The 71579-nt window shown below is 47.2% G+C and overlaps 3 protein-coding genes, 1 long non-coding RNA gene and 1 pseudogene across 4 annotated transcripts; 1 reads left to right on the top strand and 4 right to left on the bottom strand.

Moving 5' to 3' along the window:
- Nucleotides 1-2524: 2524 nt before the first annotated feature.
- On the bottom strand, nt 2525-5898 carry LOC120685154 (laccase-15-like). Its single transcript, XM_039966982.1, has 6 exons — nt 5782-5898; nt 5502-5653; nt 4234-4481; nt 4004-4120; nt 2911-3912; nt 2525-2664 (listed from the first exon to the last, which is right to left on the bottom strand). The coding sequence occupies exons 1-6, from the start codon at nt 5896-5898 to the stop codon at nt 2525-2527; spliced, it is 1776 nt and encodes a 591-aa protein (XP_039822916.1).
- Nucleotides 5899-9221: 3323 nt separating this feature from the next.
- On the bottom strand, nt 9222-11223 carry LOC120686097 (putative laccase-18). The gene is made up of 3 exons (XM_039968253.1): nt 11118-11223; nt 9495-11004; nt 9222-9391 (listed from the first exon to the last, which is right to left on the bottom strand). The coding sequence occupies exons 1-3, from the start codon at nt 11214-11216 to the stop codon at nt 9237-9239; spliced, it is 1764 nt and encodes a 587-aa protein (XP_039824187.1). The 5' UTR covers nt 11217-11223; the 3' UTR covers nt 9222-9236.
- A 3837-nt stretch (nt 11224-15060) lies between these two features.
- Nucleotides 15061-15560, bottom strand: LOC120684629. Its single transcript, XR_005679389.1, has 3 exons — nt 15541-15560; nt 15267-15440; nt 15061-15116 (listed from the first exon to the last, which is right to left on the bottom strand). It is a non-coding gene; the product is annotated as an uncharacterized LOC120684629 (long non-coding RNA).
- Nucleotides 15561-29928: 14368 nt separating this feature from the next.
- On the bottom strand, nt 29929-33297 carry LOC120685153 (laccase-15-like). The gene is made up of 6 exons (XM_039966981.1): nt 33181-33297; nt 32901-33052; nt 31638-31885; nt 31408-31524; nt 30315-31316; nt 29929-30068 (listed from the first exon to the last, which is right to left on the bottom strand). The coding sequence occupies exons 1-6, from the start codon at nt 33295-33297 to the stop codon at nt 29929-29931; spliced, it is 1776 nt and encodes a 591-aa protein (XP_039822915.1).
- Nucleotides 33298-47160: 13863 nt separating this feature from the next.
- LOC120685152 lies at nt 47161-70278 on the top strand (annotated as a pseudogene).
- The last annotated feature ends 1301 nt before the right edge of the window (nt 70279-71579 follow it).

Raw genomic sequence — 71579 nt, 5'->3', positions numbered from 1 at the left:
CGAAAAAAGTAAGCGGAAAATGTTCCGATAGAAGAGAAAAAAATGTTCGACCAAATGAGTAAGTGAAAAATGTTCTGATGAGAAGGAAAACAATATTCCACCACAGGCGGAAACCCATTTCAAACGTTGTGATTCACCATTGCCGGATTTCATAATATTGACATGCCTTCCACGGATTCTTGTCTTCCTCCCTAGTGCCTATAGTTCTGGCCTGCACGATCTTGCCTCTGTGCCACCGCCTTTTTACAGTGTACTCCATCTGTTCCAAATTGTAAGCCATTTCAACTTTTTTTGGAGTGTCAAAATATTTCAAGTTCGATCCAATTTATACAATAAAGTACTAGTATTTATGATACCAAATAAGAGTAATTAGATTCTTCATTAAATACACTTTCATAGTATATCTATTCGGTGCTATAAATCTGAAATATTTTCTATAATTTTGGTTAAACATAAAAATAGTTTGAGTTTCTTAAAAAGTTTGAATGAAGTGCAATTTGATACTGAGGGAGTAGTACACTAAGATATTAATCCTAATGTAGCATCAGGCGAGTGCAATGGGTCAAAATAACAGAGGAACATTTGTGTTCTTATCCCTAATCTGAAGTATTATTACATTTTTACTCTTGTTTAATTTTATAATTTTGTATTTTAACATAGTCAATAGTCAAAATAGGGTAAATCTCTAAATACCAAGGTTAAAATTGCATTAACTTATATAAAATAAAGTGCATAATCACGAAAATAAAAAAAAAGTCAATTCTCAGTTAAACTTCCAAGTAAGGGCAAGAACACCACAAAAATAGGGGTAAGAATCTTCTCCCAGGTTTGAAATATTTTTTTTGACGTGTTTTACGCTTTGGTACTGGTTGGTAAGTTACTTTTAGTACGAGTCATGCAACCGATACTCATCGAGACTTTTAATTTCGGTCAGTACTACAGAACACAACATTAGTCCCGGTTGGCAACTATATTTTATCCTGGACAAATGTGCCCAACATTTTTTATCCCGGTAGATATAGACTCGGGACCAATGTAATTTTTAGGAAACAAAAAAAAAAAAATCAGCCAGGTCGGCTCTCTGCACGTGCTTCTCCCCATTTCTAAACATTTCTCCAAAATAGCAATCACAAAATCAATTACAATCACAAATAAATCTATCACAAAATCAATCACATCCACAAAAGATTCATTCACAGATCAATCCCAATCATATATATACATATTAAAAAAAACTCAAGTTTGACAGGCCACCGCCGGATGCGCCGAGCGCCCTCGCCGGGGCTAGCTGGCCGCCGGCCGCGCCCTCGGAGCCGGGCAGCACCTCCCGCCGGAGCCAGGGCCACGCCAAGCTCACCAGGTACCCGCCCGCGCCGGTCATGGGCGAAGGCATCTCGCCGGCCCCGCCAGCGCCGGTGCCTGGCGGCGGCTCGCCGGCCCAGCTGGCGAAGGCGGTGGTGGTCGGGAAAGCTTAGGGAGGGAGGGAGGAAGGGGATCGGAGGAAGCCCTGACCGGCGGTGGAGAGATTTTGAGGGAGAGAGAGGAGGGGAGATGTGGCCTGTGGAGATAAATAAATTGATGGAGTCGGTTTTTGTCCCGGGTGGAGACTTCACTCGGGACTAAAAAGTCCCCTTTAGTCCTGGGTGAAGTCATCAACCGGGACTAAAACATTTGGTCCCGGCTGGTGACTCCACCCGGGATTAAACATGACTTTTTAGTCTCGGGTGAAGTCATCAACCAGAATAAAAAAATCTTTTTTTTTATCTCTCACCGGCCCTAGACTTTAGAACCGGGTCTAAAGACTTTATTGGTCCCGGTTTCAACCATAGCCGGGATAAATGTGTAGGATCAAAGCCCTGTTTTGTAGTAGTGAGTGGTTCAGTACCGGTTGCAAAATTGGTACTAGCATACCTTATAATCCGGTACTGATGGCCTATTTTCAAGTAGTGATCTTTTAAAGAAATTAAAAACTCTTATAAAGGCTAAAAACCTTTTTGACAAAGAGCGTTGTAATAATACTGATCAAAGGCCGTAACTTAGCTAGATGTTTATTTTTTTTACTGACGCCTTTTGCCATCAGATGTAATTGCTTGGTGATTTCAATCAACCTAGTCGCTGCAAGGTTTTCATAAGGATTGCTTGGCTAGGGTAGTATAAAAAACAATATAATGTCCAAACATCATGTAGACAGTCATATGTTCCTAAGATCACACTTTTACCGTTAAGAGAGCACATAAAGCATGGTCATATCACAACTAGCATGTTCTGATATAAAGGATCTTGAAATACAGATGTTGACGATTGAATACCGTAAAAACATACAAACTAAATGTATATGTATTAGCATACAACCTCCTGATTAACAATCTTTAGACCCAGCTATATTTTTGATATTTCATATCAAAATACATGGTCATCATTGTTTATTTTTGTGTCTTCTTTGAAAGCTAGTGCTTGGACCTTTTAGACTGCATCCATGAATAATACTACAATTTCCTAGGATATGGTAGAATTCATGTCATTCTTAGATATGGCGACATGATGGAAAATCCGCAGGTGGTGCCGGGAGGGATGTGTCCGTAGTTAACCCATCCTCTACGATGAACAATGCTACCATGCCCATCGTAAGATGAAACCCAAAATGACAATGCATGTACCATATACCTGTATACCATTACAAAAAGTAAAGTATTATATTAGATATTGGGGATGCTGCTTCAAAGCTAACAACAGAAAGTATGACGCACATCTAAACAGATCTGTAGATTAAATGAAATTTAATAGCTTCAAATTCAACAGAAAGTAAAGATTAAATAATTATCTTCAGAAGATTTGTTAATGTCCTCAAAGGTCAACCCTTGATAATTTTAGACTTTATCAGGAGAAAATTATTGTAAGTCCTATACGCACCTGGGTTATCTGCGACGAAGCGGATAGCGACCCACCCAAGCCTTGGGACATGCACGGTGTTCTTGATGGCTGGATTCACAAGGTTGTACCTTGCCACATCCCTCGCTGCATCATAGTTTCCTTCCCCCTGAGCGAGCACGAACACATCATGCCCATGTAGGTGCATCGGGTTCGACTCACTCTGCAACAGCGCGGTACCCTGGAACACCACCTCCACCACCGTGCCATGGCGGAAACGTCGTGCGAGTGCCGCCTTCGATGTCGGCTCCAGCTTCGCCTCCTTGGGTCCTGGTGGGATGAGGGCTGGGTCGGTGTAGTTAAACACCCGCGGGGCCTTGTCTGGGAGTTCTTGCAGCAGCATGTCCATGCGGTTGGTGTTGTGGTAGTGTAGCTTCAACAATGGCGTGGCTACCGCCGGTTGCTGGAAGGAGATGTTGTTCATGGTCGCCACCGTAAAGGTCTCATTACTCTGGCTCCTCTTGCAGGAGTGTCCTCGCCGGCAGACGGTGCCCAGACCGAGTGTGATGAACAAGCGCTCATCAACTTGTGTCGGTACCGGCGTGCGCTGATGAGGATGGTGTAGAAAGCCGGTCAGGTTGGCATGGAAGTGGAACGATGGCATCAGGTCATCCTGGTCAGGCATCTCAGGTGACACTGGAATGTAACCGGCGGGTGCTTGTACTCTGCGATACTGCACTACTCCTCTTGTGATCAATACCGGACTCTGCGGGTCTGGCTCTGGCGACTGGTTGGGCAGGGCTACCATGTAGTATCTGCCGGGAGCTGCGTCGGCGACCACAAGGGCATCCATCGTCTCGCCAGGTGCAATGGCGATGACATCTGTGGTGTAGGGGGTAACATAGTTGGCGTTTGAGGCAACCACCGTGAACTTGTGGCCGGCGATCTTCAAGTAGTACTCGGCGAAGAGCGCGGCATTGATTACTCGTAGCAGGTAGGTTTTGCCGGGTTCCACATCTAGCACGTATCCATCCTCAATGGAACCTGCAGATTTCAACTCAAGTGCAATGAACACAGAGTGTCTTTCGACATGGTTACATACTAACATGGAGATACATCCAAAGTAATTGATTACCAGAGCAGTTGTAGAGATCTCCAAGCTTTCCATTTATTGTCGATGCACCGAAGTAAAGATCGACGCCGTGTGCTATGCCCCAATCTGCACGTTCAAGGTCCATCTGCCACCACTCACCTGCCATTATACCAAGAACACAAGAACAAGAGTTTAGCCAGAAGCATAGCATGCCTGCTAGGTACTTCTACAACAGTGTCAAATTCGAAAACAATTCAGCTTTCATATAGAACCTAAAATGATGGGGATCTCCTTGTGAGGCTTTGGAAATGGATACGAGCTGGCCCCGTGTCTTGGCCGGATGACTAGAGCACCGTGCACGGTTGCCTGGAGGAAGGCAACATGAGCATGCCACCACAGTGTTCCTTCTTGCCCAGCAACGTTAAACTTGTACGTGAAGTTGTGGTTCGGTAGAATTGGGCACTGGGTGATCATTGGCACCCCGTCTGCCCAACAGTTGAGCCGCTGCTTCACGCCATGCCTGCATCGCAAAATATAGAAGAAGAGATTCAGAAAATAAAAATGAAACCTGATTTGCCATTTCTCAAGTGCCAGAAACTAACTTGTTTTTCAATCCTATCTTAGGCAGTCGCACTACGTATGTACTATATAGAAACTGCATTTAGTCCCAGTTGGGAAACCCCTGCATTCTGCAAGACTTGAACCCAAGACCTCTTGTCTTGCATGTAGCTTCTTTAGCATCCCCACACCTACACAATATGTGTAACTTTGGATGTGATACTATCCTTTTAAACTAACCCGTCAAGAACCCTTTAGTTTCGGTTGATAACCCCAACGGGGACTAAAGGACCCTTTAGTCCCGGTTGGTGTTACTAACGGGGACTAAAAGTCATCTGACAACCATAAAATTTAGACATAGGACTAATGATCTCATTAGTCTCGGGTCTAAACTCTACCGATGTCAGACCTGGGGCCACGGGATACCTGACGTGGCGCGGTCCTGTACGAGATATGGGATATGGGGCATGTCCTATACCCATAGGTCATGTAACTACTCGTATAGATTTCAAACTAGTCGGTATATATAGAAACCACCTTATCTCCCCGGGCTATATAAGGGCGGGCAGGGACTCTCCAAGGCAATCTATTCCCCTAAAATAATACAAACCACCACACAGGATGTAGGGTATTACACAACTCGTAGTACGAACCTATCTAAACCCTCGTATTGCTTGCACCATCGTGTTTCTGATCTCGGCGATCCCCTACAAACAATCTACTACCTTATATTAGGGTATACCTAGGTAGGCTAGCCGGTAAAACACCGACAACCGATACAAAAGAGAGGGATGGATGTGGGTTTCTCTACTAGTGTGTATCAACGCTGAAGTATATTTTAAGCACTTACACACCGTCGAGATCATCCAAACGTGGTGAAATTTATGTTTTGTTTTCTACCATGGTGAAAAATGTGTTGCTAGAACGGTAATGGTTAGGTTGTTTTTATTTAATTTGTGACAACCAAAGGATTGGCAATTACCAGTGGATTGTTAAGTCATAGGGTGACTTGTTGACCACATGAACGGTCACCGAATCTCCATCTGTGACCTCTATCGCTGGCCCTGGGAACTGCCCGTTCACCAAAGTGACCAGCGTCTCGTTGCACAAGTGCGTCATTTTCACCTGGCTCACCTACATACATGCATATTCCAACAAATAATCAAGCGTGCAAATGTAATCTTCATTGTCTTTCCTGAATTTTGTACGGATTCTGATGAATGTTACGTGGAGTTGAAACCATGGATGCTCATCATGCTTACAATAAAGGTGTGTTCGACGACAGCAGCCATGGCCGCTGGTGGAATAATGGCATGGAGGAAGATGACAGCAGCAATGGTGATTGCAGTGGACGCGTCAGGCAAGCTCCAGCACTTCATTGTTTGCAAGTTTATCTGGTTTGTTCGATCTGCAGTATACTTCTTTGCAGTACTGCATACATGTCTATATATAGTACTTCATGGTAGGTATAAGTGGTCAATTAGCGGCTGTGTTTGACAAACTACTAAAATAATAATAAATGTCTATCGTGACTTTATAATTGTTTGCAGCGTTGACGAAGATCCTGTAACCCTACCAAACGAGGATTTTTTTTCCTTCTTTATTTTAGCATGCAAACAAGCTAATGCTAGGTTGGCAGACGCCGTACAACACAAGGAGTTGCCTGTTGGATTGGCATATCCTGACTAGGTGTGATTTCAGATTGATGCATATGCAATGTTGGATTAGATAATTGTAAAGGTAGAATCAATTAATGATCATGTTAATCTTGCCATGTATTAATGATCATGTTAATCTTGCCATGTAACCTGGTCAAGTATAATGCAGACTTAACTATATACTGATTCAGTCAGCACTACAAATGCTTTCAAAAAATTTTAATCTGTGGTGAAATTAATCTTCCTTGAAAAAGATCATTTGTGGTTAAATAAATAAATTTGATTTTTTTTCTTTTTGATAAATTTGATAAATATGTGTCATTTCTAGGACCCATCGGGAAATTGGTGCTAGAAATGAACCATTTATAGAACCGATCATGTAGCACTAAAGCCCGGTCCTGGAATTCTTTTTTCACCAGCCCTGTAAACACATTTTGGCACCGTGTTAGAGAAAACAGTTCAACCCTAGGACATATTATATATTTTTTACAGGAAAGTCCAATTTCCACCCTTCAACTAGCTCAATAGTTTGATGATCAACCTTCAACTACAAAACTGAACACCAGGAGCCATACAACTATCCATACCAGTTCGTAAAAGTGCCGGAATGCTTACACTACACTTACAATGAAAAGAGATTATCTTATTTCTTCTTATGAAACCTACGGTCCCTAAAGTTCATGAACCGGTGAAGGAGATAAAGAAGCAGTAAGCTTCTTTGCCATATGCTTTTGAAAAAGTGATGCAATGTCTCCATCCCTCTTCATTGTTCATGGAATTTACAGAAACATAAAATACATCAATGATCATTAATCAACCCATGTATGATGTAGTCTCATTCCTCAAGTCTTGCATCTATTAATCCACATGACATCAATTATCATTTATTGATCTACTGATCTACTAATCTACTGGCTAGGGTTAATAAGGGAAATGGAGATTTACTTTTGACTTTGCCGGTTAGAGGATGGGGCGGGCCGGTGCCAGACGAACTGGCAGAGCCTCTATTGTCTGGGGGCAGGCCAGCGCTGGCGGCACTGTGGGCTGCAGCAGCCGACAGACTGGCCAGGCCACAGGTGCGGCGAGCCGGCGCTTGCAGTAGATCCGGTGGGTGCGGCTGGTGCCTGGTGGTGAGCCGCGAGCAGTGCAGCCGAGGAGAGGGAGTCGGGCAGGCCACTGGAGTCGGGGGTGGATCAGCGGAGGCGGCAGTGTCCGTGTGAGGACCCGAGGTGCGGGCGGAGGTCGGATCGTTTGGGGCGTCCACGTGACGGCGCGACTGCACGAGGAGCCAAGGCGCATGTCGGGGTCAGGCATCCTCGTGAGGAGAGGCCGAGAGGGAGTCTGGAGCAGGGGCTAGGGGCGCAGGCCGATTCCGGGTGGGCTGGGTGGGCCGGATCTTAGGGTATGCCATGGCAATACCCGGACCACCATGTAGTCCGGCCATGAAAGCATCAGTGTTTAAATAAATTCGATATACACGTCACAAAAGCAGTTGAATCCCGGGATGGAGTATGTTTTCTTTGTACTGAAAGCTGGTATGCACTGTACTCAATCCCATCTTCTGGACGTTGTTGCCTCGCGCGAGAGAGCAGGAGACGGCTGCCGCCGGGGACTCTGCTGGCGCACGGACCTCCAACGCGCCGCTGCAGCTGATCCCCACCGCCGCACCAGAGGAGGGATCTCCGCCATCGCGTGCCTCCCACCCGGAGCTCTAGGTGGAGCTGGCGGAGCTCGGTGTGCTCGCGGAGGTCGAGGCCCGGCATCCTCACCAGCGCTCACCACGGCCGCCGCGAGTCCATCCTCCGCCGCGCTGGGCTCCGCCGCCGCCTGTGCCGCCGGATGCCCCGCGCCCTGGCCCGCGCGCGGCTCGCTCCGCCGCGGCTTGCGCCGCCGGATGTCCCACGCCCCGGCCCGCACGTGGCTCGCTCCGCTGTGGCCGCGTCGCCTCGCCGCGCCACCTCTTCCTCGCCTGCCGGGGCTCGCGCGGCAGCCGGGGCGGGGCGCCATGGAGGGAGGAGGGTTCGGCAGATCTGGCCGCCGGCACCATGGTCACCACCGGCATGGTCCCCCACCATGGAAGAGGGAGGAGGAAGGTGCGCCGAGCCTCGCCGGCGAAGGGAGGAGGCATGAGGTGCTCCCAGTCACCGCGCGCACGCCGCCGACGTCGCTCGCCGCCACTGCACCGCCGCTCACCAGACTGCCGCTGGGCCCCTTTCCGCCCGCCACCACCGGCCCCGCAGCCCCCGCTCCTGGCCCCGGCCGCTGCACGCCAAGGGAGGGGCGGCGCGGCCTCGCCGGCGAAGGGAGCACAGCGCGCTGGAGGAAGGCGGAGCAGGGGAGGGGACGACGCGAATGGGAGAGAGAGGAGGGAGGTGAGAGAGTGGGGAGGGAGAGAGAGGGAGTGGGGTAAAAAGATAAAAGAATTCTGACATGTGGGTCACATGTGGGTCCCGTCTTTGGTAGTTGATATAGAGTAGAAATATAGAGGATGCATAGGTGCGGAGAAACTGGATATAGAGAAGAGAATCTCAATGACTAGGCAGGAATATTCTCTTTAGAGGATGGATATAGAGGAAAACGAGTGTGGATAGCCTTGTACATGTATACTTCTTCATGTTGTGGGGAAAGTTAGTAAGATGATGATGGAGGTTACTATTAGGTGGTCAAAATTTCTTCTTAAGATATATAAAGATTTCTATGGCAGATATATATTCCATAACAAATTCGAAAACTCCCCCATAGAATCGAAGTCAATGAAGGGCTCATCAAATCGTATTCCCCAAAGAATACCTAAATATTTGAATAAAAAATGTTTAATATAATGGTAATAACAACAAGACTAATAGAATAAATTTCCGAGATTATTCTTATATTCCTCATGACTTAAAATGACATACACGTGTAGATATAATATATAAAAAAATTACATCTCTTTGCAGTAAGAATTACAACCAATAATGTGATGAAGGATGGTAATGCCTTCATCTTTATTTATTCGTTACGTTGAAAAAAATAAAAATAAAAGTTCCGGACACAATTCCACCCATCTTATTCAGAGCTTAAGGCTTACTGAAACCATTGGTGCCGCATCTCTGGAAGCCCGGCGGCGGTGGGGGCAGGCTCGTCTCCGGCGTCGGCCCGTCCTCCACGATGAACGCCGTCGCCATGCCCATGACGATGTGGAACTCAAAGTGGCAGTGCAGGTACCACATCCCTGTTTGTTCATCCATCAAGATCATGGATATGATTCAACCAAAGATTAATTAGACAATTAATATGTCTAATTCTCAATGCAAGAAGCAAATAATTGTACATACCTGGATTATCCGTGACGAAGCGAATTGCGACCCATCCCACTCTTGGCACATGGACAGTGTTCCTGAGCTGAGGGTTGTAGTAGTTGAACTTCTTGGGATCCTTCTTGGGATCGAAGTTGCCGAGCCCCTGCGCGAGCACGAAGAAGTCGTATCCATGGAGGTGCATCGGGTTGGGGTCGCTCTGCAGCAGCGACGTGCTCTGGAACACGATCTCCACCGACGTGTTGTACTTGAACCGCCGGATCCTGATCGCCTTGGTGGTCGGCTCCAGCACCTCCTCCAGCGGCCCCACCGGGATGAGGTCCATGTCGGTGTAGTTGTACGGCCGCGGCGGGTTGTCGGGGAAGTCCTCCGTGTACACGCCCTCACCGTTGCCGTCGTAGTAGCGCTCCAGCAGCGACGCCGCCGTCTGGTGGTGGAAGGAGACGTTGTTCATGGTGGCCACCGTGATGGTCTCGTTGCTGCGGCGGAGCTTGCAGTCCTTCTTGCCGCCGCGGCAGATGGAGCCGAGCCCGAGCGTGACGAAGAGGCGCTCGTCGACGTGCGCCGCCACGCGGTGGCGCCCCGGGAAGGCGAGCCCCGTGAAGTTGCCGCGGAAGTAGTAGGACGGCATGGTGTCGTGCTGGCCGGGCATGCGCGGAGCCGGCACCGGCAGGCCGTTGTTGTCGGCGCGCGCGCCGGCGTAGCGGACGAGGCCGCTTGAGCTGAGCGCGCGGATCTGCAGGTCCGGTGGCGGCGGCTGGTTGGCGACGGCGGTCATGTGGTAGTGCCCCGGCGGCGCGTCGGCGACCATGAGCACGTCGATGGTCTCGCCCGGCGCGATGGTCACCATGTCTGTCCGGAACGGCGTCAGGTAGTTGGCGTCGGCGCCGACCACCGTGAACGTGTGCCCGGCGACCTTGAAGAAGTACTCGGAGAAGAGCGCGGTGTTGATGAACCGCAGCAGGTAGCTCTTGCCGCGCTCCACGTCAAGCACGAAGCTCTCCTCCGGCACGCCGGAGCAGTTGCTGAGGTCGCCGAGCTCGCCGTTGATGGTGGCCGACAGCGGGTCGTCCTCGAAGTTGCCGTCCAGGTTCCGCCGGTCGAGCTCGACGAGGTCGAGCGTCCACCACTCGCCGATGACGATGGGCACGTCCCTGGCCGGGGTCGGGAACGGGTACCGGCCGTCCTTGGGGCGGACGACGATGGCGCCATGGATGGAGGCGCGGAGGCAGGTGACGTGGGCGTGCCACCAGAGCGTGCCGACCTGGCCGGCGACGTCGAAGCGGTAGGTGCGGTTGCCGCCGGGAGGGACGGGGCACTCGGTGACGTAGCCGGCGCCGTCGGCCCAGCAGCTGCGGAGCTGCCGGATGCCGTGCCAGTGGATGGTGACGCCGTGCGGCAGCTGGTTGACGAGGTGGACGATCACCGTGTCGCCGTCGGTGACGTCGAGCTGCGGGCCAGGGAGCTGCCCGTTCACCACGTACACCTTGGTCGTGTTGCACAGGTGAGTCATGTTCATCTCATGGACCTGCAGTTTGACCGTTGCAATTGGGAGATATATAGCAAGATTACGAACTCTGGCATGGCAGCTGATGAGTCAGCAGGATCAACGACAAGAGGTAGCATAGAATGTTTACTTACAACAAAGGTGTGCTCGACGATGGCTGCCTCGCCAATGGCGGTCAGGGCGACAATGGCCATGAAGAAAATGGATGCCGCCATGGAGAGTTGCTTCCCCATGGCTTCCAAGCTAGGATTAGCAGCTGGGTTTGCTTCTGCTGGGCCTGTCACATACCCTATATATACTCGCGAGATGGAACACCTGAGCCACACGGGCGGGCAGAGTCCAAAATCAAACACTAAAAAACACTCGGAATGACGACGAGTGTCAAAATATTGGACTCACTACCGGATTCACTGGCTTTGCCGAGTGCCGGTTACACTCAGCAAACTCTTTGCCGAGTGTAACACTCGGCAAACACCATTCGGCAAAGCCTCCCACGGCACAGTGGTATTTACCGAGTGTCGGATTTCGGGCACTCAGCAAAGACTTTGCCGAGAGCCTTGGCACTCGGCATAGGAGCCACGTGGCGCGACCCTGGGCGGCATCTTTGCCGAGTGCCTAACGGCAGGCACTCGGCAAAACGGCCGCCCAGCGTCCTGCCACGTGGTCGCTTTGCCGAGTGCTGGGTCTGGCACTCGGCAAACTTTCAAATCTTTGCCGAGTGCCTAACGGCAGGCACTCGGCAAAACGGCCGCCCAGGGTCCCACCACGTGGTCGCTTTGCCGAGTGCTGGGTCCTGGCACTCGGCAAACTTTCAAATCTTTGCCGAGTGCCAGGACTTTAGCACTCGGCAAAGTGGATGTTCTGCTGACATGTGAAGGCCACTGTGCCGAGTGTTTTTTCATAAGCACTCGGCAAAGTTGACACATTTTTTTCTTTTTTCTCTGTTTTTCAATATAAATACAACAACAATATATATAAATACAGGGACATTATTGGCAGTTATAACAATAAATATATAATTGACAAATACGAGAATAGCATCGATATAAATAACGAGTCCATCACATATATCACAAGTCCGATAGAAAATACATCACATAGAACGAGTCCATCACATATATAAAGTCCAATACATAAAATATGTCCACAAGCTAAGAGTCCATCGACGCGCCAAGTCCACTAGTGTACAAGCTACGAGCAGGTGTCACTCACGGTCAGGTGGGGGGAGCAAGATTGCCACGGAGCCGCCGGCGAGTTCTGGTCCGGAGGAGGGTTGTTTGATGCGTTCCATGACTGATTCTGCAAATAGAAACACATAATTTGAGTAAGAATAACAAAGATATAATAATTAATATCTACAAACAAAGCATACTAACGGGAGTGTCAGAAGGTCCTGCAGAAAAGTAAGGCTGAGCTGGTAAGGCGAAGGGAGGAGGCGGCGTCGCATAGTTCATCGACGTGCCAAGTACTTGCATCCAGGTGACCATGCTATGCAACATAACCGACTGCTCCTCCCTCAGCTTCCGCTCCTGCTCCAGCTTGGCCTCGATCTCCATTCGGCACCTCCTCTCCTCCTCAAACTTAGCCTCCATCTCGGCCTACAAGATTTAAACCTCCATGTTACAATACGAAGCAAAGTTTCATTTTAATCATAGAACGGCAACTAAATCTAAACTAACCTGTCTCTGGTGCACGCTGGCCACTGAAGTCTCAGGTCGTGGGCGTATGGGCATGGTTGAGTCGGTGGTACTTGCCCTAAGATGCGAGAGACTGGGCGTACTCGCCATGTCGACCAAGCTGTTGGTGATCAAGTACCGCCCGTGCTTCTTCCCTTGTCCCGCCCTCGTGATGGCTTCTCTGGAGAGTGGCGCGGTGGTCGGATCCCAAGTCCCCACAAGCCAGAGACCTGAGTCCAGGAATGTTCTTCGCCATATCCCACAAAACCACCTGCATCATTGACCTGGAGAGTATCTATCTGAGCATGAAGCATGGCACCCGTCAGCATCTGCGGTGCAGATTGTGTAACTACGACACCTTTCGTGAAGTTTTTAATGTCTCTTCTAAATGGATGGTCCGCAGGAAGGAATTGTCGATGTTTGTCAAACGACGAATACTTTTTTGGTTTTTTGCGAACAATGTAAATTTTTTCCACTCCATCCTAGCAGGAAACCAAGAGATTTGCACAACTACCATAATTTTCAGATATTGTATGCTATTTTTGGTTTTTTGCGAACGTCCATGCACACGCTTGTGATCAAGTTTTCTGAAAAAGATGCTTCAACTTTTAAGTTCTTTCACAGATACGGCATCAGTTTGGAGTCAGGTACATGAATATCAAATTTCCATTCATTGATTTCGAAATTTCGACCCACTACTAATTTTAAATTAACTTCGACCGATTATTCCCTGCACACATAAAATTAACAGAAAATATTAAACCAATCAATAAAAGTTTTTTATGTTAGTAGGGATTAAATTATCAAATTTAAGTAGAGAGCAAAAAAATTTGAAGGACAAAAGAAAAAAATTTTAACCAAATTTGCCGAGTGCCTTATCTCCAGCACTCGGCAAAAGAAACTTTGCCAAGTGCCTTATCTCCAGCACTCGGCAAAATTACTCCTTTGCCGAGTGCTAGGTGGTGGCACTCGGCAAACACTTGACGCCGTCAGCCCCCTAACGGGCGGCGCACGGCGGGCGCGCGTGCTGGGCAAGTGCGCAGTCTTTGCCGAGTGCCGCCGGGCCAGCACTCGGCAAAAGGGACATGTTGCCGAGTGCCACTTTTTGCTGACGGCCGGCACTCGGCAATGCTTGGGTATGCCGTGTGGCAGATGTTTGCCGAGTGCTCATTGCCTGGCACTCGGCAAACCATGTCTTTGCCAAGTGCCCGTGTCTTAGCTCTCGGCAAAGGCCGAGACACTCGGCAAATTTGGGTTTTCCGGTAGTGACTAAAGTCGACGAAACTGAGACCTGTTCTCACCAACCAAAACAGCACTGTTTGGGCAGACGCCGTACAACACAAGGTGTTTGGGTTGCCATCAATTATTCTTCTAATGCTAGCTAAGCTAGCAGCCAGGGAGTAACCTTTTGTCTGTGTTCAGATTATTGTATAATAAGGTATACACTGTTGGAGAAAGGCACATTAGTGCCGGTCATAGGACGGCTTAGTGTCGGTCCCTGTGGCCGGCACTAAATGGCCGGCACTAACGTGACAGACGTTAGTGCCGGCTACTCTGACCGGCACTAACGTGCGTATGTTAGTGCCGGTCCGTAATACCAGCCGGCACTAACGTGCCCGCCCCCGCCCGAGTCCTGACAGCAAGGTTAGTGCCGGCTAATATAACTAGCCGGCACTAAATGTTTTTTCTTCTTTATGTTTCTTTTCTTTTCATTTTTATACGTATGGCTATGCGTATTTCTAGCGTATGTGACTACATAGTCGTACTCTTTGCATTGCACAGTATTATTAGAACAGCATATTACACTATAATATGTCATGTATGGAACACTTAGGAGTTCAAAAGTACATGAGATATTACATCAACTATAATAACGTATCAGCTTCCTCGTCGTCGGATCTTCTTGGGCGACGCTTAGACGGAGATCGCCATGAAATTCGCCCTTAGGATTTATGACTTCATCGAGTAGAAATCCGCATATAGCTTCTTGAATTGCCTTGATCCGAGCGATTTCAATGAGTTCTTCTTTCATCCGCCAACGCTGTCACATTTTTCGATAAAAACATGAGAATAAAAAATAATGAATTAAAATAATGAGCAGATGTGATTGTGCTCACGTACATTGAATGCCTCCACTGTCATTTGCCCTTTTTCACTTGCAAAAGAGTTGATCCACTCGCATACATAGTATCCACATAAGTTGTTTCCTTGGCCCTGTCTCCAACACTATGGACAAATGTGGGTTACGATATAGAATTTTTTTGATGTTTATTGCGAATGACATTAGTAGCGAGAGTATATTCATACTGGAAAAATAGTCACCCAATGAAGAGGCTCGATTTCACCTATGGGCAAGCCTATGTGTTTGTGGAGGTAGCGACTCCATGCAGTATTTACCACCTCGATGATATCTTGGTACTTTGATTTATCTTGCCTTAACGAGTCGTACACCAAGACCTTGTGCTCCTCAATCCGAATACAAAGCAATATCCAATGAAAGCTGTGCATATACATACGCATAACCAATTAATGTTGATTATAATAGTTATTAAATAGTATTATTAATACGAAGGGATTGAAAAAAAAGTCTAACAAAGAATGACTCACTGATGGTTGTATGGCAAGAGAATGAAGGGACACATGCTATTTTTACGCAACCCCCTGTATATAACATTGACTATGTCTCCAGGATTTAGCGCTAGCGATTTCTCGTGTATAATATCGGGGTCGAAGAACCCGACGTTATGAAAGTTCTTCTTTCGGCAAATTTGAATTTTTGACCTACGGGACACAAGAAAAACGGGGATCAATCAACACACAAGAAAAACGGGGATCAATCAACACACAAGGCTAAAATAATGAAACGAGAGACAATATTTACATGCACCATACACTGACGAGGGACTTGTGAAGGGCATCTTGATGGTATAAATCGTAGAGTGATGCAAACTCGATATATACATCATCTGCCCCCCGCCAGAAATGCTCATCTTTAATCCGAGCTGGGAACATCTCTAATTTACTAGCTTTAGATTGCACGGCATACCATTTGTGTAACTCGGCCATTCTCGTTGGTAGGAATGGTAGCAACTCTGGCCATATCAAAGGTTCACCAAGTACAAACTTTTTCCTGCCGCAGGCATTCTGTAGGGCCTCCCCAAGCAATTGAGCCCTTGTTAGATCAGTTTGCAATATCATCCCAGCCATGGTCAACGGATCTCTTGATTCATCGGGACAGTCTTCATGCGGCACTATCAACGGAGGGATCGATTGTTTGGACTGCTCTCCGAGCTGGGGAACGGTCTTTGCATTAATCAGGCGATTCTTGGGGTTGCTGTAGCACTTTCTGATCTGCCGATCATAATCCGACTCTCTTTCTTTCTCCTTGGTGGGATCTTTAATGAAGTGTTTAACAAAGTGTGCCTTTGCAACCGGATCTATTTCTGGCTTCTTGTTCGCAGCCTCCCTCAGTAGCTTGTGCTTCAGCAAGAAGGTTTGAAATGATTCTTCTGCCTCTTCCTCTTCTGGAGCCTTCTTTTTCTTCTTTCTTTGCTGCTTTTGAGATAGCTGGACTGAAGGTACCGTGTATGCCTTCTGTTGCTGACTCTGATTCTGTTGTGCGGCTGGTGATGATGCCGGAATGGGCTCACTTTGTGCGGCTGGTGATGGCGGATCCATGCTGGGGTCCCGTGCAGGCGGTGGAGAAGGTGGGCCAACACTAGGATTCCTGCCAGCTGGCGTTGGTGATCTTTGCCTTGAGCACCGAGCGGAATCTGTGTCTGCTTGCACCAATCTTATGTCGCGCTTTGGCCACGCGATCCATGTGTGTACGGCATGTTGTAGTTCTGTTTCTTCAGGACTTATAGGGATCGGGAGGTCCATGTCTTCCCAGCATTCTTCAGTAATTCGGTCAACAAAGACTCTGGCGAATCCTTCAGGAATCGGCTGGCAATGTATTGTCCCGCCCTCTTCTTGGACTTCCGCATAACCCTCAGCACAAACTTTGACCTTTTTCCCATAAAGAACCAGAAGCTCACATTGGGTCCTAACGGTGATGTCGTCAATGGGGTCCCTCGGCCTGTCGGCACCCAAATTAGGGTGCTCCGTGGAAGCAACACTGCTACGACGCTGAGAAGGGGGGCTGATCTCCACATTGGCAGCTGGTTGGTCCGAGCATTGCCCAACTGCTGCCTCAAGTGACATTATCCGGTTTTCTAGGCTACAGATCTTCTCTGCCACTACTGCCTTGCTTCTGCATCGGCTTCGGTAGGTTTCGAGATCTCCGGAAAAGCCATATTTCCATGGAACTACGCCCACGCCTTGGGTCCGTCCAGTGTGTTCCGCATTCCCAAGAGCGTAAGTCAGCTCGTCATTCTCTCTGTTGGGCTGGAAGGTTCCTTCTTCGGTACGCCTCATTGCGTCCTCGAGTCTTTGGGCAGCCTCTCTTAGTACGTCGCTAGTCACAAACATTCCAGTGTCGGGGTCTAGTGTGCCTCCATGAGCATAGAAGTAATACCTTGCTCGTTTGGGCCAACTCAAGGTCTGTGGTACGATTCCTTTTACAATTAAATTATTTTCCATCTTTTCCCATTTCGGAATAGCGACCTTATAACCTCCAGGCCCAAGTCTATGGAAGTTTTTCTTTTTGCTAGCATTCATTTTGCCTTGAATCGAGGCTGCCATGCTGTCAGCACTGTGTTTGTAATTCACGAATTCATTCCACCACTCTCGTTGCTTCTTCCAGACTTTATCAAAATATGGTGTGAGGCCCTTGTTGACAAAGTTTGCCACCAATTTTTTCTTGAACGAGTCGTACTGAGTTGCCATCTTCTTAAATGCCCATCCCTTTACTTTGTCAGCTTTGCCTGGGGGAAAGTTGAAGTGCAACGACACCTCTTTCCATAACAATTCTTTCTCTGAATCTGGCACGATATCTTCAGGTCGGTCAGAGACTTTATTTCTCTTCCAAAGCTTGTATTTTATGGGGACGGATTCCCTAACAAGATATCCCAATTGATTTACAAATGTCGTCTTAATTTGACCAGGGGCTAGTGGCTCGCCGGTTGCTTCGTTGATCTCCGTGATGGTTGTACATCCTACCATCTTCCTCTTGGAGCCACGTTTCCATTTAGGCTTCGTCGATCCAGATGCCTGAAAGAATCGCAAATTTATCAAGCGGTTTGCTAGCAACTAATGGACATCGCGGCAGGTATGCGTAACCTGCATAACCCGCAAGCAAGGGTTCCAGATCGAAAATTATCATGATATTAGGTAACTTATTGACTGAAATGTTCATAAGAATTTTTAGCTGGAGCACGACTGCTTACACAAGGACTGAAATCATCAACAAAGCTAGCAACAAAACACAAATAGTTCGCAGCTGGGCTGCATGTGTCACAAACAATATCTTGCTCCTAACATATATATTGAGAAATCGTTTATCCTGATGCCTGAAAGAATCACTAAACTTTTATACCTCTGCTTCCTCGACATTTTCTTCTTCCTCCCCACTAATATCTTGGTCCTCGTCGCCATGATAATGCAAGTTTAAAAATTGGCTGCCATCGTTCTCGTCCTCATCAAACTCTGGAGCTACGTACGCAGTACTATCACGAATGAGGTCGTGCATTAACTCGTCTTGGTTGTCCGTAGGATCCATTTCCACTACCTGAAACAATAAAAAACATTAAGTATTTTCTAGTACTAATAAAATGTACATATTAGCAAAAATATTGTACACATGTTTATATTCATAAATGCTCACATGGTTATTTAGATCCAGAAATCAAAACACCAAGGCAATCATAGCAATCATACAGAGAAATCGAAAAATAATCCGAAGCCTAACTATGAGACTAATAAGCTAAAAGAGCAAGCATGAGACTATGAGACTATGAGTCAAGATCACAAGTTGAATTTGAAACAGTCGCAAAGAGCGAAGCTTTCCGCCCAATAGGTAACGGTTGGGACACCCATTCTCACTCAGATGTTCACTCCACTCCTATGATCGATTTCAGTAACTGGAGTTTCATGTTGATCTCTACCAGGTCCGAAGTGTCCCTTGAGCTGACAGTTATTGTTCTTAGTGTATCAAGCTGCTCCCTCAAATGTTCCTATGTGTAGTTGCCCTGGTGGAAACAAGTGATAATTAAGATGATTTTAGATCATGCTACACAAATTATGGTTTCGAACAAAAGCACAACTAATCAGTAAATTGTTCTATAAACTGCCCGACGGGCTTGTTCATGTCCGCGACTAGCAGTTAGTTACTTCAACTAAATGCCCAGATGTTGAATTAACTTAATAATTGGTAAGACTGACTTCAATAATATTACGTGGAGGTGATTTGTACTGTAACATTATGATGAAATAGGCAAGATGAGTGCCCGTAGTGACGTGGTCCTGGAGATCAAGAATCTCACTGAGGTGAACTTCTAGGACAAGCTGGATTGGCTGGCATAGTTGGAGGATTCCGGACTGTAGACTCCGACGAATCGAAGGTATTCTGTTTATTATAATTTTTCAACTGATCGATCAGCTGCTAGCTCCTCCACCAGACATCAGCTCGGTGGTCAAACCTCAAGTGATCATCATCATTCATTCATCAACTCAACACTGACTGATTAATCACTACCGCAACAGACGTGATCAAGAATTGATCACGGTACAATAAACAGTATTATATATACGATCAAGGATTATTTGATTCATATAAACTACTAGAAGTTAATTATTGTACTACATACTAGTGCTAGGGTAATTGTGCAATGTGGGGGAGCTCTCATGGAGCTACATGTTTTAAGGCAGCTTTCCATGGAGTCAACCTGCTCTCATCAGTTGCATGCCATGCTATGTGTAGAATCTGTGTTTCTGCAAGTGCAAGTAATGAATTATGATGATGTACTCCTACTTGTGTCCAAAGCATTGTCCCCTTTACTATTTCAGCCAACGGATGATACATATACTAATATACTATCTACTAGTAGATGCAGGATTTCTGGGATCCTTGTGACTGAAATATACTAATATACAGTGACAATAATTCTCAATAGCATGTTAAACCTGAACATCAGGCGTGAGATTTTTATGCTTTAAGCTAGTGCGGTAAAGAAAGGAAAAGAACAGCATCTGTTACTACCTAGAAGTCTGATTTGGAAAAGGAAGAAATCACGATCAGGCGTCTCTTGGACACTGAAGATTCAGGCCCACAGTTCTACACTTCTACTGCTCCATTCACTAGATTTAAATGATGAGGAAATACACAAATGAAGTAATTGTCGGTGCAAGTTCAACAACACATACTCATGTCAAAGCAGTAAGATCCAAGCAAGGAGGGACGAATTCCAGTAACAACACATACAGCAACATTTTCACCTGATGACGACGAGGCTGGGGCGCGGCTTTGGACGGCGGGGGCAGGGCGGCATTGGGGACGCGCGAGGGATGCGCGGCCGGCACGGCGTGCCGGGACGGGGAGGTCGACGGGGACCCGCGCCGGCGCACGCAGGCGAAAGCTGGCCGGGGATCCACGCGCGGCCGCGGGGGCGGGGGCAGTGGCACACGGGGCCGGTGAAGGGCGGCGTCGGGGGGCGCCGCGCCGGAGACGAGGTAGTGGCGGCGCGCGCACGGGGCCGGGGTAGGGCGGCGTCGGGGTGCTGAGGACGACAAGGTCGGGGCGGCGTGCCGGGCCGGGGAGTTCGACGGCGAACCGCGGCGACGCACGCGGGCGAGGGCCGGCCTGGGGCGGGGGTGGCGCGGCGGCGCACGAGCGCGGGCGAGCGAGCAGGGGGCGCGGGCGGGGCAATGACGACGTCGATCTAAATTCTGTGATTTGGGGGAGAGAAGAAAAGGGATTTGTTGGGAAGGTTAGTGCCGGCTGGTCTTACCAGCCGGCACTAACATGCCCCTATGACATCAGCGAGACAAGTTAGTGCCGGCTAGTAATCCTAGCCGGCACTAACGTGCGTACCAGCCGGCACTAACATGCCCCTATGACATCAGTGAGACAAGTTAGTGCCGGCTAGTAATCCTAGCCGGCACTAACGTGCGCACGTTAGTGCCGGGTAGGATTACCAGCCGGCACTAACTTGTCCAAACTGGCGGGAAAGAAAATTTGGCCGCGCCAATTCTCTTTTACACAAAATTTTTAATATTAGTAAATGTATTCATAATTGGCTTAATAAATAGATTAATAAATTGAAAATTGATATCATAATTTTTTAAGTATATTGTTAATTATATCTACACAATAATAATAGTAATTGAAGTAAATTAACAAATATGCAACCATTATCAATTACGTGTAGCGTATAGGGTTTATATGTGTATATATTTCTGTTATTCATAATAAATCGAAAACATTTCATTTTGATCCATGCAAAAATATTCAAAAAAAATTTCAATAGTAGCATATACAATGATGTAATCAATTCGCATATTACTTGATTATTTGTTTGTAATTTAATATTTCAATGCTTCTAGTAATGCAAAATTAGTGAATGTAAATAATATTTATATCATGCAAAAATATAATATTATCTGAAGATGATATTGTGTCCTAATTGGATGAATAGTATCGAGAATTGAGACAAATACGACGCGGTGCGTTACATTACATCACTTAATGAGAAAATACAATATATAATTTATATAAAAGTACTACTCATCATCATTATCTACTGGAACATTGATAATCTTCCTTTTGACGAAAGTCCCTTGGACGTGATCACGGTGTAAGTAAGGCGTGTCTTCTTTGGATAAGAGGATGCTGGGGTCAACGTCAACTGAGAATGGAGGAAGGTCATCAATCTGGTCATAATCTTCCGAATTGTCCGAAATATTCTCGACTCCAATAATTTTTCTTTTTCCTGGAAGAACTATGTGCCGTTTCGGCTCATTTCCAGCCTTGTCTGCTTGAGACGTCTTATCCGACTTCTTCTTCGGTTTGCTCGACATGTCCTTCACATAGAACACTTGTGTCACATCCTTGGCTAGAACGAATGGTTCATCTTTATATCCAATCTTTTTAAAATCGACTATGGTCATCCCATACCGGTCCTTCGTTACGCCTCCTCCAGCCACCCATTCGCAACGAAACAGAGAGACAACTATGGGTCCATATTCAAGTTTCCATATCTCCTCTATGACACCATAGTAGTTGTTCTTTTCTCCATTACTGTTTACTATACACATACGGACACCACTGTTTTGGTTGGTGCTTTTTTATCTTGAGCTCTCGTGTAAAATGTATACCCATTGATTTCGTACCCTTGGTATTGCTGGACGGTTATTGATGGTCCCCTGGCCAGCCATTGAAGTTCTTGATCAACTGTGTTGTTGCCCAATAATTTTCGTCTGAACCAGCCGTCAAAAGTTTTTATATGTTGGCGTGTAATCCAAGCAAAATTCTTCTGTGGATTTTCGGACCGTATAATATTCATGTGCTCATCAATATATGGAGCCACCTTGGATGAATTCTGAAGAACCGTGAAGTTTGCTTGTCTGAATTCACTACAAGAGATGTTCATATTACATTTCTTTCCTAGTGTGCCTTTTCCCTTTAGTCGCCCCTCATGGTGTGACACGGGGAGCCCAATCGGATTGAGATCAGGAAGATAGTCAACGCAAAACTCAATGACCTCCTCTGTTCCATAGCCCTTAGCAATGCATCCTTCTGGGCGAGAACATTTGCGCACGTACTTCTTCAATACGGCCATGAACCTCTCGAAAGGGAACATATTGTGTAGAAAAACAGGACCCAGGATAGTTATTTCTGTCACAATATGAACTAGAAGGTGTGTCATAATATTGAAGAAGGAAGGTGGGAAGACCATCTCGAAGCTGACAAGACATTCGACAATGTCTTTCTGCAGTTTTATTAGATTATTTGGATTAATTGCTTTTTGCGAAATTTCATTCATGAACGCACAAAGCTTTACAACTGCCAATCTCACATTTTCCGGTAGAACACCCCTCAATATAACCGGAAGTAATTGTGTCATCAGGACGTGGCAGTCATGGGACTTCAAGTTTTGGATTTTCTTCTCTTTCACATTTATTATGCCCTGTATATTTGAGGAGTACCCAGACGGGACCTTGATACTGTTCAAGCAATCGAACATACTTTCCTTCTCCTCTTTGCTCAGATTATAGCTGGCAGGTTTTAAATAGTGGCATCCTTTGTCTCTCTTCTCGGGTTGCAAGCCTTGTCGTCCTGCTAGCTGCTGCATGTCGCGTCTTGCTTCCAATGTGTCTTTTGACTTACCATACACTCCCAGAAAGCCTAGTAGGTTCACGCAAAGATTCTTCGACAGATGCATCACATCAATTGCGTTGCGAACCTGTAAGACTTGCCAATAAGGTAGGTTCCACAATATAGACTTCTTCTTCCACATTGGAACATGTCCCTGATCATCCTTGGGAACAGGTTGGCTACCGGGACCCTTTCCAAATACTACCTTCACATCCTTGATCATCGAGAACACACGCTTTCCATTACAGAATAGAGGCTTAGGACGAGTTTCGGGCTCTCCTTTGAAATGCTTCCCTTCGGTTCTTAGGGGGTGATCGGTAGGAAGAAATCGACGATGGCCCATGTATACGCACTTCTTACAGTGTTTCAAATAAATGCTATCGGTCTCATCATAACAGTGGGTGCAGCCCATGTATCCCATGTTCGACTGTCCCGAAAGTTTTGCAAGTGCAGGCCAATCATTGATGCATACAAAAAGCAAAGCTCGGAGGTTGAAGGACTCCTGTTTATACTCATCCCACACACGTACACCTTCTTCTTTCCAGAGTAGTAAGAGATCATCCATCAAGGGTTGCAGAAACACATCAATGTCGTTGCCAGGTTCTTTTGGCCCTTCTATAAGCACCGGCATCATGATGAACTTACGCTTCAGGCACAACCAAGGAGGAAGGTTGAACATACATAGGGTCACGGGCCATGTACTATGAGCGTTGCCAAACTCACCATACGGATTCATTCCATCCGCACTTAGAGCAAATCTTATATTCCTTGGGTCGTTGTCAAATTGAGGATACTCTCGGTTAAGGTTTCTCCACTGGGTCCCATCTGCTGGGTGTCTGATCATGTGATCCTCCTTACGGTCTTCTTTGTGCCACCGCATCAACTTGGTGTTATCCTTGTTTTTGAAAAAGCGCTTCAGACGTGGTATTATAGGGAAGTACCACACCAATTTTGCGGGAACTCTCTTCTTTACCGGCTGCCCATCAACATCACCTGGATCATCTCGCCTGATCTTATACCGCAATGCGCTGCAAACAGGACAAGCTTCCAAGTTCTCGTATTCACCGCGATACAGGATGCAGTCGTTAGGACATGCGTGAATCTTCTGCACGTCCAATCCAAGAGGGCAAACCATCTTTTTAGCTTCGTATGTTGTTGACGGCAGTTCATTACCCTCAGGAAGTATGTTCTTTACAATCTTTAATAGCTCACCAAATCCCTTATCGGTTACAACATTAGTTGCCTTCCATTTCAGCATCTCCAGCATGGTACCCAACTTCTTTTGCTCTGGTTTGCAATTAGGGAACAACGGCCTTTTGTGATCCTCCAACATCTTCTCGAACTTTAATGCCTCCTTCACAGTCTCACTGTCTTTCTGTGCATCAAGCAACGCCTGACCTAGCTCGTCAGGTGGATCCTCTTGTGCAATATTTGCTTCACCCTCGTCCATTGGTTCATCTTGAAAGCCACCTGCTTCATGAACTCATGCCCAATCTGGAAGATTGTTATCACCATCGTCATCTTCTTCATTATCTTCCATCATAACTCCAACTTCGCCGTGCTTAGTCCAAAGACTATAGTTACTCATGAAACCATTCAAGGCTAGGTGATTCCATAGAGTATCTCTTTTTCGGAATTCCTTTTTATTTTCGCAAACACTGCATGGACAACACATTAAACCCTTTGGTGACCTATTTGCCATTGCCGCTTTGAGAAAAGAATCTAAACCCTGAATCCACGCCGAGGTGCTCCGGCTTCCGTGCATCCATTGCCGGTCCATCTGTACAAATTAAAAAAATCATGCTCATTATCCCTAAAAACAAGTTACTATGAAGTAATTCAAAAAAATGTAAATGTGTCATAGACCACCTATCTAGTAAATTTAAACTAAATAGAAAAATAAATTGGCACAATAACATATACACATGTCACCATGAAATAATTCAAAAAATCTCATTCTAAATGTGTGATAGTCAAACTATATAGTAATCATTCTCTAAAAAGCAACAAATCAATTCTACCTTGCTCAAATTAATGAACAAATTAATAAATCATGCTCATTTTTCCTCATCCTTAAAATCCTTAAAATTTTGCATAATAACATATACACATGTCCCCGTGAAATAATTCAAAAAAATTACTCTAAATGTGTCATAGTCAAACTATCTAGAAAACCTTCTCTAAAAAGTAACAAATCGATTCTATTTTACTCAAATTAATGAATAAATTGGAAAATTATGCTCATTTTTCCTCAACCTTAATATCACTATTTTCTTTATCTAGAAAGCATGAAACAAAGAATAAACACCGTGAAAGAAGCGTGGAAGAAGCTACTAACCTTTGGTGCACTTGGATGGGTGAAATCCTCACAAATTTGGGGGAAAATGGGCAGCACCTCCCCTCTAACACGCCATGAGAGATAGGAGGAGCTCGGCCAAATGAAATGGTTGGGCTGGGGAAGAAGGAGTGCCTGGCTTATACGGGGTAAGTTAGTGCCGGCTAGTGGATTTAGCCGGCACTAAGTGTGGACGTTTAGTGCCGGCTAGATTTACCAGCCGGCACTAACATGCAATTGACCAAGTTAGTGCCGGCTCGAATCACCAGCCGGCACTAACGTGTCTTTTGACCGTTGTGGCAGACGGGCTGACCGTTGGGGGATGGCATGTTAGTGCCGGCTGGAGTTTCTAGCCGGCACTAACGTACCCGCTTTATACGGTTCATGCACGTTAGTGCCGGCTCCTATTTGACCGGCACTAACGTGCTGGTACCAATGAACCATACTCCAACAGTGATAGTATCATGAATGGATGGTCCTGTTAATTTGACACTAGTAAACTGACCAAGTATATATGTTGCTATTTGTTTGCTGCATGCACGCACACCGAGTTTGTGCCGTACGTATATGTGTAGCTATATGACAGGCAACGCAAACTTAAATGTATACTGTTTCAGCACTAGTCATACTTTTAAATTTTGAACATGTATGTGATGAAACCTCCCTTGCAAAGAAAATCGTTTGTGGTTTAGTCAATTAATGCAACAACCAGGCGCCACAAGATGAGCATGCACATGAACAAATTACAAATTAATCACAATCTAAAACAGACAGGTGTTGAATTATTTTAGCTGTTGTGACAAGTTATTATATATAATATATCTTACGACGGATGCAAAGACCAGGTGCTACCAGGTTAGCGTGCACAAACTATAAGTTACTCATCACAAGTTATCTCTGTGGGCGGCTGTCCAGGCCAACAACGGAATTCTTATTATTTGACTTGTCTGCAGCCTGTTTCAGGTTTCAACATCTGTCATTTGAGTTTTGACTCCAGCTAGAACTCAAACTTGAACTCGTTTTTTCTACTACAAGCAGCCATGCACAATATAATATAACCTCAGCTAGTACGAGCTGTGGATGTAAATTCAGCAAGTTATATATGCTTTTTTCCTTAGTAACTAGTTTTTTATTTTTTGTGAGAACTTTAGATTATGAGTAGTCGAGAATGTCGAGGTGAAAACAAGCAAGGACTATTGGAAAAGCATGTAGTAGAGATCTCAATACAGCGGCAGCAGAGAGCAAGATTATATTAGCCGGAACTGCGGTTAAATCCAATCTTAGACTCGGTCAAAGTCACCGTTATCTGCGTGGTTACTTTTTCTAGATCAGCCAAATATAATTAATGAACTCAGCAGGCGTGTGAGATCAGAAATTCACCTGCAGGTGGTAAAGATTGTTTGGATCACAAGAAACTTTAATGTAAACACTAATATCATATACATACTTTTGGGCAAAGTGCAAACTTTATTAGGTGAGAAGAAGCCCAATGCAAGTTCATCAGATGTCTTTTCTGAACTTTTGACCATGTTGAAATATTGACATTTGACAGGGTAGGAAGTAGGAACGAACCTCGTGCAGGTAGACTTGGCGTTAAGGATGCAGCAAATTGGGAAAAGTAACTAGGTTGTTTACCATATCCGTGCAACAAGCATATGCACAAAAAAATCGCATTGCTTGTCAGTTGTTCATGCTGAAAAGAAGATGCATACAATTTGGATACTCCTGCGTGCAACACATTGTTATTCTAACGGAAAGGCTCTTCGGAGACCCCATGTGAGAGAATCGCTAGATGATAGCCGTCGGCAACAGACTGGAGCGTGAGGTTTTACTCTCTTTTCTTCATTTCTTATCCCACCAATGCAAGCCAATGCAATTCGATTGAGAAGCCAATTCTTCTCCCATGGCGGTAGCCGCCTCATTGTCGACATCTATTACAAGTAGTTTTTTTTTTATGAAACAGGAGAGGAACTCCTACTGACTATATTATATTAAAATAAGAAACAAAACAGAAGGGGACATCTATTACAAGTAGTTTATGCTACTTGAAATAATCGCATAGCATGACTCCTCGCTCGGACCATTTTCTTCCACTGTTAGAATACTTTTCGCTGTTTGTAGAACGTTTAATTTGTGTATCGACTGTTGCAACATCAGTTACACCGAAAAAAGTAAGCGGAAAATGTTCCGATAGAAGAGAAAAAAATGTTCGACCAAATGAGTAAGTGAAAAATGTTCTGATGAGAAGGAAAACAATATTCCACCACAGGCGGAAACCCATTTCAAACGCAGTGATTCACCATTGCCGGATTTCATAATATTGACGTGCCTTCCACGGATTTCTGTCTTCCTCCCTAGTGCCTATAGTTCCGGCCTGCACGATCTTGCCTCTGTGCCACCGCCTTTTTACAGTGTACTCCATCTGTTCCAAATTGTAAGCCATTTCAACTTTTTTTGGAGTGTCAAAATATTTCAAGTTCGATCCAATTTATACAATAAAGTACTAGTATTTATGATACCAAATAAGAGTAATTAGATTCTTCATTAAATACACTTTCATAGTATATCTATTCGGTGCTATAAATCTGAAATATTTTCTATAATTTTGGTTAAACATAAAAATAGTTTGAGTCTCTTAAAAAGTTTGAATGAAGTGCAATTTGATACTGAGGGAGTAGTACACTAAGATATTAATCCTAATGTAGCATCAGGCGAGTGCAATGGGTCAAAATAACAGAGGAACATTTGTGTTCTTATCCCTAATCTGAAGTATTATTACATTTTTACTCTTGTTTAATTTTATAATTTTGTATTTTAACATAGTCAATAGTCAAAATAGGGTAAATCTCTAAATACCAAGGTTAAAATTGCATTAACTTATATAAAATAAAGTGCATAATCACGAAAATAAAAAAAAAAGTCAATTCGCAGTTAAACTTCCAAGTAAGGGCAAGAACACCACAAAAATAGGGGTAAGAATCTTCTCCCAGGTTTGAAATATTTTTTTTGACGTGTTTTACGCTTTGGTACTGGTTGGTAAGTTACTTTTAGTACGAGTCATGCAACCGATACTCATCGAGACTTTTAGTTTCGGTCAGTACTACAGAACACAACATTAGTCCCGGTTGGCAACTATATTTTATCCGGGACAAATGTGCCCAACATTTTTTATCCCGGTAGATATAGACTCGGGACCAATGTAATTTTTAGGAAACAAAAAAAAATCAGCCAGGTCGGCTCTCTGCACGTGCTTCTCCCCATTTCTAAACATTTCTCCAAAATAGCAATCACAAAATCAATTACAATCACAAATAAATCTATCACAAAATCAATCACATCCACAAAAGATTCATTCACAGATCAATCCCAATCATATATATACATATTAAAAAAAACTCAAGTTTGACAGGCCGCCGCCGGATGCGCCGAGCGCCCTCGCCGGGGCTAGCTGGCCGACGGCCGCGCCCTCGGAGCCAGGCAGCACCTCCCGCCGGAGCCAGGCCACGCCAAGCTCACTGGGTACCCGCCCGCGCCGATCATGGGCGAAGGCATCTCGCCGGCCCCGCCAGCGCCGGTGCCTGGCGGCGGCTCGCCGGCCCCGCTGGCGAAGGCGGTGGTGGTCGGGAAAGCTAAGGGAGGGAGGGAGGAAGGGGATCGGAGGAAGCCCTGACCGGCGGTGGAGAGATCTTGAGGGAGACAGAGGAGGGGAGCTGTGGCCTGTGGAGATAAATAAATTGATGGAGTCGGTTTTTGTCCCGGGTGGAGACTTCACTTGGGACTAAAAAGTCCCCTTTAGTCCTGGGTGAAGTCATCAACCGGGACTAAAACATTTGGTCCCGGCTGGTGACTCCACCCGGGATTAAACATGACTTTTTAGTCTCGGGTGAAGTCATCAACCGGAATAAAAAAATCTTTTTTTTATCTCTCACCGGCCCTAGACTTTAGAACCGGGACTAAAGACTTTATTGGTCCCGGTTTCAACCACAGCCGGGATAAATGTGTAGGATCAAAGCCCTGTTCTGTAGTAGTGAGTGGTTCAGTACCGGTTGCAAAATTGGTACTAGCATACCTTATAATCCGGTACTGATGGCCTATTTTCAAGTAGTGATCTTTTAAAGAAATTAAAAACTCTTATAAAGGCTAAAAACCTTTTTGACAAAGAGCGTTGTAATAATACTGATCAAAGGCCGTAACTTAGCTAGATGTTTATTTTTTTTACTGACGCCTTTTGCCATCAGATGTAATTGCTTGGTGATTTCAATCAACCTAGTCGCTGCAAGGTTTTCATAAGGATTGCTTGGCTAGGGTAGTATAAAAAACAATATAATGTCCAAACATCATGTAGACAGTCATATGTTCCTAAGATCACACTTTTACCGTTAAGAGAGCACATAAAGCATGGTCATATCACAACTAGCATGTTCTGATATAAAGGATCTTGAAATACAGATGTTGACGATTGAATACCGTAAAAACATACAAACTAAATGTATATGTATTAGCATACAACCTCCTGATTAACAATCTTTAGACCCAGCTATATTTTTGATATTTCATATCAAAATACATGGTCATCATTGTTTATTTTTGTGTCTTCTTTGAAAGCTAGTGCTTGGACCTTTTAGACTGCATCCATGAATAATACTACAATTTCCTAGGATATGGTAGAATTCATGTCATTCTTAGATATGGCGACATGATGGAAAATCCGCAGGTGGTGCCGGGAGGGATGTGTCCGTAGTTAACCCATCCTCTACGATGAACAATGCTACCATGCCCATCGTAAGATGAAACCCAAAATGACAATGCATGTACCATATACCTGTATACCATTACAAAAAGTAAAGTATTATATTAGATATTGGGGATGCTGCTTCAAAGCTAACAACAGAAAGTATGACGCACATCTAAACAGATCTGTAGATTAAATGAAATTTAATAGCTTCAAATTCAACAGAAAGTAAAGATTAAATAATTATCTTCAGAAGATTTGTTAATGTCCTCAAAGGTCAACCCTTGATAATTTTAGACTTTATCAGGAGAAAATTATTGTAAGTCCTATACGCACCTGGGTTATCTGCGACGAAGCGGATAGCGACCCACCCAAGCCTTGGGACATGCACGGTGTTCTTGATGGCTGGATTCACAAGGTTGTACCTTGCCACATCCCTCGCTGCATCATAGTTTCCTTCCCCCTGAGCGAGCACGAACACATCATGCCCATGTAGGTGCATCGGGTTCGACTCACTCTGCAACAGCGCGGTACCCTGGAACACCACCTCCACCACCGTGCCATGGCGGAAACGTCGTGCGAGTGCCGCCTTCGATGTCGGCTCCAGCTTCGCCTCCTTGGGTCCTGGTGGGATGAGGGCTGGGTCGGTGTAGTTAAACACCCGCGGGGCCTTGTCTGGGAGTTCTTGCAGCAGCATGTCCATGCGGTTGGTGTTGTGGTAGTGTAGCTTCAACAATGGCGTGGCTACCGCCGGTTGCTGGAAGGAGATGTTGTTCATGGTCGCCACCGTAAAGGTCTCATTACTCTGGCTCCTCTTGCAGGAGTGTCCTCGCCGGCAGACGGTGCCCAGACCGAGTGTGATGAACAAGCGCTCATCAACTTGTGTCGGTACCGGCGTGGGCTGATGAGGATGGTGTAGTAAGCCGGTCAGGTTGGCATGGAAGTGGAGCGATGGCATCAGGTCATCCTGGTCAGGCATCTCAGGTGACACTGGAGTATCACCGGCGGGTGCTTGTACTCTGCGATACTGGACTATTCCTCTTGTGATCAATACCGGACTCTGCGGGTCTGGCTCTGGCGACTGGTTGGGCAGGGCTACCATGTAGTATCTGCCGGGAGCTGCGTCGGCGACCACAAGGGCATCCATCGTCTCGCCAGGTGCAATGGCGATGACATCTGTGGTGTAGGGGGTAACATAGTTGGCGTCTGAGGCAACCACCGTGAACTTGTGGCCGGCGATCTTCAAGTAGTACTCGGCGAAGAGCGCGGCATTGATTACTCGTAGCAGGTAGGTTTTGCCGGGTTCCACATCTAGCACGTATCCATCCTCAATGGAACCTGCAGATTTCAACTCAAGTGCAATGAACACAGAGTGTATTTCGACATGGTTACATACTAACATGGAGATACATCCAAAGTAATTGATTACCAGAGCAGTTGTAGAGATCTCCAAGCTTTCCATTTATTGTCGATGCACCGAAGTAAAGATCGACACCGTGTGCTATGCCCCAATCTGCACGTTCAAGGTCCATCTGCCACCACTCACCTGCCATTATACCAAGAACACAAGAAAAAGAGTTTAGACAGAAGCATAGCATGCCTGCTAGGTACTTCTACAACAGTGTCAAATTCGAAAACAATTCAGCTTTCATATAGAACCTAAAATGATGGGGATCTCCTTGTGAGGCTTTGGAAATGGATACGAGCTGGCCCCGTGTCTTGGCCGGATGACTAGAGCACCGTGCACGGTTGCCTGGAGGAAGGCAACATGAGCATGCCACCACAGTGTTCCTTCTTGCCCAGCAACGTTAAACTTGTACGTGAAGTTGTGGTTCGGTAGAATTGGGCACTGGGTGATCATTGGCACCCCGTCTGCCCAACAGTTGAGCTGCTGCTTCACGCCATGCCTGCATCGCAAAATATAGAAGAAGAGATTCAGAAAATAAAAATGAAACCTGATTTGCCATTTCTCAAGTGCCAGAAACTAACTTGTTTTTCAATCCTATCTTAGGCAGTGGCACTACGTATGTACTATATAGAAACTGCATTTAGTCCCAGTTGGGAAACCCCTGCATTCTGCAAGACTTGAACCCAAGACCTCTTGTCTTGCATGTAGCTTCTTTAGCATCCCCACACCTACACAACATGTGTAACTTTGGATGTGATACTATCCTTTTAAACTAACCCGTCAAGAACCCTTTAGTTTCGGTTGATAACCCCAACTGGGACTAAAGGACCCTTTAGTCCCGATTGGTGTTACTAACGGGGACTAAAAGTCATCTGACAACCATAAAATTTAGACATAGGACTAATGATCTCATTAGTCTCGGGTCTAAACTCTACCGATGTCAGACCTGGGGCGACGGGATACCTGACGTGGCGCAGTCCTGTACGAGATATGGGATATGGGGCATGTCCTATACCCATAGGTCATGTAACTACTCGTATAGATTTCAAACTAGTCGGTATAGATAGAAACCACCCTATCTCCCCGGGCTATATAAGGGCGGGCAGGGACTCTCCAAGGCAATCTATTCCCCTAAAATTATACAAACCACCACACAGGATGTAGGGTATTACGCAACTCGTAGTACGAACCTATCTAAACCCTCGTATTGCTTGCACCATCGTGTTTCTGATCTCGGCGATCCCCTACAAACAATCTACTACCTTAGGGTATACCTAGGTAGGCTAGCCGGTAAAACACCGACAACCGATACAAAAAAGAGGGATGGATGTGGGTTTCTCTACTAGTGTGTATCAACGCTGAAGTATATTTTAAGCACATACACACCGTCGAGATCATCCAAACGTGGTGAAATTTATGTTTTGTTTTCTACCATGGTGAAAAATGTGTTGCTAGAACGGTAATGGTTAGGTTGTTTTTATTTAATTTGTGACAACCAAAGGATTGGCAATTACCAGTGGATTGTTAAGTCATAGGGTGACTTGTTGACCACATGAACGGTCACCGAATCTCCATCTGTGACCTCTATCGCTGGCCCTGGGAACTGCCCGTTCACCAAAGTGACCAGCGTCTCGTTGCACAAGTGCGTCATTTTCACCTGGCTCACCTACATACATGCATATTCCAACAAATAATCAAGCGTGCAAATGTAATCTTCATTGTCTTTCCTGAATTTTGTACGGATTCTGATGAATGTTACGTGGAGTTGAAACCATGGATGCTCATCATGCTTACAATAAAGGTGTGTTCGACGACAGCAGCCATGGCCGCTGGTGGAATAATGGCATGGAGGAAGATGACAGCAGCAATGGTGATTGCAGTGGACGCGTCAGGCAAGCTCCAGCACTTCATTGTTTGCAAGTTTATCTGGTTTGTTCGATCTGCAGTATACTTCTTTGCAGTACTGCATACATGTCTATATATAGTACTTCATGGTAGGTATAAGTGGTCAATTAGCGGCTGTGTTTGACAAACTACTAAAATAATAATAAATGTCTATCGTGACTTTATAATTGTTTGCAGCGTTGACGAAGATCCTGTAACCCTACCAAACGAGGATTTTTTTTCCTTCTTTATTTTAGCATATGCAAACAAGCTAATGCTAGGTTGGCAGACGCCGTACAACACAAGGAGTTGCCTGTTGGATTGGCATATCCTGACTAGGTGTGATTTCAGATTGATGCATATGCAATGTTGGATTAGATAATTGTAAAGGTAGAATCAATTAATGATCATGTTAATCTTGCCATGTATTAATGATCATGTTAATCTTGCCATGTAACCTGGTCAAGTATAATGCAGACTTAACTATATACTGATTCAGTCAGCACTACAAATGCTTTCAAAAAATTTTAATCTGTGGTGAAATTAATCTTCCTTGAAAAAGATCATTTGTGGTTAAATAAATAAATTTGATTTTTTTTCTTTTTGATAAATTTGACAAATATGTGTCATTTCTAGGACCCATCGGGAAATTGGTGCTAGAAATGAACCATTTATAGAACCGATCATGTAGCACTAAAGCCCGGTCCTGGAATTCTTTTTTCACCAGCCCTGTAAACACATTTTGGCACCGTGTTAGAGAAAACAGTTCAACCCTAGGACATATTATATATTTTTTACAGGAAAGTCCAATTTCCACCCTTCAACTAGCTCAATAGTTTGATGATCAACCTTCAACTACAAAACTGAACACCAGGAGCCATACAACTATCCATACCAGTTCGTAAAAGTGCCGGAATGCTTACACTACACTTACAATGAAAAGAGATTATCTTATTTCTTCTTATCAAACCTACGGTCCCTAAAGTTCATGAACCGGTGAAGGAGATAAAGAAGCAGTAAGCTTCTTTGCCATATGCTTTTGAAAAAGTGATGCAATGTCTCCATCCCTCTTCATTGTTCATGGAATTTACAGAAACATAAAATACATCAATGATCATTAATCAACCCATGTATGATGTAGTCTCATTCCTCAAGTCTTGCATCTATTAATCCACATGACATCAATTATCATTTATTGATCTACTGATCTACTAATCTACTGGCCAGGGTTAATAAGGGAAATGGAGATTTACTTTTGACTTTGCCGGTTAGAGGATGGGGCGGGCCGGTGCCAGACGAACTGGCAGAGCCTCTATTGTCTGGGGGCAGGCCAGCGCTGGCGGCACTGTGGGCTGCAGCAGCCGACAGACTGGCCAGGCCACAGGTGCGGCGAGCCGGCGCTTGCAGTAGATCCGGTGGGTGCGGCTGGTGCCTGGTGGTGAGCCGCGAGCAGTGCAGCCGAGGAGAGGGAGTCGGGCAGGCCACTGGAGTCGGGGGTGGATCAGCGGAGGCGGCAGTGTCCGTGTGAGAACCCGAGGTGCGGGCGGAGGTCGGGTCGTTTGGGGCGTCCACGTGACGGCGCGACTGCACGAGGAGTCAAGGCGCATGTCGGGGTCAGGCATCCTCGTGAGGAGAGGCCGAGAGGGAGTCTGGAGCAGGGGCTAGGGGCGCAGGCCGATTCCGGGTGGGCTGGGTGGGCCGGATCTTAGGGTATGCCATGGCAATACCCGGACCACCATGTACTACGGGGGCCTGTAGGTCCGGCCATGAAAGCATCAGTGTTTAAATAAATTCGATATACACATCACAAAAGCAGTTGAATCCCGGGATGGAGTATGTTTTCTTTGTACTGAAAGCTGGTATGCACTGTACTGAATCCCATCTTCTGGACGGCACTTTCTCTGAATTTCAACCCAGAATGAGAGATGCATAGCGTTGCTCGGACGTACAACGGATGCAAAGACCAGGTGCTACTAGTCGATCTTGCACAAACTATAAACTAATCACTTGCTAAAAAGGCAGATGTGGACATTGTTTAGTCCTTGTGACCGTTTCAAGTATGTTTCAAGTTTCAACCTCATCTGCCTTTTGGGTTTTGACTACTCATGGATTTAAACTTGAACTTTACTAGTAGTGGATTTGAATTCAGCAAGAATTAATGATATTTCTTGTTTCTTCACGAGAAATAAGGTATATTAGGTAAACACCTTTTAAGGTCAGCGTAATGAACTCCCTAATCCTCTAGTTTCTTCAGGCGTGAGATACAAGAGAGCTAAATTAGTCAATATTGCGGATAATTACAATATAAGCTGCGTAATCACTTTTGGAGGTGAGCGTAATGAACTCCCTAATCCTCCGGTTCCTGCAGGCATGCGATACAAGAATTTCATCTATACGGGTGAAGATTATTGATTGGATAAAAAGAAACTTTTTGGACAATAAAGTAGCTAGCATGATGAAGGAACTCCAAGTTCAGATATCTTTTTTGAATTTTGACAACGTTGAAATATGGACCACACCACGGACAAACAACGTGCAGGTCACTTGCCTAATCAGCAGCAAATTGGAAGAGGTAACTAGCTTTTACCACACCCATGCAGCAAGCATACACACAAACTTTTTACCTTGTCAGCTGCTCATGAAAAGAAGACGCATAGAACTTGCCTCTTCCGTTTGTCCTGTCGCCAGACACTCCATGGAAAGTGAACATCGAGATCTCGTCGAGGGATGTTTGCAAAAAAAAAAAAATGGATTCAAGAAAATCTGAGGTGAGATTTCGATTGGTGAGGTCCTCTAGAGAAGCATCGTGGCTCCTTGCTCGCACTCGCACGCCAAATTCTGAGCTTCTTCCAATAAACATTGTGCCAAGGATTGGAGAAGCCTCGTGCATACAACGAGCAATGATGGCCGCGTTGCACTCGTATACCAGCCTACCGGGCCGTAGAGAGAGGACACTACTACAAAACGGGCCATCCCAAACGCCTCATCACCACCGGTTCAAACCGATCCGGTGGTGATGTCTAGCTATCATCGCCGGGTCGTAATATGAAACGACGGTGATAGCTAGACATCACCGCTAGGTCATGATACGGTATGGCTGTGATGTCCATTATTTTTATTTCTTCAACCTTATCAAGTCGCCTTCCTCTCCTATCACTGTCTCTCTTTGGTCCGTCTTCCCCGTCTCTCTCCTTCTCCCACATCTCCCTCCCTCTCCCGTCTCTTCCTCCCCCCGCACCTCTCTCTCTCTCTCTCTCTCTCTCTCTCTCTCTCTCTCTCTCTTTTCCAGATCTCCCTCCCTCTCCTGTCTCCTCCCCCCTCTCTCACCAAGGAGCAGCGGCGTATGCCCCTGGAAGGCAGCACATGTCCCCTCTTTCTCTGCTCCCAGATCATCCTCCCTCCCACGTCTCCTCCTCTCTCCCTCACCCGGGAGAAGCAGCACAGGGCCATGGCGGCAGGCTCGCATCCCGGCGCCCAACACACGGGCATTCCCTAATGCCCCCTCTCCCTTCTTCCACCACCACTGCCTCCCCTCCCTTCTATAGGGCGCTCGTGCGGAGGGGTGCGGCGACACGGGTGGTGGGGCACAGAGGCGGCGCGAGGAGCTCGCGGAGGCGGCTGTCAGCGTAATGGGAACGGAGGTACCCATAACCCCAGACTAATGCGCGATTAAGAAAAAGGAGGCCCACCAGCGGGCGTCAGCTAGCTATGTTAGCCGAGTGCAGCTAGGGCCCTCACCCAGAACAACTGCCCACGGAGGTGGGCGCCCCCCTGGAACGGGCCGGGCTCAGCCCGGCACATTAAGCCCGTGTCAGACCCGGGGTAGCGGGACTGCTCACAGGCGTAGAATATTCTAGAGTAAGGGATAGCTCATAGATGTACCTTACCTCTGTTGTAAACTACCCGAATAGGCGTAGAACTGGCTGCAGTACAAATAAAACTATTCGATCGTAATGTAGAAGGACTCCAACTGTACTCAGCTAGGACTTTTCATGTAACCCTGTCCCCCCGGATATATAAGGGCGGGCAGGGACCCCCTCGAAACACATCAACACCTAAGGCAATACAAACCGCCACACAGGACATAGGGTATTACGCAACTCGCGGCCCGAACCTGTCTAAATCTTTGTGTTCCTTGCACCATCGAGTTCCAGAGCCGTCGATCCCTACCTACAAACCCTACTGCTAAGGTAGGGGACTCGGCGAGTTCATCGGCGAGTTCGATGGCCACTTTTGCTTTCAGCACCACGACGCCTCCCAGAGGCGCCACCTTCATCTTCGGTTCGTGGGTCTGCATCGACAATGGTTCAGGCGGCTTCGATAGCCACTTAACCAACTCTCCCACGCTGAAGAATCCTACGTCGGAAGATTCCAACAAGTTCGCCAGATCTCATGATCGCGGCATTACATTGCTTCTCGACCTCGCCAAGGAGATCGAGCCAAAACTCGAAGACAACTCGAGTTCTACTCGGACTCAGATTGATCTCAAACCGAAATCTACTCGGATTGGGACTCTTCTTGCGCAACCTGTCTTTGGTCTGCGCAATTCATCATCTGCTTACAAACAGATGATTAAATCCATCTATGAAAGTAGCTTGGATCGCCCACTTCACGTTGAAAACCAATCAGCCATCGCTAGCCGGGAGGCACCCGTTTTTGACGTTTACCCAGATCCAATCGAGTCGCCTCAAGACAGCCTGGATTTCATCACCAATGCGCTGGCCAAGATGCAATTCAAATCTTGCCGAGGCCACACTCTCTCAGAACTACTCGACAACCTGCGAGAAGTCGCTAGCATTGACGATCTCCCGTTCCAACACGGCGCTCCCCTCGTAACCGAGAGGGAAACTGACTCTGGTGGAACTGTCCTAGCTGATTACGGATCAGACCTGGAAAGCTTCTCTCGCGAACGTTTGGTTCCGGTAATCATCCAGCATGGGGAAGCTCCAAGCCACCATGATCCAAACGAAGCCTTGGATCAGATCTCAGTAGACAATCTGACCCAAGACGCTCCAGCTGATGAAGACAAAGTTACTTGTACAGCCCGCAGGGAAAGGAATCAACGCAAAGAAGTGCGTAGGACTCGTGCGGCCGAACGTGCCAAACTTCCGCCACGCAACCTCAACAACGAATTCAACAATGCTGCGGATCCTATTTTCATAACACCAATCGCCACAATGACAGAAGCAACCCTGCGACTCATGACGATGCCCTAGAATCCCGAGCTGGAACGAGTCATAAATCTCACTAGAAACGCTGTTGAACAACTCGAGAGACAGAACCCCCTGTCCTCGCTTCACGGTACGTGGTCAAGAGCTACTGCAACAACAATACCTCAAGCAAACCATACCCCCGGAGACCACCAGCGTCAACAGCACCAGAACCAAAGATATCTAGAAGATCAAGAAGTTGCGAGCAGCCACCGCCCCAGGGGTGGCCAACCACCAGTAATCCAAGCCCCCGGGCCTCAGCCGCACCGCAATGACAACCGTCGGCACAACAGGGAAGAGGTAGCCGATTCTATCATGGACGCACGGGATATCATCAACGCAAGACGCAGAGCACAGCTTGCAGACAACTCCGATCGCTTCCTCGCCCTCAGCAGAGTCTTCGACAACATTGAGTACCCAAAGGATTTCAAGCCAACAAATGTCCAGAAGTACGACGGTAAGCAAGACCCTGCTCAATGGTTACGTTTATACTCGACCGCTGTTAGTGTTCCAGGGGGAGACACCAACACCAAGGTCCTCTACTTCCCGATGGCCCTGGAGCCCGCACCCCTCACGTGGCTCGTAAGCCTGGCGCGCGAGTCCATACACTCGTGGGATGACCTCAAGAAGGCCTTCATCGACAACTTCCAAGGGTCGCTACACCGAGTAGCTACTCGACACGCCCTGTCCATGTGCAAGCAGGAGCAAGGCGAGTCGATCAGATCCTACGTCAAGCGCTTCTTCGACACAAGAGCCACCATCTCCAACGTCGCCGATGATGACATCATCGACTACTTCCAAAGCGGCATCACCGTCCAGTCACTATACCGCGACTTTGGGCGTAATCGGCCCAAAACGGTGGTAGATCTACGTGACATGATGCAGCGCTGGGCAGGTGAAGAGGAGCAAGAACGCAGTCGCTTCCCCCGCCACAACAATGACAACAATGGGAAGCGCTTCAACGACCGTGGAGGCCCCAGCAACCAGTGGGATCCCGCGCGCAAGCGCAAGCCTGACGATACAGTCAGCACTATGGATCGCACCCCACGTGGTAAGAAGGGCGACAAACCGCAGGATCAGTTCGACAAGATTCTCCACACCAAAAGATGTCCAATCCATCCCAAGAGCAACCACTTGATGTGGGAGTGCACAATCTTGCGCAAATCCTTCCAGTCGGCACCTGCAGCTGCTCCAAAGAAAGAACAAGATAAAGATGATGAAGATGACAAGAAAGACCGTGACGGTTTCCAACAGCATCAAAACGTCGTCAACGTCATATTTGGAGGAGATCCTAGCTTCTCCAAGCGAGCTCAGAAGCTCCTACTCAGAGAGATCCTCTCAGTCGAGCCAGCAATTTAGAGGCCACTCAAATATAGCGAGGTCCCCATTAACTTCTCCAGGGAGAACCAGTGGACCAGCTTCTCTGAACCTGGAAAATTCCCGCTAGTACTCGATCCAGTCGTTCAAGGCTCCAAGCTTACACGAGTACTCATCGACGGCGGAAGTGGGCTCAACTTGATCTTTGCAAGTACATTGGTAAAGATGGGCCTCAACTATATGAGTCTGCTCACTCCAAGCAAGGCTCCATTTTATGGCATTGTCCCCGGGAACTCTTCTACACCAATCGGCTCGGTTACTCTCCCAGTCACATTTGGTACAGAACAGAACTTCCGGACAGAATACATCAAGTTCGAAGTAGCCGACTTCGAATCTTCCTACCACGCTATCTTGGGAAGACCTGCACTAGACAAGTTCATGGCGGTACCGCACTATGTTTACCTGCTCCTCAAGATGCCAGGCAACACAGGAGTCCTTTAACTACGTGGAGACCTCCTCAAGTCTTTTGAGTGCGACAAGGAAGCAATAGATCATGCCTCCACTATCCGGGTTCCTAGCTCTGTCAGTGAAATACTTGCCGCTGCCAAGGAACTCTCACTCAAGGACTCGATACCTTCTAAGAAGCCAAGTCATTCATCAGTTAAACCAACCGGTGATGTAGGCACGAAGACTATTCAGTTACAAGAGGGAGACGACTCCAAAACAGCTATCATCGGAACAGGACTGGGCGACAAATAGGAACTCGAGCTCGTCAACTTCCTTAGGACCAGCAGAGACGTATTCGCGTGGAAACAAGTGGATATGCCAGGGGTGTCCAAGGAGTTGATCGAGCATGCCTTAAAAGTCGACTCTAAAGCCATACCGAAGAAGCAACGGTTGCGGCGGTTCTCACCGGACAAGCGTGAAGCCATCAAGAAAGAGCTGGCAAAACTACTCGCAGCAGGGTTCATCAAGGAAGTCTACCATCCTGATTGGTTGGCCAACCCTGTGCTCATCTAGAAGAAAAATAATAACGAGTGGAGGATGTGCGTTGAATACACTGATCTAAACAAGCACTGCCCAAAGGATCCTTTCGGGCTACCATGCATTGATCAAGTAATCGACTCGACAACAGGATGTGTCCAGTTATCTTTCCTCGACTGCTACTCAGGGTATCATCAGATCGCCCTAAAAGAAGAAGACCAAATCAAGACGGCCTTCATCACCCCTTATGGGGCATACGCCTACAAGACCATGTCCGTTGGGTTGAAGAACGCTGGCGCTACCTACCAGTGTGCGATACAGCTGTGCTTCTCCGATCAGCTACATCGCAATGTTGAAGCCTATGTTGACGACGTCGTTGTCAAAACGAAGACCCAGGATCAATTCATTACTGACCTGGAAGTGACCTTCAACAGCCTCCGAAAATTCCGCTGGAAGCTCAACCCAACCAAGTGCGTCTTTGGTGTACCCTCTGGAAAACTACTCGGATTCATCGTCAGTAACCGAGAAATTGAGGCTAACCCAGATAAGATCAATGCCATCATGGCCATGGACGCCCCATCTATTATCAAGGACGTCCAGAAGCTTACAGGCTGCATGGCAGCCTTGAATCGATTCTTGTCCAGGCTTGGCGAACGGGGATTACCCTTTTTCAAACTCCTAAAGCGACAAGATAAATTCGAGTGGACTACAGAAGCCGCGGAAGCACTCGAGAGTCTCAAACATCATCTCCAGTCACCGCCGATTCTAACAGCTCCACTACCCGGCGAGGAATTACTCCTTTACATTGCTTCGACTACCCATGTAGTCAGTACGGCGATAGTAGTCGAACGACCGGAGGAAGGCCACGCTTATGGTGTTCAGAGACCAGTCTACTTCATCAGCGAAGTACTCTCTGAATCAAAGGTTAGATAGCCATCAATTCAGAAACTTCTGTATGGAATTCTAATCACCTCCAGGAAACTCCGGCATTACTTCGACGAATACAAGATCTCAGTCATAACTGACTTCCCATTGGGGGACATACTCCACAATCGGGATGCCACTGGACGAATCTCAAAGTGGGCAGTTGAACTGGGAGCCTTGGAAATCAACTTCAAGCCAAGAACAACAATTAAGTCACAAGCACTAGTTGACTTCTTGGCTGAATGGCGGGAAAATAAAATTCCAGCACCCCAGAACATTCCAGAGCATTGGGTGATGTACTTCGACGGCTCACTCAAGATCGACGGAGGCGGTGCAGGAGTTTTGTTCATCTCCCCCAAGGCAAAACAATTAAAGTATGTGTTCCAAATTCTGTTCAAGGTCTCCAACAATGAAGCTGAATACGAGGCATTGCTACACGGCCTCCGACTAGCAGTATCTCTCAGCATCAAGCGACTACTTGTTTATGGCGATTCACTACTCGTCGTTCAACAAGTCAATAAAGAATGAGACATCAACAAGGATACAATGGACGCATACGTTGCAGAAATCAGAAAGCTCGAAAACAAGTTCTCAGGATTGGAGATCCACCACGTCGATCGCTACAACAACATGGGAGCCGATGTCCTCTCCAAAATTGGGTCCACTCGAGCAGCTGTTCCACCAGGAGTTTTCGTCCATGAACTTCACCACCCATCAGTCAAGGAACAAAGCCAACAAGCTACTGACATGAAGGCCCCGGCCACAGTCAGAGAAGTGCTGATGATTGAAGCAGATTGACGGACTCAGTTTATCGACTTCATCAAGGAATTCAAGCTTCCACCACATGTCGATCACAAAAGCGCTGAAGCTGCCCGCATCATCAGGCGTAGCAAGGGTTTCGTTCTCGTCGGCGATAACCTATACAAGCGCTCTGCTTCCGGCATCCTCATGAAATGCGTTACCCTTGAAGAAGGCAAAGGCATACTCAGGGAGATACATGAAGGAGTTTGCGGCAATCACGCCGCGTCAAGGACACTAGTCGGCAAGGCTTACAAGTCAGGATTCTTCTGGCCAATAGTCATTTCAGATGTAGAAGACCTTGCCAGATGATGCCCAGGCTGCCAATTCTTTGGCAAAAGGACTCACGTTCCAGCACACAACCTGATAACAATCCCTCCATCATGGCCGTTCTCCTGTTGGAGTTTGGACATGATCGGACCATTAACCGTAGCTCTAGGAGGATTCAATCATGTGCTGGTAGCAGTCGACAAATTCACCAAGTGGATCGAGTACAAGCCTATTGTCAAGATTTCATCAGATCGAGCAGTGGATTTCATATCTGACATCATCCACCAATTTGGTTTTCCTCATACCATCATCACAGATCTTGTCTCTAACTTTACGTCTCAGTTGTTTTGGGATTTCTACGACAAATCTTGCATCGAGGTCAATTATGCCTCAGTGGCTCACCCTCGAGCAAATGGTCAAGTAGAGCGTATCAACGGCCTAGTACTCGATGGCTTGAAGAAAAGACTCTACGATGCTAACACCAAGAAAGGTGGCAAGTGGATTCAAGAATTACCCCATGTGGTATGGGGGCTGCGAACGCAGCCTAGCAAAGCAACCGGACAGTCTCCCTTCTTCCTCACCTATGGATCAGAAGCTATACTACCCGCAGATATTATGTGGAAATCTCCAAGAGTAGAAGCCTATCAAGAAGGAGAAGTAGATGAAGCTCGACAACTTGAGTTAGACTCAGTCGAAGAGGCCAGAATCAATGCCTTAACTCAGTCGGCTAGATATCTTCAAGGAGTCAGACGCTATCATGATCGCAATGTCCAGCAAAGATCTTTCAACATTGGAGATCTAGTACTACGCAGGATTCAGGATGAGACAGGACTGCACAAGTTAAATTCGAGATGGGAGGGCCCATTCATCGTAACCAAGGTTACAAGATTAGGATCATACAGAATCACTGATGCAGACGGCAATGAGGTGCCAAATTCCTGGAACATTGAGCACTTGCGCAAGTTTTATCCTTGGTCCAAGCATTTTAATGGTGTTAGTGGATTTCTTTAATAAAGCAAGGACCCTTGTTGGCATATCGACTATATTTAAGGCAATCTGATAGCATCACCAATTCAGGATAAGCTTACACAATTCTCCATCAGAACAACTATACAAGCCGCATCCTTTCCCTTAATATAAGGGCACAACCTACTCGCCTAGCTCGAGAAGGTGAATGGATACCTTTACTAGTTGTCCATCTTGGGTAACTCGACGGAGTTCATCCTAATAGGTCAACTATAAGGAACTCCAGCCTTGTTGTAAAGGCAAAACTACTCGCTTGCTCGAGTACGTTATGGATACTACTACATTTTGTCCATCTTGGGCAACTCGACGGGGTGCGTCCTAATAGGTCAATCTTAGTAGTTACTCCAGTCTACAAGTTAGACACCTTACTCGCCTCGCTCGAGTAAGTTTTGGATATCTTTCTGGCATTTACATCTTGGATAACCCGACGGGGTTCATACCTAATAGTTCTGCCTTAAGGATTACTCCAGTCCTTGGCTAAAGGAAACCTTACTCGCTTTGCTCGAGTAAGCCTTGGATATCCCTATGACATTCACGTCTTGGGCAACCCGACGGGGTTCGTACCTAACAGTTTTGTCTTATGGATTACTCCAGTCCTTGATAAGGACACACTACTCACTTGCTCGAGTAGTTTATGGATACCTTCACAAGTTTCTCAAAACGGGTAGTCTGACGGGACCTATCCTAAATGATTAACTTTAAGGATCACTCCATTCAAGTATTCTACTCGATTAAGTTCATATTTATCCTACGGTATCAGTTCATTCTTCTGAAGACACACCAATAGGATACTAATTATGGACAACGACAAGAACCCAATGAAGATTACAGGAGTTGTTACAAGCAGTCTACTCTGCCATGTTCTTCAGGATTTCCTCCGCAATCACTTCTGATTCCTTATAATACTCTCGGAATTTCTCATCAGAGCAACTAGGAGCTATTCCTTTAGCTATCGGAGCTAAATCAAATCGAGGCAAGTACGACTCTACAACTCCTATCATGTGAGTTAGATAATTCTTGGAAGTAGCCGTCATAACGTCAAATATCTTCTGGGGAGCTTCTTCCAAACGCTCCACCAAGGACTTTCTACTCGACGACTCTTCTTCAGAATCAACCACATCCACAAGAGCTTGAGCTGCTGCAACTAGTCGAGTATGGTCTTCTGGAGAACATGAAAGAAAGATATTTCAATAATTGTTGGCAAGACAGAAAACAAGACAAAAGATCAAGTGCTTACAGGCTTGGGCAGTCTGCAATTGCTTTTGCAGCCTAGAGTTTTCCTCTTGAAGCTTTGATCTTTCTTCTTCAAGATCCTTAATCTGGCGTTTCATACCACAAACCTCCAGATGATGCTGCTAACTTGCTTCATAAAGCTTGTTCCGAGCAGCAAGGGCTAATTTGGCAATTATGGCTTTCTGTTCCTCCAAGATCTTCCGATTGTCTACAGTCTTGTATAAAGCATGAGACTTCAAGAAAGATCGATTGGCTACATCCCGTTACATCCAAAGCACGTCTGGTTAGCCATCAACAACTACTTGACAAAGTGTTGTCGGTCAAAACCCACTGGCGAGTAGCGACAGGCAACACGAAGAGCCGGGAGGCTGCCGGGGCGCTGGCTGGCACCGGTCCCTCGGTCAACGGCCCAGATCCTGGCACACGCTGATGCTTCCGGAGATGCAGTGCGCGCCACCTGACCTATACCCGATCAGAAAGGTGCAAACGTGCTTTCGATGGTTTGCTTACATGCACAAACACATGTAAACATTAGTCCGAGCCGTGGTCGGCTCCCCGAGATGACTCTTGCATCGGCTTTAAAGAGTCGATCGAGTCCCAGTGTCAGATCAGATCTGCATATCTAGATGTTAATAGATAAAGCAAATAACTGCAAAAACTGCTTCAATTAGATCTAGTTAATCCAATCCACAACGGTGAAAGCTTCACTGCTAGATCGGAATATCCTACACGTAATTAGGCCTAACGAGAGTAATAGATAACCAAACTTTAACCAGAAAAGAGGCCTAAGAATAAGCAAAAGCCGATTCCCGGATCTACCCCTATTAAGATCAGAGCAAAGCATCTAATACATTGCCGGATCATCCAATCCGTTTGCAAGGCCTAACCTAGCAGATATTAAGCCGATTCTTAAGTATAAGAACAAACCATAACAGATTAGATCTACTAGATAAAAAAAAGCAGGGTGTTATCTCTACGTGACTAATTCCTATGCAACGAGAAATAGCATAAGATTAATACATGATCACGCAGAGATAATATGATATTCGTAGATGATTAACAACAAGAGCATGATAGATCTACTAAAGGTCATGCTACGAACATCGGGATAACTAGCATTACTCGCCATCAAAAACGCTTCAGTACGAGTAATACCAAGGTAAAAGCAAGAACAATGCTGCCCTGATCACAAGAAGTGATCAGGGCAGCATGGTGCTTACTTGGATGAAATCCTAGGATTAGGGGTGGCGGTGCGCCGAGAATTGTTGTTGCGAGATGTGATGACGTTCTTCCTTTACGAATGTCATAGGGTACATATTTATAGTCCGGAGACTTGGAAAATAATATAAACTAACGTGTCCATATTGGACTCTATCTCTAACTGAACTTAAACCTAAAGGTACATGGCCCAGATGGCCCGAACGCCCACGCAGGAGCTGATTCGTAAGCCTCCTTTAATTTCTGCATTAAGCCCAACTCACTTGCGGCCCATTAATTAACCCTGTTAATTTATGGCGATAACACATGCCCCCCTGGTTTTGGCAATGATAATTCCAAAACCATCTCGTTGCTTCATCTCCCTGTTGATGCTCATTAAAACGCACTACAACCACCATGGAAGACGCAACGTCTCTGTAGCCGGCTCCTCGCAGAATGTGAAAGTGCCGATTCATCTTCCATTTTTTTTCTATTTAATCTCACCCTGAATCAACTCCTTTCACCACAAACTCGTCTTCCTCCCTCAGCCAAACAGCGTAGAGCACCCAAACCTCCTGTAGCCATGGCGATCTCCTCCTCCTCTGGCTCCAATTCCATCGGCTCCCCTCTTTCCCCCTCTTCCTCGAGTTCCTCTGTCTCCTCCCTCGACCCCATCTCCGAGAGCCAAGAGCCAATGCCGGAATACAACCCGACGGCGGCGCACGAGGCGCTCGCTCCTCTGCATTGGGATGCAGAGGAGTTCGACTTCGGGGTCGTCTCTGAAGACGACGAACCCAAGACTAACGGCGAGGACCTCCAGCTCCTGTTCCAGGAAGAGCTGGAGGAGAGTAGTGACGACCACTTCTCCTGGGACAGAGTCGATTCCTCCTCGGAAGAGAAAATCGACTCCTCCTCTGACGAAGACGACCCGATGGCCGGAAGCGCCTTCCGATTCATCGGCTCCTCCGAGGAGGATAGCAAGGAGGAAAGCAACGGCGGCGGCGGCTGGAGCAGCGACGATAAGGCCAGCGACGGCAGCAGCGCCGACAAGAGCGGCGGCAGCGACGACGATGGCGACGACAGCGACGGCGGAAACGTGCCGGCGCGAAGCCCCAAGCGCCGTAGGCACCTAGGTACCTATAGGTGGTCGACGTAGGCAGTACTGTAGGAGTAGTACTGTAGTGTAGATTGAGCTGAAGGATTCACCCCTTTGTCAAATCGGCTCTTCCTCTTGTAAAAACTTTATCTTTAATGAATAAAGTTCCTTATCACTTAATTGCTTGCTCGAACAACCCTCCAAAAGCCGATGGCATTGCATCGTTCTTTACCAATATCCAAGAGCCGACGAAATTCAAAACTGGAAGTATCCCGCAAAAGAACAAAACATCACCCCCACTCTGAATCCGACTCGAATTAGATATTCCAAATCCGAGCGCAATTCGAGAATCCTGCTCCATAAGTTCGAGCGAAAACTCACAGTATTCAAAACTTGAACCAGAGCCCGCAAAACAACAAAACCCTAAGTTAGCAGATCTGAACCATGGCGGACTCTGAAGCTCAAACAACGAGATCTCCAATCGTAGATACGGCAATCCTCGGCCTGAAGGTAATATTTATCCTGTCCTTTCAACTTTCCTCAGCTCCGAATGAATTAAACTCTGAAATATGACACCATATATAAATTTCTGAATTTCCGAACTCCAGGTGTCAGACATCCTTTTGCCGCATCCTTCCAATCCCAAATCCTTTTGTCTTGGCCCACGAGCTTATGAAAATCCCACAGATTTAATCTCCTGTGAAGCGAATAGAATCCCCTTCGTAAGTCAAGATATTAATTTAAATTCCTGGGCCGACTGCTTAAGAGCCTGGCCTAATCCACCCGAGAGCTGGATTGCATGGTATAGTAGAGTTGCAAAAACCTATATGCCCTTGTGGCAAGAATTGAACATAGCTGACACACTCAGTTTATCATTATCCCCCCTTGATAAAGATGAAAACCTTCTGAAAAACCATCGGCTATTTCTGGTCCGACGCTTTGAACTGCTTCCTCTTTGGTCATGAACCCATGACCCCTACTCTGCTAGATGTTACCATGATTACTAGCCTGGACATTAGTTCCCCTGATCCTGCAGCCCACAGAATGGTAGAAGCCCCCTTCAAACTTTCATCCAAGGCAGACTGCACAAACTGGAGTACTTACATGAACCAGCACATGAAGATAAAATGTCCAGTCACTAAAAAGGAACACACAACCTTTTTAAATCTTTGGTTAGAATATTTTATTTTCTGTGGTCCTTCCTTAGCTCCAACTAAGAATTACCTTCCTTGCAACCGCACTAGCCCAGGCAAACTTTTTCTCGGAGAAACATACAGATGTTTCCATCTGATGACAACTAATTTGCTCAACCAAAGGAAACTCAAAACTGGAGGCCCTTGGTGGTTTATTCAGTTATGGGCACAACTCTACTTCCAGCATCAGATTCCAAACTTTCAAAGCCTAGCCAAGAATTCCTTCCTCGACGAGAATGGCAAGCCAATTAGATGCACTAGCTATGGCCAAGCCCTATTCAGCCTCCCTGGTAGCAAACTGAACTCGACAGATGCAGAAAACTGGTTTAGAGTCTTCTACAAAGGTCTAAACAATCCCCTCTACTTTCCATTCACTGAATCTGAAGCCTTTGAGAACCCAACTACCTTCAGGCTGAATAGCTTTGCCGATGACGACGGCACTCGGCATCTGTATTCCCTAATGATCCGACCTGGCTTCCTCCCTGTTGGCATAAGTACTTCCAACAGAATCATCAAACCAGGTTATGAATCCTATCAACCAGTAGTAGCAGCTCGGTAATTTGGCTTAGGACAAGTCCCTCCCCACTTCCATATTCACCACTTGGTGGAGAGTAGAGCCGATTTACCCGATGGTCTTACCAGCTCAAGATGCTACAGCATGTTTGACAACCTCCACATTCCAATACCAGCCGATCTGTCCTTTACTCCCTCGTCAATCGACTTTAACACATGGTGGGGAATGTGGAAAACTCATGTATTCAGAAGAGCTTTAGGCCCTCTACAGCAGCAAATTGATCCTGAATACGCAATCCCCGAGGAAGAGGTACTGAATCCGTGCACCTATTTTTCTAAGTCCTCCACCACTTTACTTGGCTAACCCTGCTCACCTTGCTTACAGCAACAAGATGATCCAGAACCCATGACCAGTGACGGGGAGCCATTCTACTTCCTTCCAACCGCCCATGATGTTCTTTTTTGCAAGGAGTCACCGCTAATGAAGAAAGTAATAATGACTGCTCAGCCAGACTCACCCCAGTCAGCTTCTAAGCGGAGACAAACCTCAGGAAGTGCTGCCCCCCGAGTCCCGACTAAGAAAAGGAAGATCATCATAAGACGAGTCATCAAGAAAACAGTACAACCTTCCCCGAATCTATCAGAATCCAACACCAACCAGGTAATTCATCTCTCCGAAACTTCTTTCTTACGCATATATATTCTGGTTGACTGTAATCCTATTTTCAGGACGCAGCTGGAGACACGCTCAGTACTGGAAGCCCAGCACGACAGGGAACCACCGTTCATGAAGCCGACACTGGAATAACTGAAGTCCAAGAACAGCAAGGATCAACCATCGTCTCAGCAGAAATTCGCAGCGAAGGAACTGCAACAGCTGATGTACTGATGGACTCCCGATGCTTTGATGGAGGTGCGTGACGAACAGGATGACATAGCCGATGCCCCTGTTGTTGCCTCAAACCCAACTAAGCCGGTCACACCCGGACCGACCATCGCTTCTTCCTCAGAACAGGTAACACTACATGAGCTGATTCTAAATCAGCCGATAATTTCATTGATGCACCTTGTTCCCAAAACTAACTCCACTATCTCCACAGGGCTTCAATAATTCATCTTTGCTCTCCTTTGACCCAGCATCAATGGGACTGATCGCCCTTGGAACGAAAGTACCATCATCACAGCAGCCGATTGACCTCGCGGATCAGCTTCAACACATCAAAATCTGCTATCTGCTCCAATTAGTACCCTGGTTGACGATTCCAGCGAAATAAAGAAAATCCTCGAGCATATAGAATCCCAACTCCCAGAGTCACTTCAAGTCAAGCTCTGACCAGCCGGCCATCTTCCCTTCTTTCGGGCAGAGGTGAAAGCAGCACAACAGAGAATAGAACTACGTCATTCTCAAATTCCTCTGAAAGCCGACATCGCTCAAAAGTGCAAGATGCTCAACCAGAAGAAAGAAACTCTGGACGCCAAAGCCGATATCTCCGCGAGTACAAGGCGACTCAATCTCCTGGAGAAAGAACTGGTGGAACTCAAAGAAAAGGTCCGCACCACCCAGAGACTAATCCACGAGGAGAAAGCCTCGATTGCAAACTCCAAGCAAGAAGCCCAAGCAATAACAGAGCAAATACGGGCAGAGTTCGCAGAGATAAGCACCTTGAGTCAACAGATAGTAACAGGCGATGACAAGGACGCTGAAGCGATCATAGCAAGAGCCGACGCCATACACGCAGAAGCCATCCATGCCATAGAAGGGTTCCTGAACTAGTAGAACAATTCAGAGAATATTTAATGTTGCCTATTAAATCTAAAGCTCGTACCTATTAAAAACATCTTAAGTCGATGGTTACACACACACACACACACACACACATATATATATATATATATTTTACTGGCCAACTCAACGTGTTGGCCTCTCTCACTCTTTTTTTTACTGGCCAACTCAACGTGTTGGCCTCTCTCACTTTTATTATTATTATTTTTTTTCTGGCCAACTCAACGTGTTGGCCTTTTATAATACAGCTAGATGGATTTCATCGGCTCTTGTTTTTCGCCTTCCCACATGCTCGGGAAATATTTCTTGAGGTGTTGGCCATTGACGGCTATAGGAAACTTGACACCGTCCAATTCTTCAAGCATGTACGTATTTCCAGGCAAGACTTGATCAACCTTGTACAGCCCATGCCAAGTTGGAGACCACTTACCATACTTTCTATCTTTAGTTCCCAATGGTAGCACTACCTCCCAAACCAGGTCTCCGACCTGGAAATCTTTTGGCTTGACCTTTTTGTTGTATGCACGAGCGACTTTAGCCTTGTTTTCCTTGATCTTCTCAAGTGACCAAAGTCTTAGCTCCGTTAGATCCTCCACATTATCGCTCATCAAGGCTGCATACTCCTTAGCCGACAGATCATTCTGGAACTCAACACGCCTCGATCCGGCCGTGATCTCCCATGGCAACACAGCGTCTTGACCGTAGACCAGATGGTATGGTGACGTCTTGATGGATCCGTGACACAAAATACGATATGCCCACAAAGCCTCTGACAACACCTCGTGCCAGCGCCTAGGATATTCATCGATCTTCCTTTTGATCAGCTTGATAAGGCTCTAGTTGGATGCTTCAGCCTGCCCATTAGCCTGGGCATAATATGGGGATGATCTGATCAGCTTGAACCCCGTGTCATCGGCGAACTTCCTAAATTCCTCCGATATAAAGACCGATCCTCCATCGGTCATATTGGTCTGGGGAATCTCGAACCTATGAATGATGTGCTCTTTAACGAAACTGGTCACATCTTTCGATGCCACCGACCTCATGGGTACCGCCTCCACCCATTTCGTGAAATAATCCGTGACAGCCAACACCCATTGGTGACCTTTGCTGGATGGAGGGTTGATCTGGCCAATCATATCCATGACCCAAGCCCTGAACGGCCATGGCTTAATAATAGGATTCATTATTGATGCCGGCACCATCTGAATCTTGCCGAATCTCTGACATGCCTGACATCCCTTGTAATATTTAAAGCAGTCCTCAAGCATGGTGGGCCAGTAATATCCCGATCGCCTAATCAGCCACTTCATCTTATGAGCCGATTGATGATTACCGCATGCTCCCTTATGAACCTCATGCAAGAGCCGATTCAACTCCGAAGGCCCCAGACATTTAAGGAGCAGTCCATCTAAAGTCCTGTAGAACATATCGTCCCCTATCAAAACATACTTCATAGCTTTGAGTCTTATCCTTCTGGGTGCCCCCCAAGCCGAATCCTTCAAATAATTGAAGATATCGGCTCTCCAATCTCCAGGTTCTAGAAACTGAACCTCTACATCTACCCCATCGGCTGTTTCCTTGTATCCGGAAGCCATATGTGCCAAGTCATTGGCTTTATTGTTCAAAGTCCTACGTATCCAGTGGAAATTAATGTACCTGAATTGTGACATTAACTCACGGCACTGCATCCATATTGGAAAAAGATCCTCGCTCTCTCATCTATATTCTTCCGTGAGCTGAGAAATCACCAGTTTCAAATCCCCAAATATTTCCACCGCTTCTGCGCCAGCTTCCAGGAGTAATTCCATCCCCTTGCGAACGGCCTCGTACTCTACTAAATTATTGGTGCATGGAGTAGTCACCCTGATGGAAAAGGAATAACTCGCCCCTCGAGGTGATACCAAAAGAATTCCCACGCCGCACCCATCATCACACGCCGATCCGTCGAAAAACATGGCCCAAGCACATATGAAAAGTGCGGCCACGTCACTGTTGACCCTGTCTGCGATGAGATCCGCCAGTGCCTATCCCTTGACTGCCTTTGCAGGTTGATATCGGATATCAAACTCCGACAACGCGAACATCCACTTTTCGAGTCGTCCTTTCAGAACAGGAGCCGACAGCATATGCTTTATGACATCCGATTTGCAAATAATGATTGTTTCCGCCGAGAGCAAAATATGATGAAGCTTTGTACATGTAAAGAATAAACAGAGACAAAGCTTTTCAATCTCAGGGTACCTAGTTTCGGTGTCCAACATGCGCCTGCTAAGGTAGAACACAACCCTTTCCTGTCCATCATGCTTCTGAACCAGCACTGAGGCGATGGAGGTGTCGCCTACGGATAAGTATACGTAGAAGGGCGTGTCTTGCTGTGGAGGAACCAAAACTAGAGGCTTCAACAAGTATTCCTTGATTTCGTCGAAAGCTTGCTGCTGCTCTGCCCCCTAGTGAAATTCATCATCGGTCTTGATTTTCACGAGACCCATGAATGGCTCGATACGTCCAGACAGATTGGAGATGAATCATCTGACAAAGTTGATTTTGCCGATGAGCTTCTGCAACTCCTTCTTTGTAGTAGGCGGCCTCATCGTCCTTACAGCTTCTTGACTTTTTAGGCCGATCTCGATCCCTCGCTCATGTACTAGGAATCCTAAGAACTGACCGGCCGATACACCAAAGGCGCATTTCTTCGAGTTCATTCTGAGCCCAAACCTCTGAGCCCGCTCCAATACCTTACGCAAATCTTCCAAATGTCCCCCAGCCGATGTGGACTTGACCACGACATCATCAATGTAGATTTCTACCAGTTTACCGATGAGATCATGAAAAATGTAATTCATGGCGCGTTGATATGTCGCACCGGCATTTTTCAATCCAAAGGTCATAACCAAGTACTCGAACAAGCCGACCGCGCCTGGTACTCTGAACGCGGTCTTGTTTATATCCTCTGGGCCGTGAAGATCTGGTTGTAGCCGGCGTTACCATCCATAAAGCTTAGCATTTTGTGACTGGCAGCTGCGTTGATCAATGTTTCCGCGATGAGCATCGGGTACTCGTCCTTTGGCGTTGCTCTGTTGAGGTCTCTGAAATCCACGCAGACTCGCCATCGGCCATCCTTCTTTTGTACAGGGACCATGATGGAGATCCATTCTGCATACCAACATGGCCTGATGAACCCAGCATCCAACATCTTTTGCACCTCTTTCTTAACCTCCTCTAGGATTTTGGCCTTCATCTGTCGTGCTCGTTGTTGAAACGGCCGAAATCCTTTCTTAAGCGGGAGCCGATGTTCGACGATGCTTCTATCCAGACCGGGCATTTCAGTATAATCCCAAGCGAAACAGTCCCGGTATTCTTTCAATAGTGCTATCATCGGCTCACACAGGCTCGGGTCTAACCTTTTCCTGATAAATGTTGGTCGCGGCTTATCCCCGGGACCTATATCGACTTCCTCCAAATCGTCAGCTGATGTAAACCCGTACCCCAACTTGCCATCGCCTGTAAAATCAACTGTGGACGCAGGAAACTCGTCGTCACCTGCCACGTCGACAGCAAATACAGAGAGATAACAAAAGAAAATTTCCAGCCGACCGCACGGGCTGGCCGTTTCTGTATAACCATTCGAAACTGAATACTCCTTGAGTAACCAACTGCCAGAGCAGGCTATTGTTTGTTCATAATGTAACAGTTTCAACTCCAAATAAGAATTATCTACTTTTTGGGGCCGGTCGCTGGGACCGGCCTCTCTAAACCTGCTGAACTCCGTAGCGTGCCAGGATGTATTTATTCTATGAGGCCAGTGGATAAGACTAGCCTCAATCCATTTTTTGTCGCTTTGATCCAATCACAGTCTTCTAGCGCAATCCCTGAGATCGGCTCTTGTCCTTCTGCGTCCCAGGCGTTCATGTCTGCGAGCGAAACCTCGCTGGAGTCATCTGCACGGACCACCTCCACTTCATCGCCATCCCATTGAACCAAACACTGGTGCATTGTGGAAGGAACACAACAATTGGCGTGAATCCAATCCCTCCCAAGCAGCACTGTGTACGTACTCTTACTGTTGTCGATGAAGAACGAGGTTGGGACGGTCTTGCGGCCAACTGTCAACTCCACATTGAGGACGCCCTTTGCCTCCAATGGCTGCCCATTCAAATCATTGAGCATTACGTTGGTCTTGATAAGGTCAGCAGCAGAACGACCCAATTGGCGCAGCACTGAACACGTCATCAAATTAACTGCGACGCCAGTGTCGACCAACATCTTGTTCACAGGCTTGCCGTCGATGAGGCCCTTGAGATATAACCCCTTCAGGTGTTTGTAGCTTTTCTCCTTGGGCTTCTCGAAGATGATTGGCTGGAGGCCAAGATCGAGCTGTGCGATGGCCAACTCCTCTGGTTGGGGCGCCCGAAACTCTGATGGGAGCACGAACACCATATTCACATCAGCCGATGGCTTCTCATCTGCTTTTGGCTGCTTGGGGCGCCACTCCCTCCTTGGAGGGCGCCTTTCCACCCTTCGCGGATGCCTGAATTGCTCCGCGAGATCCAGATGCGCCTTCCTCAGCACGTTGAGGTACCTTGCTTCCGCCTCTTCGAGATTGCATAAGCGCTGCACTCTGCGCTTCTGCGAGCGACTGAGTCTGTCAGGACACCATCGTGGACGATGATACTTATCCTCTCCTTCGAGCTCAAGATCATCCCTGGATTGCCGCTCAACATGGTCGTCGTGACGCGCTTTGGGCCCCAAGCGCCGGAACACCGATGTCTCGCCTGACTGGCGTCCCCGAGGCCTGCACTCCAGTCAATCATCGATAGTAGGCAATCGGCTCATGCCGGAATTCCAACAGTACCTGAAGAACGGGCAATGCCAGTGGTCGCGCACAGCCTAGCGCCTCCCCAGCGTTCTCCCCGCACGGTGCTCGTACTCCTCTTCCGATTCATACCGGCGACGCAGCTTGTACTGATACTCGTATTTTTCAAGAAGCCGATTGGAAGCTGGGAGTTGATTGCGGATGTGACGCACTTGTTCTTCAGTAATATGTTGCTGCTCCAACTCATCTTCATCCTGGGGTCGTTTGCCAGAATCGGCCTCTCTAAACCTCTGCTCATCACAGTGGTGTACGGGTCCCGCCATGTTAATCTAGAACGCAAAATTCTGGCCCTCAGGTCTAAGATCCGACAGCTCCACCACATTAGCCTGTGGGAATGGTTGACTGTCAACCTTCATCGTGTGTTGGGCCAGAATTAATCGGCCTTGCTTAATAGTCGATTGGATCTGCCGACGCAGCTCCTTGCAGTCATTTGTGGCATGGGTGAATGAGTGGTGCCACTTGCAGTACGGCCTCCACTGCAGCTCTTGCGTCGTTGGCAGCTTGTGATTCTCTGGGAGCTTCAACTGCTTTTCCTTGAGCAGTAAGTCGAATATCTGCTCTGCCTTGGCCATGTCAAAATCAAAGCCCTTCACAAGCCCCTCCTGTTTGACCCACTTGCATGGGACGGGGTTTTCCCCCCGGGTCCACTCTGCCACAGCCACTTCTTGTTCCCCGCTAGAATCATCAGAATCATCTGCTTGTGCCATATTCACATGGCACTTGAATTTTTCCTGGTATAACTCAGGGTGATAGTGTTCATACGTCGTGAACTTCTGTACCATGTGCGCCAGAGAGGTGAATTCCAACTGAAAAGCCAGATCCTTGATCGGCTTAGCGAGCCCCAAAACTGCCAAATCGACTACCTCCTTTTCTGTGATGCGCGATGAGTAGCATCGATTCTTAACCTCTTTGAAGCGCTGCACGTACTCCGACACACTTTCCCCTCACTTCTGCTTGACTTGGGCGAGGTCGGCAATCCCGGCTTCAGCAGCCTCTGAGTGATACTGGGTGTGGAACTGATCTTCCAGCTGCCTCCAAGTGCGGATCGAATCTGGGGCCAATGATGTGTACCATCCAAAGGCTGAGCCCGTGAGAGACTGGCAGAAGAATCGGACCCTCAGAGGATCTGATTCTGAAATCATCCCGAGCTGCGTTAGGTATCGGCTCACATGCTCGATGGAGCTGGCCCCTTCTAACCCGCTGAACTTGGTGAACTCCGGGAGCCGATACTTGGGTGTCAACGGGATCAAGTCGTAGTCGCTTGGGTACGGCTTGGAATAGCCGATCGCCTTTCTCTTGGGCAGAATGCCGAACTGGTCCCTTAGTATTGCGCTGATCTGCTCCACACTAAGAACTCCTGGGGCCGAGAGCTTAGCACTCGGCCCAGTAGCGTACTTCGCTAGCCATGCTTGTTTCTCCACATCTGTCCCTGAAGCTCCTGTACTCACCAACTGTCCCACGCGTGTTGGGTTGATGTTGTCAGGTATGTACACGCACGTGTAGCCGTGTGGGATCTCCTTAGGCGGCTCGCTCAGGAACTGGCCCTCCCCGGGAGCACCGCCGATCTTGTAGACGACATAGATCGGCGAACTCTGCAGCCCTAGAGTTGTGAGCGAGTATGGCAATGGCGGCCTAGACTGAAGTGGGGCCTCTCCCCTGTGACTCCCCAGGATTGGTCCCGATGGGGAGTACTGGTTCTTGATCACCTCCTGGACGACGCGATGTGCCACACGCTCGAGCTCGTTCACCAGGCTTTCTGAGTGCCGATGAAGCGAGTGAGCCACCATGTAGTTCATCTCCTGGTGCAGGGCTCTGGTGCGCTCCTCTGACGGTACGGACAGGTCGATGTTGTCAAGATCGCTTTCGGGTGAGAACCCCTTCCACCTGATGCCGTGGTTGCGGGTCCTCTCGAAAGAGCTGATGAGATCGGCTTCGAACTGAGCTTTGACCTCATCAAACTTCTGCTGGTGTTCGGGGGTCAGCTCTTCATACTTGACAGGGTTGGTGACCGGCGGAACCGGAGCTTGGTTCTGAGGTCCAGTCATCCTGGCGGTGGACGTTGTTGCTGATGAAGGTCCCACCGGGCGTGCCAGAATGTGTTATCGGTCAAAACCCACTGGCGAGTAGCGATAGGTAACACGAAGAGCCGGGAGGCTGCCGGGGCACTGGCTGGCACCGGTCCCTCGGTCAATGGCCCAGATCCTGGCATACGCCGACGCTTCCGGAGATGCATGGCGTGCCACCTGACCTATACCCGATCAGGAAGGTGCAAACGTGTTTTCGATGGTTTGCCTGCATGCACAAACACATGTAAACATTAGTCCGAGCTGTGGTCGGCTCCCCGGGACGACTCTTGCATCGGCTTTAAAGAGCCGATCGAGTCCCGGTGTCAGATCAGATCTGCATATCTAGATGTTAATAGATAAAGCAAATAACTGCAAAAACTGCTTCAATTAGATCTAGTTAATCCAATCCACAACGGTAAAAGCTTCACTGCTAGATCGGAACATCCTACACGTAATTAGGCCTAACGAGCATAATAGATAACCAAACTTTAACCAGAAAAGAGGCCTAAGAATAAGCTAAAGCCGATTCCCAGATCAATCCCTATTAAGATCAGAGCAAAGCATCTAATACGTTGCCGTATCATCCAACCCGTTTGCTAGGCCTAACCTAGCAGATATTAAGCCGATTCTTAAGTATAAGAACAAACCATAATAGATTAGATCTACTAGATAAAAAAGAAGCAGGGTGTTATCTCTACGCGACTAATTCCTATGCAACGAGAAATAGCGTAAGATTAATACATGATCAGGCAGAGATAACATGATATTCGTAGATGATAAACAACAAGAGCATGATAGATCTACTAAAGGTCATGCTACGAACATCGGGATAACTAGCATTACTCGCCATCAAAAACGCTTCAGTACGAGTAATACCAAGGTAAAAGCAAGAACAATGCTGCCCTGATCACAAAAAGTGATCAGGGCAGCATGGCGCTTACTTGGATGAAACCCTAGGATTAGGGGTGGCGGTGCACCGAGAATTGTTGTTGCGAGACGTGATGACGTTCTTCCATTACGAATGGCATAGGGTGCATATTTATAGTCCGGAGACTTGGAAAACAATCTAAACTAATGTGTCCATATTGGACTCTATCTCTAACTCAAACTGAACTTAAACCTAAAGGTACATGGCCCAGATGGCCCGAACGCCCACGCAGGAGCCGATTCGTAAGCCTCCTTAATTTCTGCATTAAGCCCAACTCACTTGCGGCCCATTAATTAACCCTGCTAATTTATGGCGATAACACAAAGACAAGTAGCGGCAGAAGACTCACCTTAGTAAATTTAAAGCTCCATTGCATACAATCTGCGAGCTTCTTCGTGTTGTCTACAGTCAACAAAGGATCATCAAATAATTCCTTTTCCAATTCTTCCTGTGTTGACTGAGGCATAGACTGGAAAGGTACCAATCGAACGGAAGGACCTTTAGACCCTTCAGCCCCATTACTTCCAGACCCACTAGCATTGGAGGCTCCTTCAGCAGTAGCTGGAGTATGTTCAGGTGCTTTAAGGGTTGGCTCGCTTGGCTTTTCAGCTATGTCTGCACTGGGCAAACTGGCAGCTGGGGTTTCGATCAACCTAATTATAGGAGACTCGGGGGCTGATCGACTAGTTCCCTCTAAACTACTTGACACCCAGTTGCGGAAGTTTTGGACCTGAATTTTCTCATGCGCCGGAAGATGTTGGACCCTAGCCAAGCAAGATTCTGTATAAGACAGCTGAGACAACGAGGATAAAACAAACAAAATATTATATACTTACTGGCCGGCATCGAGACGAGGAACTTTTCTCTGTAATATTGATCTGGGAGTCGCTTTCCGTTTCTTGCTATCATCAGAATCAACATCTATAGAAGTCGGCGGCATGCAATACCAGGATTTATAATTTTTCTGCAGAAAAAAGGCCAAGAATTAGTCAGAAGATCATGAATGGTTAACTACAAGTACTCGACATGGTCTCGAACTAACGTACCCAGGTATTCTCGGGTGGATTCTGTGCCAAGAAGAGTGTTGGAAGCGCCAAAGACTTGTCGAAATTATCGAGTACTTTACAGCATCTCTTGATTACTTCAGACTGAGCCATTGGCTCTGGTGACATCCTAGTGGAATTCTTCGTGCCTTCATATCTAAAGGCAGGATGTTGTCGCAGCTGAAGAGGTTGTGTCCGGTGACCGATAAATGAGAAGACCACATGATCTCCAGTGACTCCCTTTTTCTTAACAACGACAATCGCACGAAGAATGGCTTCAACTTGCTTGCAACCAGGTCCTCTACTCGACCAGCTCTCCTGGACTTGGGGGGCACCAGCAGTTCTTCCTGGAAGTGGGGATTCAAAGTTTCCAACATGGAACCAGAACCTCTTCCATTCGGCTCCTTTACTCACCGGATCATATGCCAAGTACTCGGCTCGGTTCTCAAGGCGGAGTACCAAGCCACATCCCCCAACGACGGCGGGATTGGTGGCATTTGGAACAGGAACAAGGAAGAAGAAATGTTGAAAAAGGTGGAAATGGGGGAGAATTCTAAGGAATGCCTCACATAAATGAGTGAAAATTGAAAGATGCAAGATGGATTGAGGAGTGAGATGGTGTAATTGAATTCTCCAGAACTGAAGCAGTCTATAGAAAAATTCTGATACGGGAACGGTGAGACTACGTTCTACAAAATCGCGAAACATAACGGTCTCAAGAGTACCTTCCATAGGGTAATCTTTTCCTTCACCAGCGCGCCATTGGCTCACGCCCTGCTCTTGGAGGAGACCCATATTCTCCAACTCTCGGACCAGTGATTCAGACATCTTGCTTTTGCGCCAACCTGTGGACAAATTGGCGGTCGTTTCCTCTTAAATCTTGGACTTGTTCTTCTTGGGAGCCATCTTACAGTCACGAGTTTTAACTCGGGGGCTACGAGAGGGGCTTTTGGATTTTGACTGAGAAGAGATGAATGTGAATCTGAGTCTGACGGCGGCCAGGAGTTCAAGGGTTAAAACCCTTGGAAGTTTTCAACCGGCTTTATACGGTCTTTAGGGGTAATTTCGTGAATATTTGGGATGCCAACATATTCTTTTCTTCTTTGATTCTTAAATCTAAATGGAGGGATTTAAATTCAAGACTCGGGACTGCAGAATATATGTATTAGAGATTTATTTTTCAATTTTTTTTGAAAAATAAAGAAGAAGAAAAAGACTGAAGTGACCCTCAGCCTGATTCTACGATTCAACCTAAGGCTCGGGGGCTACTCCATATGGAGCGCGAGTACTTCGCGCACCATATATGATCAAGATTTCGGGGCATGAGCACCTCACAGCCGCGAGGCAAATGGAAGTACTTAAAGGACTACTCGACGTATCTGAAGGAAGAACCAGAATCAACCAGAAAGGTGTTCAGACTACTTGAAGTACTCGAATACAAAGAGCTCGGGGGCTTGTCAGACCCGGGGCAGTGGGACTGCTCACAGGCGTAAAATGTTCTAGAGTAAGGGATAGCTCATAGATGTACCTTACCTCTGTTGTAAACTACCCGAATAGGCGTAGAACTAGCTGCAGTACAAAGGAAACTATTCGATCTTGTTGTAGAAGGACTCCAACTGTACTCAGCTAGGACTTTCCATATAACCCTGTCCCCCCGGATATATAAGGGCGGGCAGGGACCCCCTCGAAACACATCAACACCTAAGGCAATACAAACGACCACACATGACGTAGGGTATTACGCAACTCGCGGCTCGAACCTGTCTAAATCTTTGTGTTCCTTGCACCATCGAGTTCCAGAGCCATCAATCCCTACCTACAAACCCTACTGCTAAGGGCATCCCTGAGCGGGCTTGGCGGTAAACACCGACAGCCCGAGAAGGCCTTTTCCTTCCCCTCGAAGACACCAGCCTAGTAAAAAGATCTTTACCAGGCGGGAAATCCCGAAGGTTACGGCGCCCAGCCGCCGGGCTCGGTACGGAGCCCGAGGGGGTGCACGGCTTCCCCGTAAGAACATCATGATTACGGGGATGCCGTGCGCTCAGACGATAAGAAGATAGGCGGCAGATAGCTTATTTTCAAGCTACCCGTCCCATCAACTTGAAGATGGACGGTGGCTGGGGCCCACCGCCGTTTACCGCGCCCCCCGTTGCGGTAAAACCAGGGTGGCCCCGGCGATCTCCCTGCGGTTGACCAAAGTCACCCTGGACCATGAGGGTCTATGGGACGACCCCGGAACCGCTACGTGGACCCCTCGGAGCACCCCGGATGTCCCTGGGACACCCTGGAGAACGAGGGCCCGCCAGACGACCTCGGATCACCCAGGGACGTAGGGGCCCACCCGTCAGCGTCTATGGCCACTCCGGGACGCCCCGGAGCACCCCTGGTACCTGTGGGCCCCCCAAAGCCTGCTATAGCGAGCCCGACAAGCCGCCTGCCCGCCTGACAAAGGCGGGGCAGCCTGGAAGACGGCGCCCACCATGCAAAGGGGGCGTTCACACGAGTTAGAGAAGAACAAAGAAGGCGTTCACACAAGTTAGAGAAGAACAGAGAAGGCAGTTGTAGCCTATAAATAGAGAGATCCCAGGACATGTAAAGGGACCCCTTTTTCGGGACCTGATTCAGACATTCCGGGCTTGGGCTCTCTAACTTGGGATCGGCAAGAACTAATCACAACACACATAACGTAGGGTATTAGGCCTCCGGGCGACCTGAGCCTGTCTAAAAACCACCGTCTCAACTCGCTTTCGTAAGAGAGATACTTGCGTGCTTTACACCCCTGGCCAAATCTTTAAACGGGGGTTCCCTCAAATCCCTGCTAGCAGTACTCACCCACTGTCAGCGGCGCTTAGATGCAGTAGGCGGGGTGTGAGGAGCTGCAGCAGTGGCAGTGCGACGGGCGATCGGATGCAGTGGGCAGGGCGCGAGGAGCTACAGCGGCGGCCGCAGTGCGAGGGGCGTTCAGGTACGACGTGAGGATGCGGTGATTGGGGCGCGAGGAGTTGAAACAGCGGCAACGGCACATGGGGCCCGGATACAGCAGTGGAGCATGCTAGGTGAGGACGCTATTTTCTTCATTTTTTTTGCCTTGTGAAAATTGCAACACCACCAGGTGAGGAACCATTGGTGATGGTTCATCCCAACATTGTAGACACTAATCCAACGGCCGGCCAAACCGGCAGTGATGCCACTTTTAAACTGGTAGTGAACGGTTCTGTGGAGTAGTGGGAAGAAGACAACAGCGACCAGCGACATTGTGCCGCCGCTGCATGGGGAGGCTCTTCTTTGGCCATGGCATTCATGCCGACTTATAAGTTTGGCTCTAAAATGTGCTCTAGTTTGGTAATAAGATTTCGACTAGTCAAAGCTTCAGTTTTGCTTCGGCATTTTTAGTTGAGATATCAGGGACCCAAAGGATTTTATGAGGATAACCTCAGAATGTGTCGCGATGCAGAGGGACTATTCTTCATTCTCTACATTAAGTGGTTGAGACCTCTTGTTGAGAACCAATGGTGGTCACTGTTGGATGATGAGTGATTTATAACATTGTGTGGATTTGATGTATCTCTTGGCTCAAGATGTGCAGGTGTAGGATGCAATGTGACGGCTGGCGGCATGTGGTGAAGGGTGAGTTCTAGCTTGGGTGCAATGGACTATGCGGTGATGACGGGGCAAGCAAGAGCCTTGGCGTCGATGTATCATTAGGTGGTGAAGGACAAGTGGAGACTTGACACCGAGCGACCAGAGGAGTCCGGACGGAGTCATGGGCGATCAACATGGTGCACGATCAGAGAAAGATTGCATGGAGGGCGAGATGGTGATGATGACAACATCGGTCAAGTCAAAGAGGAAAGTGGTGGCAAGCTCGAGTAGGCTGCCGTGTGGTGAGAGCGTGAAAGACTTTAAGATGTCAAAGCTTGGCGGAGGCCGGACATGCGTCGACATCAGAGGTAGCAGGTTTCTCTATTTGGGGTTCAAAATCGGGAGTGCGTCCGGTGGGGTCGGATGGTAGTGAGGAGGGCACGTGGCGCCACTATGAAGCTTGCGTCTAGACGAAGTAAAGTCATGAAGGCGTGTGCCATCCGCTGCGCCAGTAAAAAGTTGGATGATTTTACCCCCGAGGGGTATTTAGATTGTATGATTCATGGAAGGGCGTTTCGGTCATTTGCAGGCATCTATATAGAGAGTGGGCTGGTTTGGGAGGTTATCTCTTTTGGGGAGGTCCTCTCATTTTGCTTGAGAGAGATTTGCTAGGGTTAGAGAGAGAGAGAGGGAGAAAGTAGAGTGTGACTCTTTGTTTGAGTTTTATGCCATCCAAGCTCTGAGTGATGGCAGAAGTGGCCTGTAACTAGACCTCGTGAGGCAATTCAAACATCAATCTTGTGTGCATCCCGAGCATTTTTCCTTTTTGCGATTTTCAGATGATTTTCAAGTGATTTTCGATTTGGTAGATTTACTTGATCTTTTCGTAAATTTCTTTTTAGATATGTTGGATCTGGTTGTCATGAACTTATGGCTGAAATCTTGCTCGAATCCATTGCTTTTTGAGGAAGTAATTTGCATTAGAGATTTCAGTTTTGTTCCTCCCCTTTCCCCTTTTTTCTTCCTCTGTTCTTGAGCAGGAGTTTTCAGGGCACGGGATACATCGCGCCGCCCAAGCATAGAGGTGCAGCTGTAGGCGTGGCTGCGCCAGCAGCGCGCAACGGTGCTAGGAGCACACACGGTGGCGGCAGTTGAGTGCTACAGCCGCGAGGGGGTGAGCCTAGGGATGGCAACATGTCTAAACCTGCTGCATTTCTCTTGTCCAAACCCGTATCGTGAGTACAATACATATCCACTAAAAAAAATCCATTACCCGTTATGGGTTTAATTTTGTCCCTAAACACGTGCTTGTCGGGTTAACCGGTACCCACAAGTCGCCCATGGGTCTACAGTTTACTATACTAGGTTTTATCATAATCAACAAGTTTAATATAATTAGCATCAAATTTAAAGTAAAATACATGCTGAGCAAGAAGTTCATTGTTTACTAAAAATACTAGTGGAATAACAAGTTCTTTATTCTATAATCGTAACATCATAAGTCACCAATCCCTTATATCATATACGCGCACTACAGTTGAAAGCAACCAAGCCATCAGGGTGGAGTGTAGTGATGCCCCACTTCCTAGAGCCTCCATCGAACAAGCAAGCCACCACCAATGGTCAACATCGCCTTGTTGCTCCACCTGTGCATAAGGCTCCCACCGCCGTGGCAGCAAACCAAGGTAGTTGCTTGTGCCGTCTTCCTAGCTACAATGTAGCACGCTGTTGTAGCCCAGTGGAGCTGAGCCACCCACCGCAGTCCACTACAAGTCAAGTTGTCCCACGATGTCGATGCTGCAAGCATCGTATGTCATCCCACACTGCACTGACGGTTGTCAAGCAACGCCAGACGCAGCGGTCCTCTACCGGCGGTCACACCAACAAAGTGCGACAACCCTGGCCACCACCAGAGTTACGAATGCCATCGCACGAGCGTAGCAATCCCCATGAAGTTAGCCAACCTACAGCATGCCGCCTTGCACCACCACTGAAAGAGGCCTCCCTTGAAACCACCATCACCAGCAGTGCCAAAGCCAAGTTGGATCTCTAGAGACAACGCCTTCAAGAAGGGGACAACACTAGTGGCATCGCCATCACCCATCCAGAGAACTAGACATGGTTTTCACCAATAGAACCACATGCCGCAGGGATGTAGCTCCAAGATGACGACACCAACAGAGAGAAGGATGCCCTAGAGCGCTGCCGCCATTGCCACCTGCAGAAGAAGGCTTTCGCCCAGAGCATCCCATCTGCATCACAGCACGTACCCAGCCTGGTACTCCCAGGACCATGGTCATTGAAAGCCTTCCATGGACGGCGCCGGCGATTGTGCCTCTTGCACCTTGCGTAGACCGCCTTATCCCACCGCTGCCACCACACATGCCTCTCCAAGGCCCTTGCCAACCACTGCCGTCTTTAGATGCAGCGGCCCAAGCACAACACCTTCTCCTTCCCCTGGTCCGGTGAGCACACTGCAAGACCAGGGGCATCCCGAATGTGCTCGCTACACAGACACTGACAGCGGCCTGTGCCCAACCCCCCCTCCCCCCATGCGGCCACCTCCGTCGCTAGACTACCTCAACCACTCCGTCACCTGGAGCTGGTGCAAGGACAAGACCGACCGGCAGGGCCGCATGCAGGCCACGAGCTCACTAGCTCCACCCTGTGACTCGCCGGCAATGGCCTCAGGGGCCGCGAATCTGCACGCTGGCCGTGGGGAGGAGCCCTTGCCACCATCGCGGCGCCCAAGCTCACCCGGCGGTGCCTGCCACGTCCCCGCCGGATCCACCCTCGTCGACACTGAATCTGGCTGTCGAGGCCGCAGGCCTGTGGGTCGACATCTTGGATGAGTGTGCTGCCAAGTGAAGGTAGCCGCCTCACGCAGCCCTTGTCCAGAGCACGAGGCCACCATGACGAGAGATCCTGCCGTCGCCATCCCAGGGAGCCGCGCGGACTTCCGGCAAGTCCCTCCGGCGATGGCGAGAAAGAGAGGCGAGTTGAGGTAGTTGGCGGCGGTGATGGGAGGTCACTGATGAGGACATCCTCCACTATTACCGGCCCGCTGGCAAAGACGCAACAAAAATAGGCCAAAAGTGGCCCAGTTGTAGTCGGGCGGCGACCGTGTGAGCCTCTGAATAATCCCACCTTGCTTAGCTTGGGAGGAGGAAGCCATCTTAAAAGGGAGCACCACCTTCCCCTATCGGACTAGTCTTTTGGGGCGATTGGGCCTTTCCTCAAGGGGTGCGCCGGAGTTCGGTGCTAAGATTGCCAAGGTTCAGGTCGTTGGGGCCTAGTGGACTTCTGAGACCGGATTGGTGTGTCGTATTTTCGGCTGTCGGTGCTAAGATTGCGGGATTCGGGAAATCTGGATCGGTGCGTCGGGCTTTTCATCCAATCCCACCTGGGCCGGACTCATCAGTCACCGCCTGAGGGGGGGTTGGGGATGCGGGGGTAGTGGTTTTGTTCCTAATTGCATGTCTTTTCCAGCACATTTTAATTGTCTAAAACAAGATCTATGACCAAGAAAACTTCAAGTGGTACTGACAAGATCTATGTGATCGATTTTTGTAATAACCATGCTGACGGATCTGTTTGTTTAAATCAAGTTTGAGGACAAGCATCATGTGGTAGTGATCAAAAGTAGTTGAAGATACCATGTGGCTGTTGAGGTGTGCAAAAAATTAAGACGATGATGTGGGTTGGTAGGGTGACACAAACACTTAATGCTGCGTGATCTCCGTCAACGCTCATGCACTATCTTCTATCTAAAACGCATCCACAATGTGGCCACTTGCCTAAAACTAACGCATCCACGATGGCGTATAGATCACAACTTCGTTGTAGGATATATCATCTCTAAGGAAACCAGCCAGATTACCATATTGCCAATTATGACGAGCAGGGGTGTCCCTGTGGTGCCCGCAGTGGCCGCCGCCACGGCCATCATCTTCTTCGTCTTGACAGCAGGTCAGCCAACGGCCACGGCCGCCATTGTCGAACACACCTTCATTGTAAGCATGACAAAGTTTCCATGTCTTTTGATCAATTTGTGTAAAGCAACGGAAGAGTATGTTTGCAAGCTTTATATGTTGGGATATGTATATGTGTAAATGTAGGTGAGCCAGGTGAATATGACGCGCTCGTGCAAGGAGACGCTGGTGACCGTGGTGAACGGGCAGCTCCCGGGGCCGGCGATTGAGGTCACTGAGGGGAACTCGTTGTCCGTTCATGTCGTCAACAAGTCACCCTACAACATCACCATCCATTGGTAATGAAATTAGTGCCTTAGTTATAAATCCTTCATTTTGTTCTAAGCATAAAGGCATCATTTACAGTTGTCTAAATTTTCACCACCTTGCATTGTCTGAAGACAATATACAAACTTTCACTACTTGTTGTAACTGGTTAGTACTCTGTCCAGTCCTTGAACTATAGGGTCGATCATGTGCGTAAGAAGCTGATCATGTCCAGTGCTTGAACTACAGGCATGGAGTGAAGCAGCGGCTCAGCTGTTGGGCTGACGGCGTGCCGATGATCACCCAATGCCCCATCCGTCCGAACCACAACTTCACCTATCGATTCGACGTGGCCGGGCAGGAAGGCACACTATTGTGGCACGCTCACGTTGGATGCTTCCGGGCAACCCTGCACGGCGCCCTCATCATCCGGCCGAGACATGGAGCGAGCTCATATCCGTTCCCAAAGCCGCACATGGAGATCCCCATGATCTTAGGTTGGTGAATTGTATGACATTTTTCTCAATAGCAGGGCATGGTTTTTCAAGTCTGAAGATGCACCATGAATGCTTGCTCTGAACTCCACTGTTGGATCGTTGTGCTCATTGACACCAGGGGAGTGGTGGGACATGGATCTTGCACAGTTGGACAGGAACATGGTGGACGGTGACTTTCTTGATAACCCAACTGCAATGACAATAAACGGCCAGCTTGGAGGTCCCTTCGATTGCTCTGGTAATTGATACCTTTTATCTGACAACCAAATAAAGTCATTATTCCCCTTCTTTATCAATTGATCATTGGAGTGTACTTCAACTATGAAGGGATTGTAAAAGATGGCTTCGTGCTGGACGTGGAGACAGGAATGACCTACCTGCTACGACTAATCAACGCTGCACTCTTCACCGAATTCTACCTCAAGATCGCCGGACACAAGTTCACTGTGGTCGCCTCCGACGCCAACTACGTCAACCCCTACACCACAGACACCATTGCCATTGCACCCGGTGAGACGACGGACGTCCTAGTGGTTGCCGATGCGCCTCCTGGCAAGTACTACATGGTCGCCGTGGCGCTACAGACGCCCAAGCCTGACCAGCAGCTCCCTTTCTTCATGACGAGCGGCACGGTGCAGTACAGGAGCCACAACAATGGCACCAGAGGCCACCACAATGTAGCCCCGGTGGTGCCTGACCTGCCTGACCAGCACGACACCATGACCACCTATTACTTCCACGGCAACATGACCAGCCTACGGCATCCACGGCGGCCGCAGGTGCCGGTGCACGCTGACGAGCACTTCTTCGTCACACTCAGCGATGGTTCTATCTGCCGGCACGGTCATCCGTCCTGCAAGAGGAGTGGTAGCAATGAGTCTATCCTCGTGGCGGCCATGAACAACGTCTCCTTCCAGCTCCCAGTATAGGTGGCGGCGCCATTGCTGGAGGCGCACTACTACCACGGCAACGACACGGCTTCCACTGGTGGAGTGGATCTGTTCATGCTGCCTAACTCGCCACCGAGGGTGTTCAACTTCACCGACCTCTCCCTGGTCCCGGATGGACCCATGGAGGCGGAGCTGGAGGCGACGGAGAAGAGGATGGTGGGACGGCGGTTCCGGCATGGCACGACAGTCGAGGTGGTGTTTCAGAACACGGCGTTGATGCAGACCGGCTCCCACCCGATGCACCTACACGGGCACGACATGTTCGTGCTTGCCCAAGACCACGGCATCTACGATGCGGCCAAGGATGTGGCGAAGTACAACCTTGTGGATCCACCGGTCAAGAACACCGTGGTTGTCCCCAGGCTTGGGTGGATCGCCCTTCGGTTTGTCGCGGACAACCCAGGTACATACACACACACACACACACACACACACACACACACACACACACACACACACACACACACACACACACACACACACACTGCAAACTATGGTCAAGCATCACTTTCTCATGTACAGGTTATTAGATGACATAAAAGGCATGCAAAATGTAGACATCATATATTTAACGGATGGTGTAGATCACTATGCACTTGAGACACGTGTGCATCTGCTAACTGGGACTTACTAGAACCAAGGGCTGTCAAGTCCACACCACTTACCATGATCTAGCTAAACAACTGACCGTGTTGCCCATAACGTCTGTTTTGAAAACATAGAAATTCAATTGAAACACGAAATTTCCACTTGCGTTTTGATCAGGGCAACTTGAAGTGTTATCCTTTTTCAGTTTTTCAGGATGATTTCAGGGCAAAGTGAAAACAATTTAACTTCTAGTTAATCTGCAGCTTTTATTTGTTTATGTTTTCATGTTCGTTAAGAGTCCTCATAACCATGATGGTGTTCAAAGTTTGAGAGACCTTATGTTTTGTCTTTTATGCTACAGGAGTGTGGTACGTGCATTGTCACTTTGATTTTCATAACAATGATGTGGCAAAAAAAATTATGCTACAGGAGTGTGGTACGTGCATTGTCACTTCTAGTTAATGGCTGCTGTGTTCATCGTAGAGGATGGACCTACGGTGGCTTCAATTCTTCCTCCACCACCTGATGATCTTCCAAATTGTAACCATGACGATGATAATGTTTTTAATGAATTATACCTCTATAATGTAAAAGATGGTGTATCGCGAAGTTAAAACAGTACTATAAAAATAATTTTTTACTAGAGAAAATTTGTTAAAATTTAAGGTTTTTACATCGAGTTTACTACAGATATGACCATCCCCAACACCTCATCACTGCTGATTGAACTCAAAATGGCGGTGATAGACTTTCACAGCCAGTTCGTATATATGTAGTGGTCGTTGGAACCGGCAGAAAGTACGTATCACCGCCGATTTGAGATATGAACCGGTGGCAAAAGTTCAAATAACCATTACCGTCAAGTTCATTTACAAACCGGTGATGATAACCATATTCACGGCCGGTTGTTCGTAATACGAATCAGCGGTGATGAGCGAACAGTAAATTAAATTCCCCACTTTTTTAACTTGAAAACCTTCGCATTCGCACAAAAGAAATTATAACTCATTGATACGAAATCGAATGAAGATAACTTTGTAGCTGACAATTCGTTCATTAAAAATTATTTACATATATAAATATTAAATATAAATTATTAGACTAATCAAACAACCTTAAATGGAAAACATCAATGTTAAAGTTGTAGTACTTGACGAAATATATAACTTCACAGTTGATATTATTGTTATTTGAGTTTTCTTTGCATGTAAAACTTTAATAGATGACTTGGAAAAGTCAGTATAAATGAATAATATCTAATCATTTAGTTTAGCACCACCGGATCATGGTATGGAGGGGTCGTGCAATGCATGAGGTCGTGGGTTCGAACCACCGGTGGTGGTTACTTGGGTATATATTTTTTTTGCGACATCATTGTAGATTTTTTACTGATTTTTTAAAAGGTATATCACCGTTTCATGGCTCAAACAGGCGGTGATACCTAGTCATCACCACCGGGTCATAGCTCAAACCAGCAGTGATGACCGAGTTAATGATAGTCAGTTTGCATACTAATAATATCGTGTATTCAATTATTGAAATAATTTTGTCATAGCTAAGAAAAATATTTTAAATAAGGAGTTTTTAAAAGGTATAGATTTTTTATGGATTTTTTAAAAGGTATATTACTGCCGGTTTGTGGCACAAACGGGCGTTGATATCTAGTCATTACCACCAGATCATGGCTCAAACCAGCATTGATGACCGAGTTAATGACAGTCAGTCTGCATAATAATATAGTGTATTCAAATAATTTTGTCATAGCTAAGAAAAATATTGCAATTAAGGAGTTTTTTGCTCGTACATGAAAAGAGGGTTTCTAATTATTTCATTATTAGGAAGAATTATCGTTGTAACGAACATGGTCTCATTTAGGCCATTTCGAATGATTTTGGTGATGACAATGCAATCAATGGGACTAACAAGTTCGCAAGATTATTTTTGTAGGATTTTTCAGGTCCCATGGATGAAGTCCAAACCATATCTGAGACATCCAA

The sequence above is a fragment of the Panicum virgatum genome, chromosome 8N, assembly GCF_016808335.1.
Source record: "Panicum virgatum strain AP13 chromosome 8N, P.virgatum_v5, whole genome shotgun sequence".
NCBI lineage: Eukaryota > Viridiplantae > Streptophyta > Magnoliopsida > Poales > Poaceae > Panicum > Panicum virgatum.
Note: the sequence above shows the minus strand (reverse complement) of the source record. Positions and strands in the feature narration are given on the sequence as shown.

What these genes read in the sequence shown, in the direction of transcription:
- LOC120685154 (XM_039966982.1), bottom strand. Translation starts at nt 5,898, where the DNA reads ATGAAGTGCTGGAGCTTGCCTGACGCGTCCACTGCAATCACCATTGCT. An exon ending in TCGTCGAACACACCTTTATT is followed by an intron (nt 5,654 to 5,781) that starts GTAAGCATGATG and finishes GCATGTATGTAG; the next exon opens with GTGAGCCAGGTGAAAATGAC. An exon ending in AGATCTCTACAACTGCTCTG is followed by an intron (nt 3,913 to 4,003) that starts GTAATCAATTAC and finishes TGAAATCTGCAG; the next exon opens with GTTCCATTGAGGATGGATAC.
- LOC120686097 (XM_039968253.1), bottom strand. Translation starts at nt 11,216, where the DNA reads ATGGGGAAGCAACTCTCCATGGCGGCATCCATTTTCTTCATGGCCATT. An exon ending in TCGTCGAGCACACCTTTGTT is followed by an intron (nt 11,005 to 11,117) that starts GTAAGTAAACAT and finishes GTCAAACTGCAG; the next exon opens with GTCCATGAGATGAACATGAC. An exon ending in CTTCGTCACGGATAATCCAG is followed by an intron (nt 9,392 to 9,494) that starts GTATGTACAATT and finishes ATGAACAAACAG; the next exon opens with GGATGTGGTACCTGCACTGC.
- LOC120685153 (XM_039966981.1), bottom strand. Translation starts at nt 33,297, where the DNA reads ATGAAGTGCTGGAGCTTGCCTGACGCGTCCACTGCAATCACCATTGCT. An exon ending in TCGTCGAACACACCTTTATT is followed by an intron (nt 33,053 to 33,180) that starts GTAAGCATGATG and finishes GCATGTATGTAG; the next exon opens with GTGAGCCAGGTGAAAATGAC. An exon ending in AGATCTCTACAACTGCTCTG is followed by an intron (nt 31,317 to 31,407) that starts GTAATCAATTAC and finishes TGAAATCTGCAG; the next exon opens with GTTCCATTGAGGATGGATAC.